At 46.0% G+C, this 72,089-nt stretch overlaps 1 non-coding gene across 1 annotated transcript; it reads left to right on the forward strand.

Moving 5' to 3' along the window:
* Positions 1–40,770: 40,770 nt before the first annotated feature.
* On the forward strand, positions 40,771–40,842 carry TRNAQ-CUG (transfer RNA glutamine (anticodon CUG)). Its single transcript has one exon. It is a non-coding gene; the product is annotated as a tRNA-Gln (tRNA).
* Positions 40,843–72,089: the final 31,247 nt, after the last annotated feature.

Consider the following 72,089-nt stretch of genomic DNA (forward strand, 5'->3'; position numbering starts at 1 on the left):
CACATGGGGTGACCTTGGGCTAGTCACAGTTCTCTCTGAGCTCTCTCAACCCCACCTACCTCACACAGTGTCTGTTGTAGGGAGAGGAAGAGAAAGCGGGAAGAGAAGGCGATTGTAAGCTCGTTTGAGACTTTAAAGGTAGAGACAATCAGGCTATAAAAACCAACTCTTCTTCTTCTTCTTCTATTGTAGGGCATAGCAAGTTTTGAACTAGAAAACTTCGCTTCAAGCTCTTCCTTGGCTATGAGCTCACTGACAATGAGCTCCCCTTGCCAATCCATAAAATGGGGATAATTCTGAGCAAAATCTATATAGCAAACTGAGCAATACAACTCATCCTCTTAACCTCTGCAGAGATTTCCCAACGTTTCCTGATGAAAAGGCATTTATCGTCTTTTATTCTCTCGCAAAGGCATTGAGGGAATCCCACGGACGTGCCGCGCTTGAAAAGTCGGGCGCTGGGCACAAATTTCCATCTCCCGACCTTTTGCATTTCCTCTCCCTTATTCTCTACTGCCAAGCATCCCTTTGGTAAGCAGCGGCAAGATATTTATGGCCGAGCTCGGGATCGTGCCGAGAGAAGCAGGAAGGCTGTTTAACGAACGGGGCTCCCTACCTGAATGCAGAGAATCAATAAAGCATTAAACGTGAGCTCGCGGGCCATTTCTCATCAGCGGGAGATATATTGTCGAGTGGAATCTGCACACGCACCTCCCGAGGTTGTTCTGGCAACTCAGAACACATTTCAAAAGGCAGAAAAGGGAAGTTAGTAATTTTTCTAAAAGACAGAGGGAAGGACTTTCTTCAGTGCCGATAAGCAATCCACAAGTTTTGCCTTTTAGTCCTTTCCCTTTATTGCAATTGGGTACCCCCTAAAACCTCTCTTGACGGGAAAGCCAGTTCTCAAGATCATGGGGCACTTCATTGGGGCCAAAAAACAGCCAAGGGTAGGGTTGACAACCTCCAGATTGTGGCTGGAGATCTCCCATGGGAGCCAGCATGATGTAGTGGTTAAGAGTGGTGGTTTGGAGCGGTGGTCTCTGATCTGGAGAACCGGGTTTGATTCCCCACTCCTCCACATGAGTGGCGGACGCTAATGTGGTGAACCGGGTTGATTTCCCCACTCCTCCATGTGAAGACAGCTGGGTGACCTTGGGCTAGTCACAGTTCTCTTTGAGCTCTCTCAGCTCCACCTACCTCACAGGGTGTCTATTGTGGGGAGGGGAAGGGAAGGTGATTGTAAGCCGGTTTGATTCTTCCTTAAGTGGTAGAGAAAGTCGGCATATAAAAACCAACTCTTCTTCTTCTATTACATCTGATCTCTAGGCAACAGAGATCAGTTCACTGGGAGAAAATGGCCGCTTTGGAGAGTGAACTCTATGGCATTATACCCTGCTGAAGTCCCTCCCCTCCTCAAACCCTGCCCTTCCTAGGCTCCACCCCTCAAATCTCCAGGTATCCCCAACCTGGAACTGGCAACCCTACCCAAGGGGGGCATTATGCAGGTTGACCAGGAGAGGGGAGGGGCCTCTGGGAGACCTCCAGGCCCCACCTGGAGGTTGGCAATCCTAGCTCCACCCCAGCGAGTGCTACACAAAGCATACTTGCCTCTGCACTCTTTTCAGCTATCCTGGCTCATGTAGACCTGTCCTCCCCTTCTGAATTTTTGAACATAAATGGCTCCGATTAATTATACACATGTAAAGCACCAATTCTTTTATCTGTCCTGAATATGCCCACTCATCACAGAGGAGCAGCGTGCCCCGGACCCTTGGTGCCCTTTGAATAGCGGCCCCTCTTCCTTTCCTCCTCATGCACCTTTCAGTAGCGCGAGGATTTCATGACTGACTCACTCGGTGCTATTTCCAGCAATACAGTCAGGCGCTCTTTTTCAGCCATCTAAGTCCTTGCGCTAATTTCATAATGCGAAGAGGAGAGATCTCCTTCTGGTGCCATTAAGCTTCGAAAGGGTTGTCCAGATCTATTTTCTAGCTCTCCGCATTCATGAAAACACTTTGAGAAGCATGCCGCAGGAAGTCTGGCCTTTCATAGTCCACAATTGTAAGCTACTTTCTATTCCTTCTTCCCCGATACGGATCACAACCCCTAGAAGCAAACAAAAAGAGAATTATTGATTTTTTTTAATTAAAGGGGAACATTTAACATGTGAACTTGCAGAAGCACGTTGAGTTGAAAAGGTTTGCAGATGGTGGGTTCTGCATTGGAACGCGACCGGTGCTTTCAGACTCAAGGGCTAAAACGTTGGTGTGATTTACTCCTACCTACAGGTTAGGGGTTGCCAGCTCTGGGTAGGGAAATACCTGGTGATTTTGGGGGTGGAGCCTGAGGAGGGCGGGGTTTGGAGAGGGGAGGGACCTTGATGCCATAGTGTCCAATTGCCAAAGCAGCCATTTTCTCCAGGGGAACTGATCTCTTGTCAGCTGGAGATCAGTTGTAATAGCAGGAGATCTCCAGCTACCACCTGTTTCTTTCTGTCTGCAAGAGAAAACATAAGCCGCTACCAACAAAAGACTTTTATGACTTTTAGTCAATATTTGCTGTGAAGATTGATACATTGTTTCTATCTCTTATTATTATAGGCTGGGAAATTCTTTTCCTCCTTTCTTTTCCCCATATTTGTGCATATGGTTCTATATATGTTGTATTGTTTGTCTTATTGTATTTTTGCCTTGTAAATTGCACACCTATTTATTGGCACTAACATTATAGATTTTCACGTTTATAGTATTGTGTTGTGCTGTTTTTTGCTTGCTATATTTACTATACAGCACAGAGCCCTTTCTTATTTTTGGTTTACCACCTGGAGGTTGGCAACCCTAGGCTCATGGGCCTAGTTCGATAGTTCTTTGGACTGTGGCCCTCAGCTGAGAAACTATCCTCCGATTCAGCTCCAAATATACCATTTGATCGCCCTCCGGTATCCTCTTCCACTTGGCCATTTCTGGCTTCGTACTCATGGTTCATGATGGATTGACTCAATAAAGGAAGCCACAGCCTCCAATTTGCAAGATCTGAACAAGGCTGTCAAAGATAGGACATTTTGGAGGACTTTCATTCATAGGGTCGCCATGAGTCGGAAGCGACTTGACGGCACTTAACACACACACACTCATGGTTCAAGGAACAGTATATGAACTTTCAGAATAACCTCCTCCTGCTTTCCAGTATTGGCACCATCTTATCAAGGTGAGTAAAGCTCCGGCCAAAAAAAGGACAAACGGAACATTTTTTAATCTATCCCTTGGTAGCTTAATATTTACCTTCCTTCTAAATCCATCCAAGAACACTTTGAACGATTCAGTCAGGATTACTCTGAACTTTACAGAGGTTTAATTAGTTTTATTTACTTAGAAAACATGGCCTGTCAAGGAGGAACTCGCAGCCATGTTGAGAACGTCATACCGTTTAGTGCCAGTAAATACCAAACAGTTGAGAAGTGGATTTTCCAGCTACGACACACAAAACCTTTACTGTGGCCGACTCGAAAGGCTGAACCACAATTCTCTCTCTCTGTGTGTATGTGTAACATTTTGGTTGCAAAAAAGACATTGGGAGTAGGATTGTCAGATCCCTCTTCATCACTGGCGGGAGGTTTTGGGGGCAGAGCCTGAGGAGGGAAGGATTTGGGGAGGAAAGGGAAGGGACTTCAATGCAATCGAGTCCAATTGCCAAAGTGGCCCTTTTCTCCAGGTGAACTGATCTCTAGCAGCTGGAGATCAGTTGTAATAGCAAGAAATCTCCAGCTAATACCTGGAGGTTGGCAACCCTAATCTGGAGGGATCTGAATGTTCTCTAAAGGATCCCCCAATCCACCTTTTTGCATGGTTTTTTCCCAGTTTTGCCTTCTGAATGCAAAGTAGATGCTCTGCCTCTGAGCCATGGTCCCTCCATCAACGGCTAGTAGCCATGGTGACTAAAAAAAACCCTCCATAGTCAGAGGCACTAAACCTTGAATATCAGTGCCAGGAGGCAACATCAGAAGAAGGAGGGAGGTTAGAAAGAGAGACTGCTGAATTACAACTAATAATGAAGCTCAAGACTATGCATTCTCCGGGGCTTAATAGAGTTTTGGAAGAAGGTTGCAATTTTCATGCTTTGTTTTATTGATAAACATTTGGACTTTGGTAGCCACTTTGAGTAAATGCATTCTTTTTGTCCCCTAAATAATCTGAATGAATGGATGGATGAATAAGGGTTAGTTTTGCATCACCATCTGAGGCTGATCCAGTGGAAAGCAAACTATTGGGGAGAGAGGGAGAGAGAGGTCCTAGCATTGCCCAAGGATATGGCCTTACCGATCTTAGCAGATTGTTTGTCATGGACTTGATGAATCTGGGATGACCTTCTGTTGGCAGAAAATAAAATATCAGACCTAGTCCAGGAGTTATGTCATGCCAACATGAAATTTGCCATAGAATAATAAGCACATAAAAGACTATTGTTGTTCTCCTGGAAGCCGCACTGAAAAAAAAAATTCTGGTGGCCAAGTGCATTAACAAAATGCACTCTTGTGATGGCAGCTGGTAATTCCACTGTGTGCATTTATCTTGAGCTGTCGCCCCGAGGCAAATAAAAAACTACAGAACCTTATGAAAAAGAGAAGGTAGAACTGGATAACAAAAACAAATGGGAACCCATTCAAAAAGATGGCCATCTAGCTCTCATCTGCAAGAGATGCTCCAAAAGAACCAGAGAAGCATTGCCTTTGTCTTTTCAAGGAGCACCCACTTGGAAGCAGTTGCTTCTGTCCAAGGTGGTTCGAAACTCCCAACATTTTGTGAACCCCCCCCCAAAGTTCATTGTTGGCTCTGCCCTATGGCAACCCACTCTCCTTTCTCAAGATGAGTTCCTACACCTGGCGCCTCAAAGTCTTGGGGGCTCCCTTCGTATCTGGTGTGCCTTGCATGATGTCCATGCAAATTAGCTTCCTAACTGAAGAAAATGGCATAAATGCAAGAAAAATAAGGCACACAAAACATGTCTTTTGGTGGCAAATGACATCCAGTGAACAGTCCTTTATTATGGTCATCAAAAATCTGATTTCAAGAGATGGTCACGGTGTGGGGAAATGAAGCCTCTGCTCGGGGGGACCTTTAGTTTGAGAGCAGTTTTTCGGGGGGGGGGGGCGCCATATTGGAGCTAGCTGAAGTCATGACCAAGGCAGATCTTGTGAAGGCGATTGCTCATCTGTTCAAGTGAGCAGTCTTCTTCAAAAGCCCAATAAGTATCTGTAGAAGGGGGCATTTTTTTAGTTGGAGGGTACATCCCTCTGGATGGGACTGGGTGAGCCCTGTCTTTTACAATGACCCTTCCAGACTAGTTTGGTCTGACCAAGTTGGCTTCGATTACACGACCCTCCCTCAAAAGGCCTCCAACTATGGGGCCCTAACAAAACCAGTCAAAGATAGAAAAATGGGAGAAAGCACAGAGCTATGCATCTGAGCAAAGGCGAATAGCCGAAACCCGGAAAAGCCAAATATATATTCAGCTTTTCCGAGAATCGCCTATTTGGCTTCAGGCAGATTCCCAGGTTTTGGTATCCACTCGACCCCAAAACCTGAATATTGCCGAAGCGGCTAATTTTGGGTTTATTTTCAGTTCGGGTATATTGATATGCACAACCCGAACCGTCAACTTTTCCTAGCGTTATTGTCTTTTCCAGCAAGGATCCCATAGTATACCTTTTATTTTTTGGGGTGCTGATTTTTAAACATTCATCTTTCTTACTCTTTTCATTGTTAACAATTGAAATGTGTAGACATTTCCGGTTTTGTTTTAAAGGAAACAAGCCTCCTTTGGGGCCTCATTGAGCTTAAAGGGAATATGAACTGAGAAAACAATTAGAGAAGCATATTTAAGTTATACAGCGATCTTAGTGCCTTCCTGTTTAAACTCAAGGCTCCCAGAAGAAGGATGGGGGGGACGGGACTGTTAATTCAACTGTTTAAAAGCGTCTGACTGATTCCAGTAGCAGGAATCTGAAATCCTCAGAGAACTGAACTGCCTTGACCGGTATTGCAATTAGAGAATCCATCCGGCTGCTCATAATCTCCCCACAGACTTTCTCGAGGCGGCTGAGAGGAACCCCAGGCAGCTATCATTTAGGGAAGCTAAAATCTTACAAATGTCTATCTCCCATCGAGTCACAGTAGCTTCAAGATTCCTATTAAGGCTGATTGATACATACCAACAATGAAAAGAGGAGCTGGAAATATATACTCAGGAGGTTCCAACTTGCTGCCTAACCCCTGGGACAGACGTCGCTTTTGATATTTTTAAAGGGTTTGTTTTTAAGTGACAGGATTTCAAGGACTGGCAGAGATGAACGCATTTATATTATTTATTTAGGGTATTATCGTAAGCGGGGATGATGGAAGATGCATCTTCTGTCCTGTGGGACTACACAGACAGCGATTCAACCGAGAAATGCTTGAAGGGCCTAGACGCTAGTGAGCACATTAGTAAAAAAAGAAGAGTTGGGTTTTTTTACCCCACTTTTCTCTACCTTTAAGGGGTCTCAAAGCGGCATACGATCACCTTCCCTCCCCCTCCCCACAACAGGCACCTTGTGAGGTAGGTGGGGCTGAGAGAATTCAGAGAGAGATGTGACTAGCCCAAGGTCACCCAGCTGCCTTCATGTGTAGTAGTGGGGAATCGAACCCTGTTCTCCAGATTAGAGTCAGCCACTCATGTGAAGGAGTGGGGAATCAAACCCGGCTCTCCAGATTAGAGTCCGCTGCTCCTAACCGCTATGCCACACTGGCTTTACTTTCTATCATGGCAAAAATCCCAGCTGCTTTTCCACAACTGTCAGTGAAGGTCTCAAAAAGCCAACAGAAATGGAAGTCCCGTTTCAAAATATGTCCGTCTCCCCCGCACACTTTTGCAAAATTCACCGCACTTTATGAAGAACGCCCACAAATTGGTATAAATTAAGAGGAAGGCAGCAAAGCCAGTTGGGGATGTGGAAAACAAGCCTTACAAGGAAAACAGGGTCTGAAACCGGGTGTGTTCAGCCAGGAGAAGACTGTGGGGGGACATGATTACGTTCTTTAAATACTTGGAAGGGCTGTCCTATGATTCCTGTACATATGACCTCTCTGCACACTAATTGAATGTGCAGTGGTTATATATTAGAGCATTTCTGCACACAATTAACAACAGATGCTGGTTATTTGTACTGCCATTAATTATATATAGGAATATTTATTGTATTCATAAATTCACTGAAGTGTTGTTACTCAGAAATGTCATGTTAAAGAATATTTAATACATCTATGAAACTCACACAATATATTGAAGTGATTGTTATCACACTGCAATTAGTTTTGTCATTTCTATTTCTAATAGTTTTGAGCCTCGTGCTGAATTTTTTTTTGTGCTGAATTTTTTTATTTATCTACCACCTGGAGTTTGGCAATCCTAGCTCATGAGCAAACTGGACCCTCCCTGATCCACTCTCTCTCTCTCTCCATAGGTTCAGACAACATATGGGGGGGTTGTTGTGTATATGGGGCTATGGAGGAGAGCAGGGGGTTGGACTAGATGGCCTGTATGGCCCCTTCCAACTCTATGATTCTATGAAAAGGCTCTATGATTCTATGCACACATGGGGTAATGTTTTCTTCAGTTCTTCATGTTTAAATAAATATGTTACCTTGTTGGTTTTTATCAGGCTGTAAGACAGTGGAAGGTTGTTTTCCTAGAAAAAGGAAGCAATACTGATCAAGAATCACTTTCCTCCTTAATTAAAATGGAACCAAGTTTCTGGGGCAGACAATTGACAGTCTCAAGAGACACTTCAGAATGGAGAAACAGAGAGAAAGGCGGAGAAGCCATCACACCACACGGAAGCATCTGTTAGGAACACGGAGACAGCCAAAGGAACGGCATGTCTGCCACCGAAAGAGGATAGAGAACAGCTACCGAGGGACAAATTGGTGCCGAAGAAAGTAATGAGATGGGGGTGTGGGACAAGCTTTATAGGCTCAGAGGCTGCTCTTGAATATATTCAAAATGAAATTGCAAAAAAAAAGTAGTTTTCTGTTAAGAGCATTTGCTGTGTTTTCTGCTGTGCATCCCGCGACAAAAAGAGAGATGTTCTCCTTAAAGGCATGAGCGTAATCATAGAGTTGGAAGGGACCACCAGGGTCATCTAGTCCAACCCCCTGCACAATGCAGGAAATCCACAACTACCTCCACCCCACACCCCCAGTGACCCCTACTCCATCCCCAGAAAATGGCCAAGATGCCCTCCCTCTCATGATCTGCCTAAGGTCAGATGGCCATCTAGCCTCTGCTTAAAAACCTCCAGGGAAGGAGAGCTCACCACCTCCCGAGGAAGCCTGTTCTGCTGAAAAACTGCTGTAATGATTCTTGTGAGGGTGGGATACGGCATGCCAAGGGATAATCTAATAAGGAAATACTTCTTTACACAGTGAGCGATTAAACCGTGAAATTACTACCAGAGGATGTAATGATGGTCACAGGCACAGAGTTTTAAAAATGGATTAGACACATCCATGGAGGAGAGGTCTATGAGCAGCTACAAGCCATGGTCACTAAGGGAAGCTCCATGTTCAGAGGCAGTCAACCTCTGAATCCCAGTGCCAGGAGACAACATCAGGGAGAAGGCCTCAGCCTCCGTGCCCTGTTGTTGGACCTCCAGAGGAAGTGGTTGGCCACAGCATGAGGCAGGATGCTGGACTAGATGGACCACTGGTCTGATCCAGCAGGGCTCTTCTGATGTTCTTACCAGGGGAAGGCCTTAGCCTCTATGTCCTGTTGTTGGCCCTCCAGAGGAAGTGGTTGGCCGCTGTGCGAGACCGGATGCCGAACTAGAGGGACCACCGGTCTGATCCAGCAGGGCTCTTCTTAGGTTCTTCAGCTTGCAAATGGGCTTGATATATGTCTGATTCCTCCAGAGTAATCTCCCGCAACAACACTCTAGATCTCTTCCAAACCTCCTAATTTCCTCTAGCTCTCTGGTAAGCCATGAAGGCCCATTTGAGGATTGGAGAAGATACCTGAGAATTTTATATTATGCAACTTCCTGGACAGTCTCTCATTTCAAAGCCCACAAGACAGCTGCTCTTGAGGCTCTCCAAAGCCCCCAGAACATTCCAGAATTCACTTGTCTCTATTGATCTCTGAGGGCTGACCAGTCTTTTTTTTAATATTTTTTTCCAAATCATTATACATTCCAGTTCACATATCAAAAAGTATAATTCATTAACTTCCCCTCTCCCCTCCTCTAACCCTTTATTTAGCATTGTTTCTCTCTTTGTATTATTTGTCTAATTCAACTGTAACCAAAACATCCATGTCTAATATATCCACACTGAATTAGATCAAAATATTTCTTAATAACACATTTAAGTTCATTTCTGAAATAATTAGTCCATGCCTCCCATTCTTTTGCAAATTCATTGTCATAGGGCTGACCAGTCTTAACAGGTCTGTTGCCTCACAAACAAGTGATTTCCACAAGAAAAGACAAGGTGATGATGACCCCATTTGCAACACTGGCTTCAGCTGGCAGGTTTATGAAACTGGGTTTCTGATCCCATCAGCCTGCCTTTATTTTGTTTTGATATTACGGAGGATGTGTTTGTATCAAAAAAGGGCAAATATAGTAGTAGAAGAAGTAGAGTTGGCTTTTATATGCCGACTTTCTCTACCACTTAAGGGAGAATCAAACCGGCTTACAAACACTCCCCCGCCCCCACAACAGACATCCTGTGAGATAGGTGGGGCTGAGGGAGCTGTGACTAGCCCAAGGTCATGGGTAGGAGTGGGGAAACAAATCCAGTTCACCAGATTAGCCTCCGCCGCTCATGTGGAGGAGTGGGGAATCAAATCCAGTTCTCCAGATCAGAGTCCACCACAACTGTGGGGCTACGCAGTTGTCTAGTTACCCGTTAACTCAGTTTTTCCTCGTTTCTCCAAGGAGCAAAGTTGGTCATACTTGGTTCTCCCTCTTTGTCCCCACAACGACCTTGAGGTAGTTGAAGCTAGGGTTGCCAGGTCCCGCCGGCCACCGGCAGGGGATGGGGGGTTAGGGTTGTCAGATGCAGGATGGGAAACTCCTGGAGATTTGGGGACGGATTCTGGGGAGGACAGGGACCTCCATGGGATACAATGCCACAGAGTCCACCCTCTAAAGCAGCCATTTCTCCAAGGGAAATTATTTCTGTAATCTGGAGATGACCTGTAGTTCCTTGGGATCCCCAGGTCTCATGTGGAGGCTGGCGTCCCTTGTTGAGGCTCCCCATTCTGGCGTCATGGTTTGACATTGGTACCTCGGATCCTCATCCAACGCTCTAACCGCTACATTACATTGGTTCTCAGATCTGCATTGTTGTAATTAAAGATTTCGGTACCCCTTGTCTTTCCTGCTGCAAAGCCTAAGGTGGCTGATAAACACAATATTGACATCTGGGGACAGACCCAACTGCAGACTTGGCTTCAATCCATAGGGTTGCCAGGTCCCTCTTCGCCACTGGCGGGAGGTTTTTGGGGTGGAGCCTGAGGAGGGGGGTTTGGGGAGGGGGGCTTCAATGCCTTAGAGCCCAATTGCCAAAGCGGCCACTTTCTCCAGGGGAACTGATCTCCATCGGCTAGAGATCAGTTGTAACAGCAGGAGATCTCCACCTAGTACCTGGAGGTTGGCAACCCTATCAATCCAGCTCCAGCCATGGAGGCTGGGCTAAGACAAGGAGAGGGGGGAGTCACAGAGGCCTCCAGCCCTTACCTGCTGCTGGGGAATCAGCCTATCCCAAAGACCCCAGCCCCTGACCTGATAGTGGGGGCTTCAGACACGACCCAGTCCGCAGTGGCTGACTTGACTGCAGCCCCAACAGAGGGCAACGGAGGAGGGTGGATCTGGGGAGGGTGGGGGACAGCTGGGGTTCCCAACTGCCTGGTTGTGATGGGCAATTGCCCGCCAAGCAACCAGGCTGCCTGCTGACCAGATCACGGTCAGTGGGCAAAAGCGGGAAGGGGAGAGCAATCCCCCCCCCACGTGCATGCGCGCTCCTGGCATGCTGCTGCCGCTTCCGGGTTTACCCTGGAAGTTCTGGCATTGTGCGGGATGCTCTAGTTTTCAGAGGTTATAGCAATGCTGGGACGCCTTCCCTCGAGAACCGTGCCCGCAAACAAAATGTCCCGGGCGCCTGATATCATATCAAAGGAACTATTTTCCCGTGGAGTCCATTGGCCCAGCCACCTGCCTGTCAACGAGCGGCCAAGACTCAAGGGGTATCCAGTGATGCTGGCGCATGTGTGAACCAGCCTCTTCCAGAGACAAAATTAATTAAGCTGAAACTAGACCTCGGCCTCCCCTGGCTCGACGCCAGCAGGCTTCGCTGGCACTGGTGCTGTTTGCCTCGCAGAGCCATTAACTACGGCTGCTAGTTTAGCAGCCCTGGTTTTCCTTCTCCTATGTGCAAGAGAGAGCGGCAGAGAAAGAGAGACGCGAAAGGCAGGTTATCAGCATGTTTCCCCTCTCCGTGCTAATCTCTTTCTCATTTTCCTCCTGCTTACAATAAACACACGCCTTGCTCTTTAATTTACTGACGCCTTAATAACCAGGTGCTTTGTTGGATTGCAGGGTGCTGTGACCGAGAGCTGAACCGGAGGCCTTGAGGGCTGAAAATAGGAGCTCTCGGAAGGGAACGCCAAAAGGGACCAATCCAGAAAGCTGGGTGTTGTCACTGGCTTTTCTCTTAGCATCTGCTTGCTAAAAGCCAGGTCTTTCCAAGGCAGCTCAGGAAGCCGGCAGCTGGCGGAGAGTGGTGTTGCCCTGAAAAACCATGCACGTAGCGGAGACTGGTGCACTGTTGCTATGAGGTGAAGGGCGCTGCTGTCTTCTGGGAGCTACTACGAATTCAGATCTATTCTGGGCCTAAAAGGGCTTCCACGGGAATCTGGAGGATGGGTGCCAGTCAGACAGGGTTGCCAACCTCCGGGCAGTGCCTGGAGGTCTCCCGGAATTACAACTAATCTCCAGACTTAGAATCCTAGAGTTGGTAGGGGCCATAGAGGCCATCTAGTCCAACCCCTGCTTAATGCAGGATCAGCCTAGAGCATCCCTGACAAGTGCTTGTCCAGCCTCCGCTTAAAGACTGCCAGGGAGGGGCAGCTCACCACCTCCCGAGGTAGCTGATTCCACTGTCGGATAATATCCAGCCGGCACCTTTATGCCAGCAATTTAAGCCCATTATTGCGAGTCTTCTCCTCTGCTGCCAACAGGAACAGCTCCCTGCCTTCCTCAAATACTTTAAGAGAGCAATCCTGTCCCCCCTCAACCTCTTCTCCAGACTGAACATTCCCAAGTCCTTCAGCCTTTCCTTGTAGGGCTTGGTCTCCAGGCCCCTGGTCATCCTCGTCGCTCTCCTTTGCACCCGCTCGATTCTGTCCAGGGCTGCCCTGGTTAGTATCTTTATCCCCAATGGCAACCCAAAACAGCTTATGTCATTATCCCCTCCTCCATCTTTATTTATTTTCCACGTTTGTAGCCCGGTCTCCCCAGCAAGCCAGCTCAGGGCGAGTAACATCATTTAAAATCATACCATGACAGCTGGTAACAATAAAATCAATAAAAGACCCAGAACCCCAAAAACAACAAGATGGTGGTCAAAATTCCCATTTGAGAGTCATACAGGAGGCTGCCCATTCAGGTTCATGGCGTTATACATATGAGAAGGGAGGAAGGGTAGGGAAGCCGGTAAAGACGATACCTGCGGCTGCAGAAGGGTAGGGAGGGCGGTAAAGATGATACTCCTAAAGGCCCCACAGGGCCCTGATGTTACCAGGCAGGGCATCCCATGACAGCTGAATGGGGGCATCTGGATTCAGTGGCAGAAAATCAAGATGGCACCCTTCACTAGCAGTCAACACAATGCTCTACAAAATGGCGCCCGTAATCTGTCTAGGGTTGCCAACTTCCAGGTACTGTCTCCTAAATGCTGATTGGTTGGTTACATTATAAAACCCTCCCCTTCCCCCTTTCCCTTACCGTGGACATGAAAGATTATGCGCTACAGAATTTCTTTAAGAAGCATTTATTCTTGGTGAGCATGTTATATCCCTGGCACAGTTAGCCTTTCTGTAATAGTTGTATTGTTGTGATATGCATATACATTGTTTGTTTTTTTCTCACAGCTGACGGTCAAATGAACAACCGGCTTTCCTCCAATGCGACATAAAAGCTGCGGTTGTCTTCTTTTTATTTGGAGCTGATGAAAGCCCTTGAAACGTGCACCAAAGACTAGCCACACGTTCTCCTTTTCCTGTTCTTTTTTGTTTGTCAAGGACACCCTGGACCGTGTTTTATTATTGCAACGAATTGGACTACCATTACTTTGAGACTGTTGATTTGTATTTCGGGACGGGAGTCTTCCGCCCCTTTTCAGAGCGACTTTGGATTTTATTTTGACTTGTATGATAGTTGGGATTGACTATATGCTGATTTATACTTTGAGAATTGCATGAATGAATGCATTATTATATTATATTAATATATTAATGTATATTATTAATAATATACATTATTATAAGGTTTACTGTTGAATTCCAGTGTGGTTTGATATTTTTGAGCCTTCGTGCCGCCATTTTCTGTAACGAGGTTATTTCTGGCACAGGTGTTCCTTATTATTGTTTCTGGCACAGGTGTTCCTTATTGTAACTTCCAGGTACTAGCTGGAGATCTCCTGCTATTGCAACTGATCTCCAGCCGGTAAGAGTTCCCCTGGAGAAAATGGCCGCTTTGGCCATTGGGCTCTGTGGCATTGAAGCCCCTCCTCAGGCTCCGCCCTCAAAACCTCCCGCCGGTTGTGAAGAGGGACCTGGCAACCCTAAACCCGTCACCTGCGGCAGCCTCTTAACCGACACGGAGGAAGATGGCTCACAGGGGCAGGCTGGAAAACATGCCCTCGGGTCCCCAACGTTCTGCCACCAGTTTAGCTTCCCAGGGTGCCCCTCCATGTATTACGTGTGGCTCGTCATGACACCCTGCACTATAAATACCATGCTCAGGTCAAGCGGCACTTTGCTAAGCCAGCTGCGTCCGCTGCGTCCGCCCCTGGCTTTATAAGCCACGAAGTCCTTGACTGGCGAAAAACAAAACCAGCTTCCATTTTTAGCTTGTTTGTCTTCAGGTAGACCTCGGGTGTAAAGGTGCAACATAATCCAATTTGCTGCTCGTGCATCGAAAGCAATCTGGCTCCTGAAATGAGGAGAGGGAGGGAATGAATTAGCACAATCTGCTAATCCACCCCTTGATTCACTCGGTAATTGTCGAGGGAGGAGGTTCGTTCTTTTCCTTGTTGTGCTTCTCTGCAGAGGTAAGCATGATGGCCGGCATCCAGTCATTCCACTCAGCCAAGTTTGAAGGCTTCTTCTGATCTAGTTTCCGAGGGTAGCTGTGTTGGTCAGTAGAACAGCTAGATTCGAGTCCAGTAGCGCCTTAGAGACCAGCTAGGTTTTTGGGGTATGAGCTTTCAAGAGTAAAAGGTTCCAAGAGCGTTCTTTCTCTCTCTCTCCTTCTCTTCGTTTATGCATGGGAGTTTGACCTGAGCTTCGTTGCTCGCTGGACCCACGCTTTCCTGTTGGGGGTCTATGCACCAGCAGTCCCCAAGCTCAAATCAAGTCCCCACCCCTTGAAATGCTACTTTGTAACTGGCTTACTTTGTAAAGCTTACTGGGAGAGAAAATCTCCCACCCCCAACCCAACTGATGCATCAAAAAGCATTTTAAGAACAAAAAATGGAGCAATTTGAAAGGTTGAGGAACTAAGAAATCCCAGCCTCGGTTTTAAAAAGCCTTTCTTCTGCTCAGAAAGAGCTCTGAGGAAGCATTTGAATTTCTGCCTCTTTACAGGCTGCTTTGTAACTGGCTATGAGAGAAACCAAGCTTAGGTGTCCCGCACTTTGCCTTATGCATGGGGATTTCACCTGGGAGAGGGAAGAATCAGGTTAACAGAGAAACGGAAAGTCCTGGGATTAAGTGCTGGGATTTGTGAGGGCTGGCAGCGAGGTCATCTCTAATGGAGGGAAAACTCATGCATAACTCCAAGGAACAACTGAGACAGATCGGGGGCAAACATGAGTGAAAGTACCCATGCATAAACCATCTTTTTCTTTCTTTCTGACATTTATATGTCATCTCTTCAGAGACCTGCTTGAGGTGAAACCTCAGATCATAAACTTTAAAGATAAAATCATGCAGACATAAAAATAAGCCAAGGGAGCTTGCATTCTTGAAAGCTCATACCCCGAAAAGGTGGAACTGCACTCGAATCTAGATAGAGATTATTATTTTAAGGAAGCCTATTGGCAATTAGAGAATGTCTTCCATTATTAAAAAGGTACACGGAATCTGACCAAGATTGGATGGCAGGAAGTCATTATGGTTTTGGAAGAAGGATCATTGGAGGACTTACACGATGCAATCTCTTTATGATTTCCTGTTGCAGTCTGAGGGAAGAGGGCCCCGATTTTACCTTCTATGAAAGAGCCATAAGGAAATGGTATCTGTATCATCTTGATTTATTATTTCTGAATTATTGGTCTTTTCCTGAAACTCTGGCTGCTTATGTCGATCGTTTTTTTGAAAAATCTTTAACCTTTAATCTAATCTTATTTGAAAGACACAATGGATTTTTTGAATGTTGTAAACAGCATCAAATTGGAGGATATTATGTTTACCACTATGGTTCTTTCTTTCTTTCTTTCAAGTGAAATCTCAAAGGCTACTTTGTTTCCCTCCGCAAGGCCTGTATGGGTAGGGTTGCCAACCTCCAGGTGGTTAGTAATCAAAATAGGGCTTACAAGTACAAAATAGGAATCAAAATTCAGGAATCAAAGAATTGCACTTGTGTAAGTCAAAATAAAGCACATATACAACAATGCTTCACTTTTACACTAAGGCACTTTAGCAATTGTAACAGTAAACTCGTTATTTATTTGATTCATTATCCTTGTGGTCTACTTTACGTAGGTAAAACGGAGAGATTAAACTTCGTATAGGGGAACATAGGTCCCGAGTAAGAAATTCAAATTTAGAAGCGCCATTAACGGCGCACTACAAAGAGTTAAAACATTCGAACACGGACATGCAATTTTTTGTTATTTGGCAGTATCGGGGTAGAGTTTTCCAGAATCAAAATATCGACAGGATTCTAGCACAAGAATCACGCTTCATTTTTCTTTTTGACACTTTAATGCCAAACGGATTAAATTCATTTCTGGATCTTTCCAGTTTTCTTTAATCTCTTGCATTGAATTTCTAGATCAACTAAGAATAAATTCGCCTCTTTACAATGGTTTACGGTAACTAGAGTCAGCCCTATAGTAAAGAGTACATACATCTGTGGAATCATGGTGTTTTTAAGAAAGTTAAGAGTGAGTTTTATTTCAGACACTGACCAAGCCTCTTAGACAGAATGGCAGAGTAGACGTCTCTCTCCAATTTTGGTATGTAAAATGCATTTAATATAATATTTAATATATATATTTTTGTATACTTTTAAGCCAATATCTATTTATTATATATTATGTGAAATTCAAAATCTTTGAAATTTTGCCTAGATATTACGTAGGCTTGCATTTCATTATAGGTGATACAAGCACGTGGTACTACTTGAAGCTTGATGAAAATTCTGAAATGGGGATTATACCGGAAGCCCATTGCGATTGAAAATGTTCCGTGCTTTCTTGTGCGATTGAAAATGTTTCGTGCCTTATTGTAAATTACCTTATTTGGACTGTTAACTTTTGTGCACCATATCAACCTTGTATATATACACTTACCTGTTTGTATTCGATATTACACCATAAGTCCTTGCTCTGGACCTTTATCCCTTGGATATAATTTACATGAGGTTTTCCTCAGAATACAATTGTTTGCATTGTTGTATATGTGCTTTATTTTAGCCTTACACAAGTGCAATTCTTTGATTCCTAACCTCCAGGTGGTGGCTGGAGATCTGCCAGAATTACAAAATCCTAACAAAATCCTATACAGACAAGAAATGAAAATGATTTGTTAATTCAAAACATTAGTTCTGGCTGGACTGAACAATGAATTCGATCTGGCATATTTCCTTTATGTCAGTTTCCTTCAAGCAATCGGGCTTGTTAATACATATCAGCTGAACCACGGTTCTCACCTGTATAATTCTATGGGATACTATGGCTATCCTAACCTCATTTGAGGACAGGGAACCCAACAGGGTCTTTTTTTACTTGAGATTATGGTAAGACACATTTATATTGACTTTTAGGTTCCTTCATTCTGTCCTTCTATAAAATAATCTCTATAATTTTTTTTAATATTAAATGCACTCTTATAATTTTTCAGAGGCCACTGGCCCTATGAAATGCAGGTTGTTATTACAAGAAATCCATTGTGATCTTTACATGTGATTGTGGTAAGCTAATACCTTTAAAATTGATTTTCATTGTATTAATGTCTAAAAATAGCAATATTGAGTGCTTTCATGTGTTGTTACAGAGGCGTTTATGCCCTTAATTGCACTGGAGAATAACACTGGAGAATAACTGAAGAAGCTTTTGCGAAACGACCACCGAACTAGAGGTGTCGTCTGCTGTTGTTGAAGAATTTGTGCTACCTGTTTTTTTTTGTATGAATTATTGTAAGGTGAAGTTAACCTAAGCAGAATAGAGGACTTTGATATTTATGTTCCTCCATACCTTTGTATGTAAAACAAGGAGTGTTTCTATTGCTTTCTGTTCTATTGACATTCTACACTGAAGTAAATTAGATTGAATGAATTTATATTGTGAGCTATCGTGCTGATATTATTACTCAGAATTGCTATTCTCAGCATAGGTATATTGTCTATCCAGAGTCTCTATACCATGGCTCAAAAACTAATTTATGTTTAGTTATTCTAACTCTGATAAGGATCGAATTTTCAAAATGCTTCCAAAAAAACCTACGAATGCTAAAGGACAAAATAAGGATTTATCTAAGGTCTGGAACACACTTAAAAGGAGCATTTGAGCTGAATCTCATGATGTTACCTTGTCTGATTATATAAACAATATTATTCCCAGAGGGTTACGCATACAAAAATCCCCGGCTTTGTACAGGACAGATAAGGAATTTAATGAAAAATGGATTTCTATTTTAAATAAGTGCTCAGTGGATCTTATGATCCTGGTCATAGAACGTTCTCTTAAGGAAGCTGAAACTACGAAAGATGAGGCTGAAAATCTCAAAAGTGAAATTAAAACTGTATTACCTGAGGAAAGTTTTGAGTCACAACTTAATCAACTTGAAAATGATCTAGCGAAATACGCGGCCGACATTGAGAATTATAAAAGCCGCAAGTTCTCCAGGGACAGGGAAGACTATACTCGCAATAGAGTTTACTTTTGGCAAGGGCAAAATAGGCAACAACGCACTTTTAGGGATGGAGGAGGGGCTAGGGCAGGCTCTGATTCAGAAGCCTCCTCTGCGGAACGTGCAGGCGCCAGTATTTCTAGTAGCGGGTCTTATGGATCTTCTTACTATCTCCACCCCTCTCGGCGGGATTTTTCTTATGTCCCAAGACCACAATGGGGCCCCCGCCGCAAACCACAACAACAGCAACAAACTTAATAGTTAATTTATCATCTAGGAATTTTACTTCAGAGGAAGAGCGGGTATTAAATCTTCGTCTTGGCTTTGTGCCCACCCCCCATTATAGAGTGGATCTATATAAATTATTTCGAATCATCAAATAAAAAGAATTTTTTAAGGGGCAGTCTAGCTTGACTTATGATTTTCGCCCAAGAGCTACTTTCATACCTAAGAATTCTAGTCACTATATTAATACGTTTCAATCCCTGGTCTTAAAGGACATAGACAAACTTGAGAAACGCAAGGGCTGGAAGCATATAGGTTCCTCCAATTTTACACCAGAGGAACACCGTATCATTAAAGCCATCTCTGAAGACTCGAGTATTATCTGCAGACCCATGGACAAGGGTGGGGCCATTGTTTTTTAGGACTCTTTGAAGTATGACAGTGAGAATTTGGGTCAATTAAATGATAGAAGATTCTATAGACCCATTCCATCAGACCCTACCACCGAAGTGTTTAATATTATCAAAACTGTAGTATATGAGGGTGTCTCTTTAAATTTCATCAACAAATCTATTGCTGATTTTCTTTTAGTTGAGCACCCTAGAGTACCAATTTTCTACATGTTACCGAAGATTCACAAGACCTTGATAGACCCTCCCGGCTGCCCCATAATTTCAGCTATAGGCAGCCTTTTGGAACCCTTTTCCAAGTACGTGGACTCTTATTTACAACCCTTTAGCAAAATGACGCCATCTTATATAAAGGATACCAGGGACTTTATCAACAAGGTAGAATCTTTATACTTACCTAGTGAAGCTGTTTTGGTTTCCTTAGATGTATCCTCCCCTCTATACCAATAGTCCGCTCGAGGAAGCCAGAAATATCATTGAGGGGAGGCTTGACTCGAGAATCAACGCAGATCCACCAACTCATTTTTTTGCTTTCTCTTTTGGACATCATTTTTGAACATAATTTCTTTAGATATAAGGAACAATTTTTTTTGCAAAACCAGGAAGTAGTCATGGGAGCAGCCTGTGCCCCTTCAGTAGCTAACCTCTTCATGATTTCCTTTGAGGAGAGATTTTTTACTCCAAAGTGATTTCTTTATATTTCATCTATTTGCTTATTTCAGATTTATTGATGATTTGTTTTTAATTGTGGATTCTGCTTCTAATTATTCGGTTCTACTTACAAGGATTAACACCCTAAACAAACATTTGAAGTTCACTGGCAACTATGATTCGTCCAACTTACCGTTCTTGGACGTTATGGTCTTTAGGACCCAGGAGAATTCTACTGCAGTGAAACCTTTCCGAAAACCCGCTGACATTGGGGCAGGTTTACATTTCAATTCTTACCATCCTTTGCATCTACGCCGCAATTTACCTTATAGTCAATTTCTCCGACTCAAACGAAATTCCACCTTTGATGATGACTATAAAAAAGCCTCTATGAATCTTACCACTAAACTCCTCTCCAGAGGTTATAGTGATCAAATGATTAACTGGGCACAAACCCGCACAGCTGAAAAAAGCCGCGGGGAACTTTTACTGGGTAGGTCTAATCGAGAACAACTTCCTAGAATTGCTTCCTCTCTGCAATATAATCATCTTACCAGTGAAATTTAAAAAATAGTGCTTCGCCATTGGCATATAGTACAAGATGTTCCCGGGTGCCAACTACCACCCGTTTGGACTCAGAAAAACACAGTCATTAAGAAATTCCTTGGTCAAAATGGATCTTTTACCAAGCAAACAGAGGGTTAATGTTGTCAGGCACTATAGCTGTGGTGCATGCGCAGTTTATAGATTCAGCTTACCCATCAAAGAAATTAGCTCTACTGCTTTTAAATTCAAATATCGTCTGAATTTTTTCAGCAATTGCCTTTCAAGAAATCTTGTATATGCAATTTTGTGCCCGTGTTCACTTTGGTACATTGGGTCCATATCTAGGCAATTAAAACTTCGCATCGGGGAACACAGGACGCGCATACGCATGCGCACCATGGAGGCGCCCCTCACTGGACATTACATAAAGGACATACAGATGATTTACGTTTTTTTGTCCTGTGGAAATACCAACAAAAACCATACCAGAGAGATGATATTAACAAAATCCTACACAGACAAGAAATAAAAATGATTTTTTTATTCAAAACATTAGTTCCGGATGGACTAAACAATGAATTCGATCTGGCATGTTTCCTTTAAGTCAGTTTCCTTCAAGCAATCGGGCTTGTTAATACGTATCAGCTGAACCACGGTTCTCACCTGTATAATTCTATGGGGATACTATGGCTATCCTAACCTCATTTGAGGACAGGAAACCCAACAGGGTCTGCTTTACTTGAGATTACGGTAAAACACATTTATATTGACTTTTAGGTTCCTTCATTCTGTCCTTCTATAAAATAATCTCTATAAAAATTTTATATTAAATGCACTCTTATAATTTTTTAGAGGCCACTGGCCCTACGAAATGCAGGTTATTATTACAAGAAATCCATTGCGATCTTTACATGTGATTGTGGTAAGCTAATACCTTTAAAATTGATTTTCATTGTATTAATGTCTAAAAATAGCAATATTGAATGCTTTCATGTGTTGTTACAGAGGCGTTTATGCCCTTAATTGCAAACACTGGAGAATAAGTGAAGAAGCTTTTGCAAAACGACCACCGAACTAGAGGTGTCGTCTGCTGTTGTTGAAGAATTTGTGTTACCGGTTTTTTTTGTATGAATTATTGTAAGGTGAAGTTAACCTAAGCAGAATAGAGGACTTTGATATTTATGTTCTTTCATACCTTTATATGTAAAACAAGGAGTGTTTCTGTTGCTTTCTGTTCTGTTGACATTCTACATTGAAGTAAATTAGATTGAATGAATTTATATTGTGAGCTATCGTGCTGATATTATTATTCAGAATTGCTATTCTCAGCATAGGTATATTGTTTAACCTCCAGGTGGTGGCTGGAGATCTGCCAGATTTACAACTGGTCTCCAGATGACAGAGATCAGTTCTCCTGGAGAAAATGGCTGCTTTGGAAGGTGGACTCTGTGCCTTGCTGAGGTCCCTCCCCTCCCCAAACCCCACCTTCCCCAGCCTCCACACTCCAAATGTCCAGGGGATTCCCAGGTCCCACCTGGAGGCTGGCATCCCTACTCCCCAGGCTCCACCCCAAAATCTCCAGGAATTTCTCAGGGTGGAGTTGGCAAACCTATAAGGGAGAGGCCTGTTTGTGAAGCTACCAGAATGTCTGGTGTGCTCGCTATTGAGCCAGGACTGAATGGTGATCTGGTAGGTAAGCTTACCCCCTTGTCCAGCCTCAGAGGATACTCAAAAAATGCTACAACTTGTACAGCCAGGAAAGGGGGCAGTGAGGGCCTAGGATGTGAATCTTGACAAGTGTCCAACAAGGATAACCCCGATCTCAGCCCCGCAAGCTCCAGTTATCAAGAGAACTGATTGCTAGAACAAGAGATGACTGAATCTCTATGTGAAAAGTGGAAGAGTTGTCTGGTTCGATTTTAATATCCCCATTTCCAGGGATGGAAGTAACTGCAGCTCTTTTGGCTCATGGCAACTGTGAACATGGTTGTCCATGAGCCATGGAGTGAGCGAAGAGAGCCAGCGTGGTGCAGGGGTTAAGTGCGACGGACTCTAATCTGGAGATCCAGGTTCGATTCCCCACTCCTCCACGTAAGCAGAGGACTCTAATCTGGTGAACAGGGTTCGATTCCCCACTCCTACACATGAAGCCTGCTGGGTTACCTTGGGCTAGTCACAGTTCTCTCTGAACTCTTTCAGCCCTACCTACCTCAAAGTGGCTGTTGTGGGGAGAGGAAGGGAAGGAGATTGTAAGACATTTGAGACTCCTTAAAAAGGTAGAGAATAGCAGGGTATAGAAACCAACTCTTCTTCTTCTAAACAACCTTTGCAATGATAGTTGCATATTTTTACCGGTTGCAAAATTTAACTTTCCTCAGTACAGGATCAGAACATAATGATTCCTTGTGCCAAGGAGCCAGCTTTAGCTCAGAAGCTGTCTGACTGTTTTTCATTTAACAAAAAGCTGGTATGCAAACTGCCATTGACTGATGCACTTTTATAGCGCACCAAAAAATCGCTACAGGGTGATAACACCGTTAATGTTAAATGGGCCAAGCATGACAGCTATTACTGCCGCTTTGACAGCGCCAGCAAGCTGCTAATGTTGTTCCTCTCAATGACAATTACCAATGAAGTCGTGTTCCCCATCGCTAATGCGCAGGTAGAACCGAATCCTGGTTGCTGGTACTCAGCGAAAAGCCTCAACACACCTCCCTGGGCATGAACGCAGAGCGCACATCTCAGGATCTCGCTTGCACATTCATCTGCCTTCGATGAGCTCCCCGCTTCCTCGAGAGATTGAATGTTTCAAAGCCTGCTTTTTAATAGAGTCAATTTCTATGAGGGAAAGAGAGGGATGGAACGGTCGGGCGGGAAGGGACGAGAAGGCAACCCAACAGCGTGGGTCGGAAAGAAACCTCATTTTTCTCAAAGCGACGGCACTCCCTTTTGTTAGCAGGGAAGGGGAATCAGAGGAGAGGGGCAGTTATCCCATGCAAGCACAGCTTCGCACCATTAAACTGAGAGCTCGGTAGATTGAAACTGGTTCACCACATTATCAGCAATCACTGCATCAAACGGAGAGCCATCGTGGTGTAGTGGTTAAGAGCAGTGGTTTGGAGCGGTGGACTCTGATCTGGAGAACCAGGTTTGACTCCCCACTCCTCCACATGAGCGCGGAGGCTAATCCGGTGAACTGGATTTGTTTCCCCACTCCTACACAAGAAGCCAGCTGGGTGACCTTGGGCTAGTCACAGCTCTCTTAGAGCTCCCTCAGCCCCACCTACCTCCCAGAGTGTCTGTTGTGGGGAGGGGAAGGTGATTGTAAGCCGGTTTGATTCTCCCTTGAGTGGTAGAGAGAGTTGGCATATAAAAACCAACTCCTCTTCTTCTTCCTTGGGTCCTCGTTGCTACATTCACAAAAGCAGGGAGGATAAAGAGAAAGAGGAACCCTCATGGAGTGTTCACCGGATGAACACTCAAGATGGCTGAATCCAAGAGTCTGCTAGCCTATGCTTATGACCTTTATGAGTGGACAGGAGGAGATGGGAAAATTAAGTTTGCCCTGGAAAAAAGGCCTATGTCATTTCCCCTCTGAGACATGTAATGTCATTTCTGGGTTGGCTTTGTAATAGGGTTGCCAACCTCCAGGTAATAACTGGAGGGGAACTCTCACATGTAGCTGCCTTACACTGAATCAGACCCCCCTTTGGTCCATCAAGGTCAGGATTGTCTACTCAGACTCACAGCAGCTCTCCAGGGTCTCAGGCTAAGGTCTTTCACATCACCAACTGCCTAGTCCTTTTTGACTGTAGATGCTGGGGATTGAACCTGGGGCCTTCCGCATGCCAAGCAGATGCTCTGCCTCTGAGCCACAGCTAGGGTTGCCAGCCTCCAGGTGATCTCTCACTATTGCAGCTGATCTCCAGGCAACAGAGATCAGTTCCCCTGGAGAAAATGGCTGCTTTGGAAGGTGGACTCTTATCTATGGCATTATACCCCACTGAAGTCCCTCCCCAAACTGCCCTCCTCAGGCTCCACCCCCAAAATCTCCAGGTGTTTCCCAACCTGGAGCTGGCAACCCTAGCCATGCGCCCCTTTCGCATAATGCATTGCCTGAGACTGGGACAAATGAGAGAACAAGCCAGCTTCACACGCATAATAATCTTTTTCTTTCTTTCTTTCTTTCCCTTTTGACCAGAATCCACTTGGGGCACAATCCACATTTCCCCCGCAAAAGTCCCCTTTAAATAAATAATAGTTCTTTGGGCAGATGGATTACGCAGTAAAGGAGCCAAGCGGCAAAGTGCTGGTTATGCAGAAAACGCGCTACTAAGCACATAAAATTGCTGAGGCGTTATTGTAGCTGCTTCTCTTATTAGGAGCTCAAAGATCACACTGTTTTCTTTAATGAAGGAGAGCGATAACAGGCTCCATCGTGAGGACGAATGTCGCTTGCTCACGTGAGCATTCGTTCCATTGTTTTTCTGCATCATGCACTCCATTCTGTAGCCACAACGTACACTTCGATAGGCATTTAACACCTGGTATACATAAGCAATTCATAGTTGCATCATACTTCCCTAGGGTTGCCAGCTCCGGGTTGGGAAACACCTGGAGATTCTGGGGGCGGGGCCTGAGGAGGGTGGGGTTTGGAAAGGGAAGGGACCAAGACCATAGAATCCCATTGCCAAAGCGGCCATTTCCCCCAGGTGAACTGATCTTGATCGGATGGAGATCAGTTGTAATAGCGGGAGAAATCCAGCCAGTACCCTGTAGATTGGCAATCCTATACTTCCCAAATGATAGCTATCCCCATGCGTATCCAATGTGTGCTTTGCCCTGATCCGGATGGCCCAGGTTAGCCTGATGGGAGACCACCAAGGAAGTCCAGGCTAACCCAAACTCATCTGATCATGAAAGCTAAGCAGGGTCAGCCCTGGTTAGTATTTGGATGGGAGACCACCAAGTGAGACCAGGGTTGCTACGCAGGCAATGGCAAACTACCTCTGTTTGGCTCTTGCCTTGAAAAACCTACAGGGTCGCTAGAACCTGTAGACTTGACTGCGACTTGACAGTAATTTCCATCACTACTTTTCCAATCCCCCCATCCCCAAATCTAGGACACACCAACAGGAAATGCACAACAAGAATATGCTATTTTCTCCTACGACGTGGACAACTCAGATTGGAATTGTATGTTCTGAGGTTAAAGAGAGATTTTACAGTGTGGTTGGCCTAAACACTTGTCCTAGTGCTGAGAAATTAGACTCTGATGAGTTTGTTTCTTATAGGACCTCCCTGTATGGTCTGGCAGCAAAGAAAATAAGGTCCAGTATGGCTGCTAAGAGAGCTAATCCTGTCTCAGTAGCAATGATCTCATCCCCAGTATAAGGAGACACCTGTAGCTATGTCATCCTTTGCTGGCAGTTTTAGGCCTGAAAAGTTTTAAGCTAATGAATCTTGGAAAGTTTCTGAACAGTTACTTTGATGAGAAAGCTTATGATCTTCTGTCTAGCTATTTCAGATATATTTTCATCATGTGATAAAGTGAACAGGTGTGTTTATGCTGACTTGCTTATTACAATAGCCAACTAGGTACTTAGAAATAGTCACATGATTGTGATAAGTGACTTTAGAGATTGATCAGATATGGAAGTTTTCTCTATAACTATGCATGAGTCTGAGGACCAAATCAGATTTCCTTGGACTGAAGCTCAGCTATCAGAGATTGAAGGACTCTTACTTGGTAGGATCCTTCTGGCTTATTTGACATTCCTTAAGAGCAATGAATAAGAGACTGAATTCTGATTTATTCTAATAGACAACTAGTTTTAATATGCATTAAAATATTGACAGAATTGATTATACTTGCCTGCTTAATTACATTCTGTATAAGTTCAATAATTTTAGTACTCTATTTCATACTGTCTCGTTTAATGAAACAAACCTTTCCTTTTTTTAAATAAAACAAAGATTCACACCGGTGTCAATTCATTTGCTGGTTACCTGAATAGAGAAACAAAGGACCTACATCCTGGAAAATAATATTGTATTATCAAAAAAGCTGGAGAATGTGACAGCCTTTTTTAATTTGATAAAATGGGGAGGATTGTGAGACTGTGGATGCCAGCCAAGAGCAAAGCTTTGACTTATTCTCAGCTCACAGGTCTCTGAAGTTACGGGCAAAAGCCTTGTTCATTACAATCCTTTGAGCTATCTTAATGGTTGCAAGGTCTCATTGGCTGATGGGGCCACCGCCACAATTTTTAGCTATTATTGCTCTGTATGCATCAATTTAGCCCAGTTTTATTATGTATCTTTATTATCAATCTAGCAATTTTTTTAACCTAATATTTTCCTTTTATTATGTATTTGTGGTATTGTTGACATCTTTGTAATGGCCTAAGGCTACGTGCAAATAAAACGATTCATTCAGTGTGGTTGGAAACCCTGCTTTCGGTAAACACAAAGGAGTTTTTAAAACATGTATTTTAATTTTTTTTTTGTTGGTGTGAAGTAATAGCTGACTTATGGCAACTCCTTGGGTTTTCAAGGCAAGAGATGTTCACAGGTGGGCTGCCATTTCCTGCCTCTGGTATTACTTGGTGGTCTCCCGTCCAAATACTCACCAGGGTTGACCCTGCTTAGCTTCCAGCATCACAGGTGGGTTGCCATTTCCTGCCTCTGGTATTACTTGGTGGTCTCCCGTCCAAATACTCACCAGGGTTGACCCTGCTTAGCTTCCAACATCTGGCTACCCTGGGCTATTCAAGTCAGGGCTAAAACATCTATACATATGCCTAAATAAATACATGCAGATATAGACTGTGGTGAGCTAATGACCCAAACTGGGGTAACTGGACATGTGCTCTTTTGTGATCATGACTATCCTATCAATCAAAGAAACTTGTCTGGGTGGTTTCATTGAGGACTGCATTTGGTTAAGTTTGGTAGCAGTCCTCAGTAGTGATTTTAAATTTTGGTTTTATGTTTTTTAATGTATTTTATTCGATGCGTTTTTTCTATATTTGTAAGCCTCCTTCCTCCCTAAGAAAAGAGGCTAATAAGTGTTTTAAATGAATACATACATACATCAATTTGTCCCCCCCCTTATTCATGAAGAGCAACTTAAAACATGGACACACACACAATTATTTCTCCACCCTGCGCACAAATTCATGGAGATACTTAAATGTTTCCGCACTGTGCTGCCCTTCCTTTCTCTTCTTTTCAGGAACTATGCATGTGTGTGACAGTGAACTTCAATCACTATGAAGGTTATAACCCCAGGTCACAATTCTGGAAGGATAAAAACATGTAAGCGCTGGAGACAAGGTGACAATGTGTTCCCAAAGGGTGTGAGTCAAAACTGAAACGGCATGTTCTGATCCGGCCACACCGCTACAGTAGGAGCTCTTTCACACATTACAGGAAACTATTTTGCACTAGGCAGTGAGTGATTCCTCACAAGGTGGGAGAACGGTTCTGGACTAGCGGGACTTAAGAGTCCCGCGTCAAAGGAGTTCAGGTGCTTTCCCTGCACTGTACCGTGGCGTGGCAGCAAAGAACAGAAGCTGGGGTGGTTGGCCTCTTTCTGTGAGAAAAAAGAGCTCTCCTGGTCAAATTAGGGTTGCCAGGTCCCTCTTCGCCAATGGGAGGTTTCTGGGGTGGCGCCTGAGGAGGGCAGGGTTTGGGATGGGGAGGGACTTCAATGCCATAGAGTCCAATGGCAAAAGTGGCCATTTTCTCCAGGTGAAGTGATCTCTATCGGCTGGAGATCAGTTGTAATAGTGGGAGATCTCCAGCTAGTACCTGGAGCACAGGAACAGTATTGTGTTTAAACATGCAAAAACAAGCAATTGGGAATACACACAAGTAGCACTTATAACAAATATATACAAAATATACAATCAATGTTCGATGCAGTCTCAATGCAATATAGTTTTCTTAATATATTTGTAGGAATTCTCATTAAAAAAGTCCATCAGAGCTGATGGACTTTTTTAATGAGAATTCCTACAAATATATTAAGAAAACTAAATTGCATTGAGACTGCATCGAACATTGATTGTATATTTTGTATATATTTGTTATAAGTGCTACTTGTGTGTATTCCCACTTGCTTGTTTTTGCATGTTTAAACACAATACAGTTGTTGTCATTTTGTACTATACTGTTCCTGCGCTGTTTTCCAAACCTTGCGGTATTGGCACGGAAGTACCTGGGTTAGTACCTGGAGGTTGGCAACCCTAGGGTACAAAGAGCCCAAATCTGCCCCATTTCCTCTGTCTAGGCTGGGCATGCTATTGAGAGAGCACACCAGGCAACCCTTTCTGGATGCCCCATGCTTAACTGCTAGCAAATTAGCAATCCCATTTCCAACAGCTTGCCTCCTCGGTCTGTGCATCTGACAATGGGACTAACAAAAAATTCCCCTCAACGACGGTGTGAGGTCCCTAATGGGGAAACCTGGAAGTGATGTCACTCCTCTCTAGGAATCAACAGAAAATTTATGGTAAAGCAGTAGAGTTTCCGGTGATACCTAGAGAGGACTGGCTGAGTTTTCTCCTGGAAGTGGAATCAGTCTTCTCTAGAAATTGCTAGAGAGGCATGACATTATTTCTGGGTTTTCCTGCAAGTGACATCACACCGTAGCTGACGGCAATTTTAAAAAATGTTTCTGACTGGTTTGGTAGAGGGCAAGAACAAGAACAAGAAGAGTTAGTTTTTATATGCTGACTTCTCTACCACTTAAGGAAGAATCAAACCAGCTGACCATCACCTTCCCTTCCCCTCTCCAGGATCAGAGGAGCATGCTGAATATATTAGGTGCTGTGGAGCACAGACAGGATGGTGCTGCTGCAGTTGTCTTGCTTGTGGGCTTCGACTGCTGGACTTGATGGGCCTTGGTCTGATCCAGCAGGGCCTTTCTTATGTTCCCTCTCCACAATAGACACCCTGTAAGGTTGGTGAGACCCAGAGAGCTGTGACTAGCCCAAGGTCACCCAGCTGGCTTCATGTGGAAGGAAAAGAAATCCAGTTCACCAGATTAGCGTCCGCCGCTCATGTGGAAGAGCGGGGAATCAAACCCGGTTCTCCAGATCAGACTCCACCGCTCCAAACCACTGCTCTTAACCACTACACCATGTTGGCAAAAGATTTCTACACTCAGTGGGCACGTGGCAAACATTTGACTTCACTACTCTCTGCAGCCAACCCTGCCCGAATGCAGTATCCTGTAACTTGACTCTCCCATCCAAAGGCATTTTCAAGGGCCAACCCAGGGAACAAAGGGGAGGGGGCCCTTTTATTTCAGCAGTTCTTTGGTGTCACATGTTTCTGCAGAAGGCGAGCTACAGGTTTGAGGATCAGTACCCAGATCATTCATGGGGTTGGTTTCATTGTACTTCCCAATTCAATTTCCTGCATCTGCTGATTCTTTCAAAATCTATGTGACTTAACTGTTACGATTATCCCCGAACTGCATATATAATTTTGGTCAAGAGATAACAAGGACCAGCTTATTGGAGAATGGATGTTTTCAGTAAGGTCAACACAGAAAGGGGAGAACTTTATAGCACCTGTTGGAATACGCCATCTCCGACAGACAGGCTCTCGGGAGGTGAAAATTAAAACAGCTGGTTGTGATAATCACCTTTCGCAATCCCCTGCTTATGGCCCAAGGCATTAAGTTTTAATGTTCAGCTCCGTTTATAACAAGTCCTTCAAAAAAAATGCAGCACTTGAAATCTCCTCCAGAGATTAAATTTTATTGTTCCTCTGCAGCAGCACTGAAATCCCTTAAAAATAAATCAGATATGCCAGTGGATGAACTCCCCTAGTAACAACAGAATTGTGGAACTATTTTTAAGAGCGTAGGGGGGAAAACGGCTGGGGGCTCAAGCAGCCGAGCTTTATTTGTGCTTGTAGTGGAGACGAAGGTTTAAGCCCTCCAGCCACGCACGCTAATCTGTAGGTGACGCAGCAGGGATATAAAACATACAGGTAGCAAGCAAAAAAAAAAAATCACAATTTTGCAGGTGGTTCAAGCTTATATAGAAGGAATCTGTTCTAAAGCCGTGGTTTGCAAAACTTCTCACCTCTGGGGAACTATTTCTATAAGGAACTGACTTCTAAAGAACTCACATTCACCTGCCAGGAAACCCCTGGGATACACTGCAGGGAAGGGCACGTTTCATTTTTAAAGGTAACAAAACCCTGGGGATGTATTCCTTCCCTGCAGCTGTGTATTAAAGAGAAGGTTCAGTAGGCTTGCCAACTTTGGCTTGGGAGATTCCTGGAGATTTTGGGGGTGGAGCCTGGAGATGGTGGAGTTTGGGGACTTCAGTATGGTACAGTGCCATATAGTCCACTCTCCAAAGCAGCCATTTTCTCCGGGGGAACTGATTTATGTACCCTGGAGATCTGACAGCAAGGGTTGCATAGTGGTTAGATCTGGGAGACTCAGATTCAAATCCCTAATTCTGCCATGGAAGCTCACTGGCTGACCTGGGGCCAGTCACAGCACCTACATCACAGGGTTGTTGTGAGGATAAAATGGAGGAGAATGTAAGCCTAGGGTTGCCAGGTCCCTCTTCGCCACCGGTGGGAGGTTTTTGGGGTGGGGTTTGGGAAGGGACTTCAATGCCATAGAGTCCAATTGCCAAAGCTGCCATTTTCTCCAGGTGAACCGATCTCTATCGGCTGGAGATCAGTTTGTAACAGCAGGAGATCTCCAGCTACTACCTGGAAGTTGGCAACCTATGTGAGCTGCTTTGTGGAGCCCCAAAGTGGGGTATAAATAAAGTTAGTCAGTAAATAAATAGTTGTGATTCTGAGAGATTTCCAGGCCCTATCTGGAGATTGGATACCCTAAACAATAGAAACCGGTAACAATCCTTCCCAAAGTCTTTCTTTTCTCATTGAGCAAACCCTGCTCAATGGGCTCCTGAGAATACTTCAGGATGCCTAAGAATGCAGACCAAAAATCGCTCCTTTAAAGCATCCTGCAAATCCTGCCAAGCTCCTTCTACATCTCGATTGGAACATAATGTTCATTCCAGGAAACGGACATTTAAAAACCCATTCCTGGGTTGCTCAATTGAACAATAATTTTGTAGGGCAATGGTCACTCTGCTGCTGACGTTACAGAATGAGAAAATTCAGGAGGGGGCATGGCTTTCTATTGTTTGTGCATTATTGTCTATCATGCATTGTTTGCTCTCAGTATAAGGAAATTAATTAAAAATAATGGATAAAAGAAACAGTCCCTACCATGATCCAGCCACTAGAGCAAAGGTGTCGAACTCAATTGTCACGAGGGCCGGATATGACATGTCACTTGGTTGGGCTGGGTCATGTTGGGTTGCCAACCTCCAGGTACTAGCTGGAGATCTCCTGCTATTACAACTGATCTCCAGAAGACAGAGATCAGTTCCCCAGGAGAAAATGGCCGCTTTGGCCATTGGACTCTATGGAATTGAAGTCCCTCCCCTCCCCAAACCCCGCCCTGTGGAGGAGGGGGGAATCAAACCCGGTTCTCCAGATCAGAGTCCACCGCTCCAAACCACTGCTCTTAACCACTACACCTCGCTGGCCAGATGGTCCTCTCTGGCAGCTTTATGATTAATCTCTCTATGTGGTTTCATAGCTATGCTTTCATATTACACCTGCTGAACAAAGAAGTTAAGAGTCCAAACACATCCCTAACACCTCCGTCCTTTTTTGTGTGCAAATTGGCAATCTGTTCAGAAGTTTAATAAGGTTGGTTTGGACTGCTTCCTTTATATCACACCCGATGATCAATTTGTAGACTCTCTTAGGTCCTGTTGCGCATTTGTCTGAACATCTTTATTATCTTTCCTTACTTGGTGCGTCAGGAAAGTGTCCCCCCCCCTACAGTTTTCTGAAGTTCAGATTTTCCTGCCTCCAGGATGCTGATTTTTCTCACTTGCCTTCCTCTCCTTAAGGTTGCCAACCTCCCAGAATTACAACTGATCTCCAGACGACACAGATCAATCCCCCTGGAGAAAATGACAGCTTCGAAGTGTGGATTCTTTGCCAATCTCATCCCTGCTGACCTCCCTCTCCTCCACATAATAAGAAAGGCCCTGCTGGACCACACCAAGGCCCATCAAGTCCAACAGTGGCCAACCAGGTGCCTCTAGGAAGCCCACGAACAAAACGACTGCAGCAGCATTCCCCTGCCTGAGAGCCAGCTTGGTGTAGTGGTTAGGAGCGGTGGTTTGGAGCAGTGGACTCTAGTCTGGAGAACCGGGTTTGATTCCCCACCCTCCCCACATGAGCAGCGGAGGCTAATCTGGTGAACTGGATTTGTTTCCCCGCTCCTATACATGAAGCCAGCTGGGTGACCTTGGGCTAGTCACAGCTCTCTCAGCCCCACCTACCTCCCAGGGTGTCTTTTGTGGAGAGGGGAAGGGAAGGTGATTGTAAGCCGGTTTGAGTCTCCCTTAAGTGGTAGAGAAAGTCGACATATAAAAACCATCTCTTCTTCTTCTGTGTTCCACAGCACCTAAGATAACAGGCCTGCTCCTCTGATCTTGGAGACAATAGGTATGCATCATGACTAGTATCTATTTTGACTAGTAGCCACAAATACCTCTCTCCTCCACGAACATGTCCACTACCCTTTTAAAGCCTTCCAAGTTGGCAGCCATCACCACATCCTGGGGCAGGGAGTTCCACAACTTAACTATGCGTTGTGAAGAAATACTTCCTTTTATGTGTTTTGAATCTCTTACCCTCCAGCTTCAGCAGATGACCCTGCATTCTAGTATTATGAGAGGGAGAAAAGCTTCCTGTCCACTCTCTCCATACCATGCATAATTTTATAGATCTTTGTCATGTCTCCCCTTAACCACCTTCTTTCCAAGCTAAGCACTCCTAAGCATTTTAACCGCTCCTCGTAGGGCAGTTGCTCTAGCCCCCTGATCATCTTGGTTGCTCTTTTCTGCACCTTCTCAAGCTCTGCAATACCCTTTTTGAGGTGTGGTGACCAGAACTGTACACAGTATTCCAAGTGTGGTCTCACCATAGATCTGTACAAGGGCAGTATGATAGATAAAGGTTCTGGCACTAACCTGGAGCCTGGGTTGCAGATTCCGGGCCAGGTGAAGTGCAAAATGTCAACTGGGGGGGGGGGATCAGAAACCAGGGCGGGGAAGCACGCGGCAGTCAGCTGCCTCAGAAGCACGAGGCAAGGCACCTGATGGCCCGGGAGACTCCTCCAATCAGCGGTGCCCTGGCAATTCAAAAGGGCCAATAGCAGGATGCCTCCAGTTCCGGGGGGGGGGGGCGTCCCAAGGGGGGGCGCTGTGCAGGCTGGAGCAGGAGTGAGGTTTTCACTCAGGTCCGCTCCCAGCACATAAAAAAGGAGCAGACTCTCCGAGCCCTTCAGATCGCCGTGATCGTCGCTAGGTGAAGAACAAGGATGGCGCGAGAGAGCGGGCGGCAGCGGCGGGCAGGGCCAAGACGGCGAGCGGCGAGCGGGTCCAGGCGGCGAGCGGAGGAGAGCCCGGCTGGCGGGGCAATGACCCCACCGGGCTGATACAATAATAATAAAAAAAGAGCACGCTAAGATCTCCTGCCCTGTTTGGGCATTGCAGAAATCACTGCCCCTTGCGTGGGGTTTTATTGCCTTCCGAAGCAGAACAGCCATGCCCCCCAAGATGCCGCTACCTCGGACGAGGAGCAGGGTGGGGGCATTTAGAAGGTCCTGGGATCACCTGGCTCCACGACGGAGGAGGGCAGGGGAAGGGTCGGTTACACCCAGAACCTCGGCCAGGTCTCACAGTAGCCTAGGGGCTTCAGGTACGCAGAACCCTGGGGCCGGGCGGCAGAGAGGGCAAGAGGCGCCAACATCGGCACCGCCCACACGGGAACGCAGGGGTACCCCTGAACAGCCCGGGGCATCCTTGGAGGGGCTGTCAGCTGCTGTGGAGCAGCTGGCTGAGCGAGTTGAGCATCTGAGCTCCCCGCCAGGACCTGCAGCAGATGTGGCCGACCCCAGTGGCTGCCTTACGGCAAGGGACACCAGGTGAGAAGCCGGTTGCGGGTCAGGAGGAGAAGGGAAGCCTCTTCTTCTTCAACGTCCAGCAGCCCAGTGCGAAAGAGTTCAAGGTGCAAGGCGCAAGGATAGAGGGACCAAGGCACGGAGACAGTCTGGTCGCACATCTCGTCGGGCCCCAGGAGACAGCTTGGATGGTGATGGGAGGGGATTACTGGATGGCGGCTGCCAACGTACCAGGGCTGCCCTCGTGGGCACTCTGACGTCGCACTACCCAGACCACTCCCCGTAGCAAAACTGGCCCTGGGAGCGTATGGGATGATGGCGGGGATTCACCACGTCCTCCAGTGCCCCCTCCATTTACAGATGACGAAGACCCCCCTGGTATCCACCTCCCTAGGGATTTAAGAGAAGATATTCTAGACCATTTCTATATAGATCTTTACTCATTAATAAAGCCTGAGGTGGAAGAGGGGCGAAGGTCACACTCCACCTCACAGGACAGAAGAAAAGACAAAGAGAAGCTGAGCACAGCCGAAAGGACATTTGACAAGTGGTTGGCAGGGTACACCATATTTATGGGGGTGGTAGCATCAGCCTACCCGGCTCGAGGATGGCATCTGGCCAATCATTTGGCCAACGTTCTCTGGGCCTGTAATTTGGCTGGGGACACGGCTGCTATGGACTATGATGAAGCCTTCAGGAAACGGGCGTCAAGAAAATCAATATGATAAAATGGATGCAAAATTTCGGAGAAATGATCAATATGGATACATGGGAAAAACTTTGCACCTCTGAAATGAAATATACTGTCTGTCAAGAAGTGAAAGAAAATTGGTATAAAACATTTTACAGATGGTACTTGACCCCCAATATGCTCGCCCAAATGACTACTCCTGGAAAAAGAGGCGCTTGTTGGAAATGTCAAGACACAGACGGTTCCTACTTTCATGTTTGGTGGACAAGTCCAAAATTACAAATATATTGGAAAAGAATTCATCGAGATCTCCAGCTGATGTTAGATATGAAGTTAACATTTGATCCTAAATCTTATTTACTCAGTATAGTGCCACCAAACCTGCCTTTGAATTTACATGATGTTTTTAAATATGCTACAACTGCAGCAAGAACGGTATTGGCAAGAACATGGAAACTAACTCATATACCCGAAATAGAAGACTGGAAAGGAAAACTGTTAGAATATGCTAGTATGGCAAAAATGACCTTTGAGTTAAACCTAAAATCCAATGAATCTACAGAACAATTTGATGAGAAGTGGGCGTTATTTTATACTTATATGAACTGTAATTAATTCGAATGAAGTATGTTGGTTTAAATATTTATAACAGGTAGTGCATTATTCTTTATGTTAATTAATGGTTAAGCAAAACTTAGAATATTTGATAAAAGAATACCAACACGATACAAGTAGAATAACTGAACGGTACTTTGTAACTATGTTTTATTAAGAAAATCTTTATAATACTGTATTGTTTTTATATAAATATACAACGATTTACCCTCCCCCTTTCTATTCCTGTACCCTCCCATTTACAAAAATAAAACTTAAAAAATTAAAAAAATTAAAAAAAAAAAAAGGAAACGGGCGTCACAAAATGAGCGTTCAAGATGGGACCTAATTAATGACAAATTGTGGCTGATCACCATTGGCCCCAATATTAAGTCTAAATCAGAAGGCGGGCGCTGGAATATGTGGGGGGGCGGGGCTGCAGGGAGCTCAATAGGAGAGTTTGCTGGGAATATAACCAAGGTAAACGCCAGCGGGCAAAGTGCCGTTTTGAGCACAACTGTGAGCTCTGCTTCGGCCCCATCCGAAATCCAGATGCACCCGCAATGGGGGCAGTGGGTCTTCCTTTCGTGGTCACAGGCCTTTATCAACGGCACCCCGCAAGGAACCAGGCGGATCTAGCACCACCCACAGAGGGGCAAAACAATGAAGACGGTTTATTGGGATTGGCATATTCACCTATCAAATTAGACCCCCTTTCACAATTACTAACAAAATAGCCCAACAGAGAGGCCGCTCAGTACTTATGGGAAGGCTTCTCCAGGGGTTTCCGGATACCTTTTTCCCAACCTCGGGTACCTATGGCAGCGGGCAATTTAAAGTCAGCACAGGAGTTACCTGACGTTGTAGCTGACAAGATCGCCAAGGAGTGCCGGGCGGGCAGGATGGCTGGCCCGTTCAGCTCACCCCTTTTCATTAATCTGAGAGTTTCACCTTTAGGAGTCGTACCCAAGAAAGCCCTCGGGGAGTTTAGGCTCATTCATCACTTATCCTACCCAAAAGGAGGGTCAGTTAATGATGCCATCCCCCCGGAGCTTTGCTCGGTCCGTTACCAATCCTTTGATCATGCCATTAACATCGTAAGATCATGTGGCCAGCGGGCACAGATGGCGAAGTGCAATGTGCAGTCCGTCTTTTGCCTACTACCAGTCCATCCGTCAGATTTCTGCCTATTAGGCTTACATTTTCAAAGTTTTTGATATGTGGATAAGGCCATGCCAATGGGGTGCTCCGTGGCATGTGCTGCATTCGAAACATTCAGCACATTTTTAGAATGGGCATTAATAGACAGAACGGGCTGCCAGCTGGTCGCCCATTATTTGGATGACTTCTTAATGGTTGGGCCGGATGGGTCCAAGATACGCGACAACCTGCTGGCAAACTTTATGGCTTTGACCTCGGACCTGGGGGTACCACTAGCATTGGAAAAAACGGAAGGCCCGGCCCACCGTCTAAAGTTTTTGGGAATAGAAATTGACACAGTGATGGGTACCTCCAGACTGCCGGAGGACAAATTGTTGGCCCCTTGGCAGTTACTTTCCACCCTGCTGGACAGAACAAAATGCATGTTGAGGGAGCTGCAGTCCATCAGTGGTCACTTGAACTTTGCATGCAGGGTTGTATCACCCGGGAGGGCCTTTTGTGCACGGATGTGCAGGGCTACGGTGGGCGTCAAGGCACCCCACCACCGGATACAGGTGACCCGGGAGATGAAGGATGACGCAAGGACTTGGCTGCAGTTCTTGGATCAATTTAACGGAGTTTCTCTGTGGCAGGATGCTTGGGTGCCGGGCCACGACTTGCAAGTACTGTAGGATGCAGCAGTCAGCATCGGCTTTGGGTTATATTGTAAAGGGAAATGGTGCACGCAGCCTTGGCCGGAACACTGGTGTAGCACGGGGTTTAGTACGGGACCTCACTTTTCTGAAACTCTTTCCTTTCGTCGTGGCCGTGGTAATCTGGCAGTGGCAGTTTCAAAATAAGCACATTACGTTTTGGTGTGACAATCTGGCGGTAGTCCACGTAGTAAATCGCCAAACGTCTAAATCAAGCCGGGTAATGCATTTAGTTCATAAGTTTGTGTTGACTTTCCTTCTCTGCTATCATTTTTACCGCTTGCCATGTGCCAGGCATTGATAATGGCATAGCAGATTGTCTCGCCTGCAGCTGGACAGGTTCCGGGCATTGATGCCGGAGGCGGATCCTTTTCCCGAGGCGTTTCCGGAGGAGCTGTGGGCATTTGGATGCGGACTATAATGCAAGGGATTTACATGTCTGTATCTTCGGCAACCTTCCGGGCATACTCTTCAACGGCCAAGAGGTTCTTGGCATTCTCCTCGGATAGGGGCGGCCCTGGGTGCTGGCCGGCACCGGAACACTGGGTATTGCAGTATATAGCCCATTTAAAAGACAACAGGTGCACTGCAAAAACCATAGGCGTCCATTTGGCAGCGTTAGCATTTTTCAACAGGGCACATGGGCACGAAGATCCTGGCGCGTCCTACTGGGCACGCAGGGCGGTGATGGGTTGGAAAAGGGGGATCCCTCTACAGGCGGACCAACGGCGGCCAATTATGATAGGCATCCTGGCCAGGTTGATCAACTGCCTGGAACACATTTGCTGGTCAGAATTTGAAGAGTCCTTGTTCACGGCGGCATTCACCCTAGCTTTCTATGGTGCCCTAGGGGTCAGCGAGTTGGTTCCTCGTTCAGGTCGGGATGCATCCAACCAGGCAGTTCGTGGGGACGACATTGGGACAAGTGGCCAGTGGTTAGTGGTGGCAATACACTGCTCCAAAACCGATCAGAAGGGCCTTGGGACCCGCATACATTTAAAAGCAGCCTGGGGGGCTGCCCGCTGCCTGGTCACAGCCATGCGCCACTATTTAAGAATCCGGCCGTTGCAGGCAGGGCTGCTGTTCATTCATCAAGAAGGGGGGTTCTTAACTCGCTACCAATTTGTCCAGGTATTCCGATGGGGCCTTGGGTTTCTGGGTTTGTCAGTCAAGGAGTTTGGGGTGCATTCTTTCCGAATTGGGGCGGCCACAACGGCCGCACAGACCGGGCTGACAGAGAGCAAGTTAAAAAGCATTGGGAGATGGCGCTCCAATGCATTCAAGAGTTACGTTCGGCCCCAGCCAGTCTCTTATTAACCTACTGTTTTTGAGTTGCAGCCAGGTGCAGCAAACAAGTCTGGCTGGTGGGACACAGCATCATGCGCCGGGCCAGCAAGTACGTATCCTCCTCCGGATGGGGCAAGAACTTGGGCCTCGATGAATCTCCGCAAATTTCCTGGATGGGACAAGGAGGTATGTGGTGGGCTGCCTTAGTCCCCACCTTCCTAGAGGTGGCCCGACGTCACGGCGTGCCCGGCGCCCTTATTGTACAACTGGGCGAGAATGACTTAACAAACCGGAAAGGAAAGGACGTATTGGAAGTTGCGTCATCTGATTTCCGGAGATTGGCAACGGCATTCCCAAAAATGTTGATCTGTTAGTCAGATATGTTGGAACGGTTGATTTGGCATGGGGCCCTTAAACCACACAAGGTAGATCTAGCCCGGAGAAAGGCTACTAAGGCCATTGGCAGAACGGTTCAGGCCCACTGTTTCTTCGTGACGGTGTCCGCTTATCCGATTGGGGCACTGACCTTTGGTTGCTGAGCATTCGGCAAGGGCTGATGGAATGGCTTCAGCTGAGAGGTACTGGCGGCAGCAGGGGGGGACCATGGGTTCCCACCCTGCTAGTTGGAGGGAAGCATTTGGGTTGGATCCAGAAAGGTCCAGGAGGTATGGAACCCCCTTTTCCTACATGGTAGGACCCCTCCCCATAAGTGTTTGTAAAGTGGCATCACGCAAGTAAGATCGGTGACAATGCCACTTTCCAGTGGGCAGGGCATCACCTAGCGGCACTCGCCCCGGTGACCCAGTGCTCTGCCACAACCCTGGGGGGCAGCCCCAGTGGGATCACTGCGTACAGCAGTTATACATCAAGCCACATTGGGGTTGGCTGATGCATTAGGATCCAGCCCATATGCAGCGCCAATGTCATCACAGTTGTCGTGATGGCCATTTGTATTTCAAACCTTATATTCAAACCTTTATCCGCAAGTTATTATAAAATTGCAAGTTGTTATAAAGTTGATGTTCACTCTTCTGTTGTGTTGTAATTTTTGATCGAGCGATCCACTACCATCCCAAGATCCTTTTCTTGGTCTGTTGCTGCCAGCTCAGATTCCATCAGTGTATATGTGAAGTTGGTATTTTTTGCCCCAATATATATCACTCTTAGGACAGCCCCAGAAGGGGATAATCTGAGAGCAGCCAGGGGGGATTTACTTAGTCCAGGGAGGCAGAAAATCTTGAACTTCTCTCTCCTGCATTTTTGGAAGTTAGTTGCAGAACAGGAAGGGGGAAAAAAACCCTCCCTCCGTAATACTCAATGGGATTGTTAAGTAGATGCTGTAAAAACGCCGAGAGGCCTGCTACGCGCTAAAATAAGATTTTTCTCAGAAGGGGGGCGGCAGCCCTTAGCCAAGCAAACGATCACAGCCGGATCTGGTGATAAACTGCTTCTAGGAAAAATCACAGCACCCTCATAAAGAGCCTCTGCTGCCACGTTCCCGGATGAATAGGGAATCTGACACTGATTGGCACTTTGAAAAATACGGCGCATAAAGTGCGCCTCCAGGGAACGCCGTTCGAGCAAAAGCTTGTCAACACTGAATTAAGGGAGGCAAAGTTTTTTCCAAGAGCTGCCACGTGCAGAGGGTTTCACCTCCCCCCCCCCACTTTTTTTGCAGCACACAAAAAAAATCTTGCACTTGTGGGAAAACTGCCTTGCCTTTGCTAGGCTCTATAGCCGAGCCATAGAACAAAGAGCAGCTCCAATTGGCTTGAAGCCATCGTAGAGGAATGTTCCAGTTGGTTCCAGCTTAAGTTCATTGTTCTCTGATTCTCTGCAGGTGTTAGCCACCCCTCCCACCCCCCGCACACTGGTGGTTTCTTCTCATGGCCATCTACTCAGGCCTGTTAATGAGAGAGCTCTAAGAGAGCTGTGACTAGCCCAAGGTCACCCAGCCGGCTTCATGTGGAGAAATGGGCAATCGAACCATATTCGCGTCCGCTGCTCATGCGGAGGAGTGGGCAATTAAACCCAGTTCTCCAGATTAGAGTCCGCCGCTCTTAACCACTACACCACTGTGGCTCTCTTGGTTCCATGGTGTAATGGTTAGCACTCTGGACTCTGAGTCCAGCGATCCGAGTTCAAATCTCGGTGGAACCTAATTTTTCAGAATTTTGGGGAGGGGCTGTGGCTCAGTGGTAGAGCCTCTGCTTGGCATGCAGAAGGTCCCAGGTTCAATCCCCGGCATCTCCAGTTAAAGGGACGAGGCAAGTAGGTGATGGGAAAGACCTCTGCCTGAGACCCTGGAGAGCCGCTGCCGGTCTGAGTAGACAATACTGACTTTGATGGATCAGGGGTCTGATTCAGTATAAGCAACTTCATATGTGTTCATATGAGCCAGAGAAATGGAACAAAAAGACCCCGTGCGGCCCTTTCTGCTAGCAAAAACGGGGTGGGAGTGAAACCAAAACTCCTTCTCCCGGTTTGCAGTGCCAAGTCAATGAGCGTTTTTTAAAAAAAGGTGAGTTCTGATGTACGTCTGACTGAGAGTCTGGTTGCGCACCTGTGACCCCCGACACATGTCAGGTGTTTTGTGTAGTTTGGCCCTCAGGGCTGTAAAGAAAGATCTCTCCCCTCTGGACAGTGGCGGTTCCACCAAAGGGCAGAAGATTTGAAAGGACTGGGTGTCATGTGTAAGGTTAAGCAGCCTCGCATGCATGTCCCACAGCGCACCTTTGCAAGAATGAAGTCTTCCTTCCATTGGGCAACCGAACATTTAAAGGTCTTTTTGCTACCGAAAGACATTTTTTGAGGAAAAGCTTTCTAACAAGCTCCCAGCCATGCATGAGATGCTAAATAAAATGGACGGTATCTTTAGATGTAAAAAAAAGCAATAATACTGCGGCTCAAAGCCCGGCATGCAATTCTCGCGTGGTCGCTTCTTCTGCTATGTAACAAAAGCATAATAACTCCGCGCATGGAGAAAAGTGCTCTCTGCCCTCAGCAAGGAGACGTCTGACTGAGAGCAGACATCCCTGAAAACATACCGTTACAGCTTTTTTGAGAGAGACTCTTCACTTGAAGAAGATTTCTAGCTTATGGAGTCAATGAGAATATTCAGAGGAGGGAAGCGGGATTTTGAACGCCGGAAGGCACATAATAAAACCCGGCTTCTCAGAAGTACTCAGTTTTTCTTTAAACTTTACGGCCCTGCTGCCCTGGAAGTCAGCATTGCTGTGCATTTTGACAACAATAAGAGGCGCGGTGGTCTTTTCTCCAAATATCGAGGGGGATCCTAGAATACAATTTTCCAAGCAGTGAAAGACCCCCAGGAGAACGTCGGCACGACGGCAGAGCCGCGATGCACACAGAATGCTTCTCGCTTTTCAAAGCACGCTATGTTAACATTTTACCGTCTTTTAAGAGGGGCTGAGTTTATCGCCAAAAGCCTTTTATTGCTTCAAGTATTAACAAAAAAAAGGGGGGATCAATGAATGTGTTCTCTAGGTTGTTTGATAGATATTTCAAAACATCTGCGCGTCAATATAAAGGGAAGTTTTTAATAATACGTTTTTGGGTAAACTATCGATTTCGACGGCCTCTTTACTGAGCTCATTTCTTCTTGGGACAGAGTAGTTCTAAGACCCACCTACCTCCCAGGGTGTCTGTTGTGGGGAGGGGAAGGGAAGGTGATTGTAAGCTGGTCTGATCCTTCCTTAAGTGGTAGAGAAAGTCGGCATATAAAAACCAACTCCTCTTCTTCATCATCTAAGGGACCCACTTTCAAAGGCGTTCGCAAGCGTGCAAGAGATATTGCTGATGCACCAAAAAACTGCTGCCGTTCTCCCGCTACGTGCCAGGAGACTGAAGGACAGAAGCATCCTGGTCTCCCAAAAAAGCAGACGAGCAGGAAATTGCAATTCACCAAATGCTGCAATGGCTGTAGGAACAGACCAATAAAATCAATGATTGCATGCGGGGTCACTGCCGGAGCAATTTACTATTTTTTAAAAGCTCTGTTAGTCAAGAGTTAAACAAAACCAAAGTCTTGGTCCAGCGCTCAGAACTCTACGCCACACCGGCTCCGATGAAATACCCATCAGCGCTGAACCATCAACAAGCCCAATACTATCGACTCCAAGCGGGCAGCCTTATCTGTGACAAAATCAGTGCTCCCAATAAAATATGTATCACTAGTGTGCTATTAAAGAAGACGACTTGGTTTTCATATGCCGACTTTCTCTGCCACATAAGGCAGAATCAAAGCAGCTTACAATCACCTTCCCTTCCCCTCCCCACAGCAGACACCCTGTGAGGTAGATGGGGCTGAGAGAGCTCTAAGAGAGCTGTGACTATAGAGAGCTCTAAGAGAGCTGTGACTAGCCCAAGGTCACCCAGCTGGCTTCATGTGTAGGAGCGGGGAAACCAACCCGGTTCACCATATTTGCCTCCGCCGCTCACGTGGAGGAGCTGGGAATCAAACCCGGCTCTCCAGATCAGACTCTACACTACGCTGGCTAGATACAAGCGTTCCTCTGAGATATTGTGGGTTCGGTTCCAATAAATCGAATATGGCCATAAAGCAAGTTACATGATTTTTTTCCAGTGCATATAAAAGTTATGTTTACACGATACTGTAGACTAGGAGAGGCTGTGACTCATAGAACATCTGCTTGGCCTGCAGAAGGTCCCAGGTTCAATCCCCGGCATCTCCAGTTAAAGGGAGGGACTAGGCAAGTAGGTGATGGGAAAGACCTCTGCCGAGACCCTGGAGAGCCACTGCCGGTCTGAGTAGACAATACTGACTTTGATGGACCAAGGGTCTGATTCGGTATAAGGCAGCTTCATGTGTTCGCTATTAGATATGCAACAGCATTATGTCTAAAAAAAAATGTTTGAAATATTGCAAAATGTGATACAGAGTCACGAAGTGAGAACATGCTGTTGGGGAAATGGTGCCGATATACTTGCTCAGAAACGCAATATCAGCAAAGCTGAGAGAGCTATAAGAGAGCTGTAACTTGCCCAAGGTCACCCAGCTGGCTTTGTGTGGAGGAGTGGGGAAACCAACCCGGTTCACCAGATTAGTGTCCGCCACTCATGGGCAGGAGAGGGGAATCAAACCCAGTTCTCTAGATTAGAGTCCGCCGCTCCAAACCACTGCTCTAAACCACTACACCAGGCTGGCTTCCCAAAGGGGTAGGGGCTCGGGGTAGGGTGGACAGTAGCTGTCCCCAACTGCTTTCACCCCAGTTGCTGCTGTTTCTGCAGGGCGAATGCTGTTTTGAGCCCTTGCATGGCAGCAGCCTAGATAGGAAAATGTACATACAAATGACAAACAAATTGAGAATGCATAGCACGCCGTGGGTAGTGGCTATGCCGTTCCCACGAAGAGATTAATGCATGGAAAAACTAATGGGAAGCTGACAGAACATATTGATGGTCGCTGCAGATAATGTGATCAATTAAAAGAGAGCGAATGGAGAGAGAAACGACAACTAATGGCATTACATGGGCTTTGGAACGCATTGATTTATCCTCTTCTCCTTCGGAAAGTCTTTCCGGCACAATCCTGAGCAGAATTACTCCCTTCTAAGCTCGCTGACATCCGTGGATTTATCAGAGTGCAAACTCTGTTTAGGGCCGTTCGGTTAATTACCCACAGGAGAGTCAATAGATATTGCAGCTCCATATTGTATTACCCCAAAACCTTAATGAAAAAATGGATGAGATGTCTTCGTGGTGGAGTCTAGGGAACAAGAGGCAGTCGACGGGCCGGAATCGGCTTCCACTTTCTGTTTCGATCCGTCCAAGAAGATGCGTCTCTCTGGAACAGATGGGGTAAAGTAAGGGCCAAACACACAAGAGGAAGAGGGTTTGTCTCTTTCAGTTTGTAAAAGAGAGAATCTGCCAGCCATGCTTCAGGTTGGAGGCCACGTAGGAAGTGGATTTCCCCCTTCAATCCCGGCTCAATTTCCCTAACCACAACCAGGCTTCTTGTGCAGAAAGTGTATTAGTATTTTAAAAATACTTTGAAAACTCACTTTTAAAAATAAGGAGTCTGGTTGCCTTTAGAAAAACCGTGAGAGTTGAAGGTAGGGATGCCAGCCTCCAGTTGGGACCTGGGGATCCCCTGGGGTTACAGCTCCTTTTCATACTACAGAGATCAGTTTTCCTGGAGGAAATGGCTGCTTTGGAGGGCAGACTCTGTGGCATTGTATCTCACCGAGGTCCCGTTCTCCCCAGGCTCCATCTCCAAATCTCCAGGAGTTTCCCAACCTGGATCTGGCAACCCTACCCCCCATCCCCCTCTGGTGGCCGAGGGAACCTGGAAACCCTAGTTGAAGGGCTAAATCCCCTTTTACCGTGGGGGGAATGTTAATTTGATGACGTTCCCTTATTGTATAGCTAATTTAACAGGATCCCTTAAGGGATCGTGCTTTCGTTTCACTTTTCATTCCTTATGTTGGTTGCTGGCTGTGGCAGGTTATGCCCTAGCATGGCCAAGGCCAGGGCTAAGGTTGCCAACTCCAGTTTGAGTAATTCCTGGGGATTTGGGGTTGGAGCCTGGAAAAGGCAGGGTAGGGACCTCAGAAGGGGATAATGCTACATAGTCTACCCTCCAAAGCAGACATTTTCTCCAGGAGAACTAGAGATCAGTTGTAATTCTGGGAGATTGGCAACCCTACCATGCCTATGTTCCAATAAAGTTGTGAACTATTTTGGTACCAGGTACTGTGGCCTCCTTATGCCCTCTCTCCTGCGTACAAAGCCCTGGTCCAAATTGGAGCTTTGGATGCGGAAGCTTTACGTTTTACAGATAAACGGGCTTCTGAGATTTTGGTCTGTCTGTTTGGATCCTACTACAGGCAAGCTGTTTTTATTTCTTGCAGCATTGATCAAACGTGTTTCCTCCCGCAGAGAGACTCCAAGGCAGCTCACGATAAAAATCAGCAATCAAACAGCAATAATTGATAAATATCAAACCATATAACATATGAGAAGAAGAGGAGTTGGGTTTTTATATGCCGACTTTATCTCCCTTTCAAGGAGGCTCAAAACCAGGTTACAATCTCCTTCCCTTCCTCTCCCCATAACAGACACCTAGTGAGGTAGGTGGGGCTGCGAGTTGGGAGAAAACTGTGACTAGCCCAAGGTCACCCCTCAGGCTTCATGTGGGTAGGGAAACCAACCCGGTTCACCAGATTAGTCAGATTAGAGCTCATACGGAGGAGTTGGGGAATCAAACCCGGTTCACCAGATTAGAACCCACCACTCTTAAAACACGACACCACGCTGAGACACAAAGCCACAAAACGCTCTGTGAAAATGAATGGCCTTCCTCCAGGAATTTTCTTTTTGCAACTCCCCAAAAAATGTATGTTAATAGACATAGGAGGAATAAGTGGCTTTTGTTTTGCTTTGAGCGTTAGCAGATGTTTGCTAGTATGAGCCCGGCGCAGAGATTTTCACCAGATGGTGCCAGTGGATTAACAAAATAATTTATTTCACATTTTGCATGACATAATGATTGTACACACAAACATGGCTCGGCTATCATAATTGTGAAAACAGCCATCTGTTCCAAAGAGCAGAACGGGGTTGGTCGCGTTGTCACGCTGCGACTGTTCGTTGACCGTTCATGCGTTGTGTAATAAAATAAGGGGGAAAGCGGGTGTGACGCCCCCTTTCCTGGGCTGGAAGCGAAGACAGAAGTCCGTGTGGTGCAGGGTCTTTCTGTGTAACAAGCAACTATTCCAAAAGGCAGCAGGGAAATCCATCCTCCGGTTCTGGGAGCTTCTCGCTAAACACAGGAAATCCCACCCTGAAGGTTGAGCTGCCAACTTTGGGTTGGGAAATTCCTGGAGATTTGAGGGCAGAGCCTGGGAAAGACGGCGTAGAGGGAAGGAAGCACTCAGCAGGGACCCATTGAGCTCACCCTCCCACCAGAACGGTTTCCGGTGTTCACATGGGACCCATGAATGGCCCACCGCTGGAACTCTGTGCATGCGTAAAGGTTGCAGCTGACTTAGTCTCTTGCCTTGAAAACTCCATATGGGGTGGCCTATAACAGATGGTGAGGGGTCTGGAGACCAAGTCCTATGAGGAAAGGTAGAAAGAGCTGGGTTTGTTTAGCCTGAAGACTGAGAGGGGATAAGATAACCCTCTGCAAGTACTTGAAGGGCTGTCATGTAGAGGATGGTGCCGAGTTGTTTTCTGATGCCCCAGAAGGTCGGACCAGAACCAAACAGGTTGAAATTAACTCAAAAAGAGTTTCCGCTAAAAATTAGGAAGAATTTTCTAACGGTTAGACAGGTTCCTCAGTGGAAGTCATGAACACATGAAGCTGCCTTATACTGAACCAGACCCTCGGTCCATCAAAGTCGGTATTGTCTACTCAGACCGGCAGCGGCTCTCCAGGGTCTCAGGCGGAGGTCTTTCCCATCACCTACTTTGCCTACTCCCTTTCACTGGAGAAACCGGGGATTGAACCTGGGACCTTCCGCATGCCAAGCAGATGCTCTACCACTGAGCCCCTCCCCAAGTCCTTTGCCACAAGCGCAACTAATCTAAAATAGAGGATGTAAAATCAAGCAATAATAAACACAGCCAATGAGGAAAAGTTAAAAAAAAAAAGCGAGGGGAGCCAGAAACCTCACAGGCACAAACGGAATAGGGGGAGGACCCTTCATACCTTACCATTCCCCCTTTTTCCTAATGGAGAATTCCAGATGCTGCCGTCAAAGACCACGATTTCTTTGTTCTTTGATACCCTCCCCCCTTCTTCCACAGAGCCAAGGAGGCACGCTGCGTTAAATTTGTAAATAGAGCTGAACAGGCATTTCAGTGTTTTCCGCCCTTGCATATCATTTATTTTACAAGGTGCGCATTGGAATTCGCGTGCCTCCTGTCAATGCGGGCTTAGATGCGAAGGGCTCCTCTCCCTGCCAAGTCCTGACCTCTTTTCACATTCGATTTGGTGCTCAATAATTCTGCGGTCAATCACATTTCCTAACGAATTAGAAAATCAAGGGCTGCAACCCTGAACACGCTTCCATCTGAGCACACATGCTTAAGATTGCAGGGCGCACGTTTCCGTGCACTGAGACATGCCTCAAGATCACAAAGCGTTCAGCAAACATGACCTTCTCTGCCCTCTGCTGCCCCCTAGAGGCTTTGCGATGATCTGGTAGTCGAAAGCCTACATTCTTTCCCCTAAAAAACGGTAAAATCCTTTTTATTTGGGCTCCCGGTTACCTGGCTGTTCTACGGGCTTGTTGCCTGCAGTTGCATATTAAGCAGGTTTTTATTCTGCATTAACTTTATACTATACATTGGATCCTCTTAATAATGTCACAAATAATAGTGAGCTGCGTTGTCGAGATCCAGTGTAGTGTAGTGGTTAAGAGCGGCGAACTCTAATCTGGAGAACCAAGTTCATTCCCCACTCCTCCTCATTAAGCCTGCTGGGTGACCTCGGGCAAGTCACGGTTCTCTCTGAACTCTCTCAGCCCCACCTACCTCACAAGAAGGAGGAGTTGGTTTTTATATGCTGATTTTCGCTACCTTTTATTAAGGAGACTCAAACTGGCTTACAAACTCCTTCCTCTCCCCACAACAGGCATTACGAATTGCATATCACCTCTATTCGATGTTGAGGAAAAGAAGAGTTGGTTTTCATATGCCGACTTTCTCTACCACTTAAGGGAGACTCAAACCGGCTTACAATCACCTTTCCTTCCCCTCCCCACAACAGACACCCTGTGAGGTAGGTGGGGCTGAGAGAGCTGTAACTAGCCCAAGGTCACCCAACTGGCTTAGTGTGTAGGATTGGGGAAACAAATCCAGTTCACCAGGTTAGCCTCCGCCGCTCATGTGGAGGAGTGGGGAATCAAACCCGGTTCTCCAGATCAGACTCCACCGCTCCAAACCACTGCTCTTAACCACTACACCAATAGCCCTGAACTTACTAGACCAGTGGTGTCAAACTAATTTGTTACAAGGGCCAGATATGACATAAATGACACTTGGCTGGGCCTCGCCAACCCAGATCGGGACTGGAGGGGTGATGGTGGCTGCTTTGTGGGCTGGATAAGAGCTTTCAAGGGGCCAGATCCGGCCCTTGGGCCTTATGTTTGACACCCCTGTGCTAGATGGTTAGCAAAGTAGAGACAACTGCCCCACTCCCAAGATCGGGGTACTGTAAAGCTTTTCACGGCTCTAGTGTGCAGTTAACAGTTTGGGTGTAGGAGAAAAGCAGCCTGTTCACACAGTGGCCACCCAGGTGCCTCTTGGAAGCCCACAAACAAGACCACTGCAGCAGCATTATCTTGCCTGTGTTCCACAGCACCTATGGTAATAGGCATCCTCCTCTAATACTGGAGGTTCTTCTGTCTGGTTTTTTTTTCTCTTAAGGTCTAGCCTTTAAAGTTGATTTCTTATCTCTCTTCAATCATAAAAGACAGACTTCTGGCCCTTTCTATTCAAAGATGCTTTTTGGAGAACAAATCCTGATGTCTAATACAGTTTTGGTCAATCTAATACAGTTTATTTAACGTTTGCAAAAAAGGCGTCATTAGAAACATACTGCAAAATGGTTATATCGCGTTGATTCGGGGAGTGACTGTCTTACCCTTTCACTGATGGTATTCCTGTTCAATATACTGGTTTTAAGGGGTGAACCCAGAAAATCACTGAAAACACCAGTTCCTTTTGCAAAAGGACTTTGAAGCAAAGCAATACAGGGAAACTCAGTGGAACTCTGACGCACCCTAACATTTTACGAAAAAGAAAGACGATTCTGGCTCTGGGAAAACAGATTACTACAGAAAGCAATTGTAATACTTTAAAAAATCTGCTCAGTTTCTACAAGTCTTGGCTCCTGGAATGGACACGGAAGACTGGCTTTTACAGTTGTTTTCAACTGCCTGGAGGAACTCTTGCTGTAGTTATTCTTCCATTTAACTTCGCAAGTCAGGGCTTTGGAGTATTCAACTAGGAATCCTTCCCAAATAGCTGGAGAATCCTGCGTTTGCAAATAGTCCATAAGGAACTGCTGACCCCTAGAGGTAAAGAAGGCAATTGCAAGAGAATGACTCCAATAATCAATACTTTTGTATTTCAAAGAGCAGACAGCGCCAACCTGTGGTAGTGTTTGGTAATCACACTTAGGTCGCAGCAACCCAATTTTAATCCACGCTCAGTTTGGGCATGGGGGACAAACTGGAGTTTGTTGGTGGGCCTTTGTTCTCTCCCTTCTCCCCTGGCAATTTAAGTCTGGTTAAGACTTCAAGTTACTGGGATAGCATGGTCTGTGGTGCAATTTAAAATGCCTCTTATATTCTTCCCTCCAACATTCAAGCTTTATAAGACTGCTTTAATTCGAGCTCTGTTGAGTTCTTGCAGCCTTATGTCTAGTTTCGGTGACTTGAATTTGAGATATGCGAGTCTCTGTTCTTGAGCTAACACTTTCCTTCCTAAATCTGATTTAAAATATATATATATAACTATCCCTCCAATATAGGCCTTAGACATGTCTCCATTTCTTCCACCGCTTTTGTGGAGAAGCATATCCTGTGCCGACTTTGCTCCAGATTCGCATGTAAGCTCCTTTACGCATTTGATGTTCCTAACCTTTGTGGTCCTTCTCAAATGATCTGAACAGAGGGGGCAATTTCCACACATACTAAAGGTGGGATTTGGAATAGCGATGTGCTGGTTCCACTTTAGTTAATTGGAAAAAATCACAGGGGCAGCAACTGGTCTCTCTGAATGACGTGGGGTGTTCGTTTGGTGACAGCGCTCCTATTTTTCTTTTAGATTTTTAAAAGAAGAAGAAGAGTTGGTTTTTATACCCCGATTTTCTCAACCTTTAAGGAGTCTCAAACCGGGACGAATGGGAAGACCCGGACACTGCGAGGGCTGGCAGCGTGGTCATCTCTAATGGACAGAAAACTCATGCAGAACTCCAAGGAACAACCGAGACAGGGGGCGAGCACGAGTCCAAGTACCCATGCGCACACAACCATTGTCTCGTATGGATCTCTGTGTACGTCATGCACCAAAAAAAACCCTACTCGCTAAGCTGTCTCGAGTCTAGGCTAGTAACTCGGTTTGACGGCTGAATGCTGAATTATTTATTGAACTCCCCCACACTCCACCAGGAACCGAATCTGCATAGGCAGCAGCAACTGGGTGCTACAGAGAAGAGAAGGGAACTGGGGAAGGAAGATAAGTTTGGCCTAGGGGCAGGAACGTTTGAGGGATGCCAGGTCACCTGCGCTGGCAGAGAAGAACAGACGGAGGAGGCGCTTCGAGATTACACACAACCGCTTGTGGCGAGACCAAGATCTAGCAATGCAAGGAATTTGCAAGAAGGCGCATCCTCCCTTGTGAAATTTCAGGGGCCCAAAGATACTTGCAACATCATTCTCCCTTCCTCCACCTTATCCTCACAACAACCCTGTGAGGTAGGCATAGCTGAGAGAGAGTGACTGGCTCAAGGCCACCCAGAAAGCCTCAACGGAGGAGCGGGGGATTCGAACTCGGGGCCCCCGAGATCATAGTCTGACCCCCTTACTATGCCACAGCTCTTTTTTCCAGTACAGATCAAAAGCACACACCAGGTCCAGCAAGCGTGGCATAATGGTTAAGAGGGGCAGCCTCTAATCTGGAGAACCAGGTTCGATTTCCCCACTCCTCCACACAAAGCCTGCTTGGTGACCTTGGGCCAGTCACAGCTCTCTCCAAACTCTCTCAGCCTCACCTACCTTACAAGGTGTCTGTTGTGGGGAGGGGAAAGGAAGAAGATCGTAAGCTGCTTTGAGACTCCTTAAAAGTAAAGAGAGGGGTATAAAAACCAACTCTTCTTCTTCCAGGGGTTATGTCTGACACATTGCATTCTCTTTCTCAATCCATTCTTAAGTTTTATTTGCACCTTTATAAACATTTAAATGCACTTCAGAGAGCCAGCATGATTTAGTAGCTAGCGTGTCAGAGCACATAGAAAAATAAGAGCTGGAAGGGACCTTAAGGGTCATCTATTCCAACCCCACACCCCACACACAAGACCGTGGGGCCAGTCGCACACTCTCAGCCTGTCCTACTTCACAGGGTTGTTGCGATGATAAAACGGAGGGAAGGAGAGCAATGTAAACTGCTTTGGGTCTCCGCTGGGGAGAAAGGCAGGGTATAACAAGCAAGCGCATTTCAGTGGAGCCCAGACAACATTTTTGGCTCTTGTGAGATACACTAAACCAGGGTTGACCAACTCAATTGTTACAAGGGCCGGATATGACATAAATGTCACTTGGTCGGGCTGGGCCATGCCTCGCCAGCCCAGATCGAGAGTGGGAAAGGGGGCCCCCTCGGCAGGCTCACGGGCCGGATCCGGCCCTTGGCCCTTAGGTTTGACGCCCCTGCACGAAACCTTTGGAGGACTCCCAAATTTTTCCAGTGGGCATCCTTGGCTTTCGTTTTAGTGCACCCCTTTGCCCAGGAAGGTGCCACCCCATCCTGCTTTTGACAGGTTATCAGAATAGTGGTGTAGTGGGTTAAGAGAGGTGGTTTGGAGCAGCGGACTCTGATCTGGTGAACCGGGTTGGTTTCCCCACTCCTCCACTGGAAGCCAGCTGGGTGACCTTGGGCAAGTCACAGCTCTCTTGGAGCTCTCTCAGCCCCACCTACCTCACAGGGTGTGTTGGGGGGGGGATTGTAAGATGGTTTGATTCTCCCTTAAGCGGTAGAGAAAGTTGGCATATAAAAACCAACTCTTCTTCTTCTCTATAGGTCTGAATTTAGGAGGAGCTACTTGTTAAAGATTGAAAGAAGAACAAAATCCGAAGGAGCCAGACCGATCTGAGCACGAAATGTAGCTTGGGAGGGGGGGAGAACATACCCCCCCTGCCAGTTTCTTGGCTTTCGGCTTTACCTGCAGCTTCCGCTCCCTCCCCGGCCTCTTCCCCACCAGGAGGGCTCGGATCCACACCCAAGCAGGAAGTGCAGACATCCGGGGAGGGGAAGGGAAAGCTGCCCGATCGCAGGGCCAGGAGCGGGGCCAAGCCAGGCGGGCCAAGCGCTCCCAGCCGCCTCCAGGTTGCCCTGGGCCAGCGACCGCTGCCCTCACCATGGCTTCTCCCGAGGACCCCGAAGGTAAGGGGAAAGGTGCGCGGGGAAAGGTGGGCAGCCAGGGAGAGAGCGAGCCGGCGGCTGTGCGCCTTGGCGGCCGGCAGGGCGCGGACTGCGGAGAGCCCGGCTGGGCTGGGCTGCGGGGAGGCGGGCGCGCGCATTGGCCAGAGGGGCGGGCCGGCGGGGTGGACACCGCTCTTCCCACCCACCTGGGGCCGCTCCTGCTGCCGGGCACCTTTGAGCGACTGCAAAGCGCCTACTCAGCGCTTCGGAGCTGGGTGCTTTTGCCGGGAGGAAGCCCCCAAGGAAGAATGCGGGCCTTACTTCGGAGTAAACCTGCTGCCCTGCCCCGGCTTTCCTGGGAGTAAGCCCCAAGAAAGATTGTGGGGCTTACTTCTGAGTAGATCTGCTGGCTCCCAAGGCCTTGCGGACGTTCAAGTTGTCCCTGCCCTGGCTTTCCTGGGAGTAAGCCTCAAGAAAGATAGTGGGGCTTACTTCTGAGTAGATCTGCTGGCTCCCAAGGCCTTGCGGACGTTCAAGTTGCCCCTGCCCTGGCTTTCCTGGGAGTAAGCCCCAAGGAAGGACCCTGGACTTACTTCTGAGTAGACCTACTTGCTCCCATGCAGCCAACCAGAGCTCCCTGCCCGAGTGGAAGACTTGGGGGGCTTACTTCTGAGTAGACCTACTTGCTCCCATGCAGCCAACCAGCGCTCCCTGCCCGAGCGGAAGACTTGGGGGGCTTACTTCTGAGTAGACCTACTTGCTCCTATGCAGCAACCCTGCCTGAGTTTTTCCTAGGAGTAAGGTTTGAGGAAGAGGGGGGCTTACTTCCAAGTTGACCTGCTGGCTCCCGCAGCCTTGTAGCCACTCCAGTCGTCCCTGCTCCAACTTTCTGGGGAGTAAGCCCCAAGATTGCGGGGGCTTACTTATGAGTAGCCCTACTTGCTCCCCTGGCCTGGCACCCATCCAGCGCTCCCCTGCCCCAACTTTCCTGGGAATAAGCCCTCCAGTAATGATGGGGGGTTACTTCTGAGTAGACCCGCTTGCACCCATAGCTTTGCAGCCACTCTCTTCGACCAAGTTCAAAAATATCTGGCTGCAGCCAGGCTATTTTGGAAGAGGGGGGCCCCCCCTCCCCCCAATTTGTGCATTTTTTTAGGTTTTTTTTTTTTAAGTCTGCTGCAACCTCACCTTTAAAGAGCTCCCAGCGCTGGATGAATCATCCACTCAAACCCCGAATAAATTAAGCCCTGCGGCCTCTCCTCTGAAGTAGAGCAAAATTGCTCTACAAAGCTGCTTTATCCCCACCCCCCAAAAAAACAAACCAGTTGCACATTCCTCCTTGTCCTTCAGCAAGAACAAATTTCTGCCTGTCTCCAGCGTAATTTGCCTACAAAGGCTTTTGAAATTGCTTGAAAAGAAGATAATTGCAGACGCCGCGTGATCTGGGCACCCCCCAGCAGCCTCTTTCTTAAACCGAGGGGGGAGCCCAACTGTAATCCCACGATAGCCACATGGTTGCCAGCTCCGGGTTGGGAATACCTGGAGGTTTTGGGGGCGGAGCCCAAGGAGGGCAGGGTTTGGAGAGAGGAGGGGTTTCAATGCCATAGAGTCCGACTGCCAAAACGGCCGTTTTCTCCAGGGGAACTGGGTAATAGCAGATCTCCAGCCACCGCCTGGAGGTTGGCAACCCTAGATAGCCTATGAAGAAAAAGGATCGTGGCTATCAAAAGCAAACCAAGAGCTTGGAATCAAATGCAAATCCCCAAAGTAAAAAGACCAGTACCCTTCGCTTCCTCCAAAGTAACTCTCACTGCAGGTGATTCACCAGTCTACCTTTTATCTACTTTCCATCTTCAGCTATATCCATTTTTTATTTACTTCATTTATACTCCACGCCTTTCTCAACAGTGGAGACCAAAGCAGCTCTCCTCTCCTTTTTTTTTAAATCTGCACAACAACCCTGTGAGGTAGGTTAGGCTAAAAGTATGTGACTGGTCTAGGGTTGCCAAACTCAAGGTGGTGAAGAAAAAGGCACCTCTATACTAATACCAATTAGGTTAGGAAAACAGTACAGGGGCAACAGTCATGTACAAAAAAGTGCAATTTCTATAAGCTACTAAAGTAAAAACATACAATAGTGTACTCAACAAGGTAACCACACAACAAACTAACAATCAATATGTACAATATATATAGCAAGAAGCCACAATGATTTTCCAAGTCTCAGCAGAGTAACAGTAGCAATCCAGTTTCTGTGTACAAATTTCATAAGGAGCCACAATCTTCCATAGGATACGTCCGTTTCAAATTCACAATGATATGGAATCCTTCTTCAGTCCTTCAAATATTGCTTCCAAAAAGTGTGCTGTCATACACAACTTGATACCATCCCACGTAGGGTAAGCATAAATCAGGTTACAAAAAGATGTCAGCAAAGTACACTAGTCTAGGGTTGCCAGCCTCCAGGTGGTGGCTGGAGATCTCCCGCTATTACAACTGATCTCCAGGCGAGAGATCAGTTCCCCTGGAGAAAATATCTGCTTTGGCAATTGGACTCTATGGCAATAAAGTCCCTTCCCAAACCCCGCCCTTCTTAAGCCCCACCCCCAAAACCTCCCGCCTGTGGCAAAGAGGGACCTGGCAACCCCTAGACTGGTCCCAAAGCAAGATGGGGATTCAAACCTGAGTCACCCAGACCCCTACACTCAATCTCTAACCGCTACACCACACTGGCTTTCTTAAGGCAGCTGCTGTTGAAGAGTAGCAAGCAGCCAGGCCTAGTTAAGTCATGCAAGTCAGGTGGTATCAAGTCACCCGGAAGCTGCTGCCAGGGTGAAGGGTTGCCAACCTTCATGTGGGACCTGGAGATCCCTCAAAAATACAGCTGAACTCCGGACAGCACAGATCTGTCCCCGAAAGAAAAAAAAGGCTGCTTTGCAGCGTGGGCTCTATGGCATTATATCCAGCTGAGGCATCTCCTCTCCTCCAACCGCCCTCCTTAGACTTCAACACAAAATCTGCAAGAATTTCCCAACCTGGAGCTGGCAACCCTAGCCAGTCCTGGCCCCCAATGAGTCCTCCCTTAAAAGCCAGAATAGGCCTGAAAAGGCCCTGCCCCCTCCCTTTTGACTCATAGACTGAAACCTAGAATGCTGTGGTTGCCTAGCAAGTCACTGAGGGAATCCGTTGCTTAAAGCGACAGGTGCTTTTTTAAAAATCATTTTCAGGTTTTTAAAAACTCCAAAGTTTTTTGTGTTTTTTTTTAAGATTTCACATTTTCCTGCCCTTAACAGGTTTGAAAAAAGCATTCTCTTGCCAGTTCACAGTTCCACTCACTGGATTTAAGGATCCGAAGATTTGGCAGATTTTGCTATTAGAATGTAAGATGATGTACTGATGAACTTAAAACTTTTATTTGTCTCTGGCAGAACATGCATCTAAAGAGCCTGTGGAAGATACAGACCCTAGCACTTTATCCTTGGAAGAGGTAGGTGATTTCTGACTTTGTTCTACCAAACCTTATACGCAGTTTGTTGAAATATTTTAGATAGCGATTACCATTGTATACCTGAAGCATGGCTTCATAAATCACTGGAACCCTTGTAAACCTATCAGACCACTGTGATCATCTTTGGAGGCCCTTCTTCGAGTGCCCTGCCTTCTGAGATTAGAAGGATCTTCTGACAGAGGGAGACATGAATCTCCCTGGGGAGGGAGTTCTGAAGTTTTGGCACCACGACTGAGAAGGGCCCTTTCCGGGTTGCCACCCTCCTAACCTCAGAAGGTATGGCTCTTGAAAAAGCTGACTATGGTGGCCCCTTGGGATTTTCCAGGCCAGAGATGAACATAGGTGGGTTGCCATTGCCTGCTTTTGTGTAGCAACCTTGGATTTCCTTGGTGGTCTCCCATCCAAGTACTAACCAGAGCTCGCTTACTTACCCTCTGAGATCTGATGAGATCTTGGCCCATCCAGGTCAGGGGAAAGTGCCATCAACTACCCCATAAGGAGCAGTTAATACACTTAGGGTTGTTTAGCTTAGAAAGAAGGCGGTTAAGAGGAGATATAATAGATGTCTATAAAAGTATGCATGGTATGGAGAGAATGCTGAGGGAGAAAAGCTTTTCTCCCTCTCAATACTACAAGCTGAAGCTGGAGGGTGAGAGATTCAAAACAGACTAAAGGAAGTATTTCTTCATACAACGCATAGTTAAAGTGCAATAAAAAAACCAAATGCAATAAAATAAAGTGTGGAACTCCCTGCCCCAGGATGTGGTGATGGCTGCCAACGTGGAAAGCTGTAAGAGGGGAGTGGACGTGTTCATGGAGGAAAGGGCTATCCACGGCTACTAGTCATGATGCATACCTATTCTCTCCAGGATCAGATGAGCATGCCTATTATATTAGGTGCTTTGGAACACAGGCAGGATAATGCTGCTGCAGTCGTCTTGTCTGTGGGCTCCCTAGAGGCACCTGGTTGGCCACTGTGTGAACAGATTGCTGGACTTGATGGGCCTTGGTCTGATGCAGCTTGGCTTTTCTTATGCTCTTAAGTTGCAGCTGACTTATGCAACCCCAGGGTATTTTCCAGGCAAGAGACAAACAGAGGTAGTTTGTCATTGCCTGCTTCTGAGTAGCAGCCCTGGACTTCCTTGTGGTGTTCTGCTATCCAAATACTAAGCAAGGCTGACATGGTTTAGCATCCGAAATGTGATGGATTGGGCCAGCCTGGGTATCCAGGTCAGAGCAAAATGACTTTACAAGGCTGAAAACCAACATCTTCTGAAATGTATTCGGTGTGATGATACTGTATAAATAGTTCTGTCTCCCTTTTTTGGGCAGGCCGAAAAGTATCCTGTTCAAGATTCAGGGTCACCTAAAGGTAAGTGCAGAAAATGACAATGGGTATTGCATTCGTCTTTTTTTTATGCTTGAAACATTTAATACTAGTATAATTTCCACTTTAGTAATGACATATGCTCAGTGTTTAAGTCTTCAAATATAGACGTTTGGCTTGGAAAAATTAATTGGCCATGGTGGAAATGGCTGTATGCATAACACCACTCCGGGTTGGAAAATTCCTGGAGACGGAGCCCAGGAAAGGCAAGGACCTCAGGAGGTAAAATTCCATGGAATCCACCCTCCAAAGCAACCATTTCCTCCAAGGGAACTGATCTCTGTAGCCAGAAGAATAGTTGTAATTCTGGGAGATCTCCAGGCCCCAACTGGAGGTTGGCAACCCTAAACCTGTTCAAGTACAAGGAACTGTTTTCTATCTTTGCACTACCCAAGAACCTGAGCCTCAAAGTTGGGGGAACTGTCCGCAGAAGACAGACTATTCTAATTGGAAGTGAAACTCAATGATCCCTCCATGTATGTGCAGAAATAATTTCCACTGATGAATGCAAAAGGGAGAGGAGAGAGTTGGGAATGTGGGCAGAGTCAAGGCCAACACTCCACCCCTGCGGAGGAGAGCAGGCGAATGGACTTCCTAGGCAGGAAGGCGTACACCTCTTCTGCCCTCAGTTTTAGGATCGCAAATTATCAGACCATCATGGGGGGTTACCAGCTTTTTCTTTGGGAGAAGGCCACCCCCCACCTGGATCTACTGCCGGAGGAATCCAAGACTGCACTTGGACTTATTCAGGCTGAGGCTGTCCGCCTTTCTAAACAAGAAATCAGTGCGGGCAAACATGCTGCAGAGATTGCTGCCAGATCCATGGCTACTGCAATCACCCTCAGACGAAACTCTTGGTTGCGCAATACAGCACTACCATTTGACACTAGATCACAAATTGAGGATCTACCTTTTGAGGGTGAGACACTTTTCTCCTCAAATACTACAGAGTTTCTCACTAACATTAAGAGGGATCGACAGACAGCTAGATCACTTGGCATCACATCTGCCCCCTACCAACAGAGGGAGAGATTTCAGCCTCGGCAACAGGGATTTGCCACTCCCTTTTATAGGGGACAACGACATCAAAGATATCAGCCGTATCTTCAGAGACAATTTCAGCATCAACCATACCAACAAGGCCAACAGGGCAAGCATAGGCCTTTCAGCAGGCAGAAGCCCCCCAGTGGTCCTCCTCCTAAGGACCAACACCACCACCCTTCCCAGAGGTTCTGACTATCACTGCAGCCTGTCCCAGAGGAGTTTCAGTTCGAGAGACTAGCAAAGTTTTCGTCTGCTTGGCGTGCCATTTGCAACTATTCCTGGGTGTTTAAGATTGTTTCTGAAGGCGATCGCCTAGAATTTAAGGTTACTCCCGGTTGTGTCCCATCTAGTTCAGCAAGGGACAATCCTTTCCCAGAGTTCCCACCGCAGTTACAAAAACTGTTGCACAGAGGGGCGCAGTTCAACTGGTTCAACCCCACTGTTTGGGAGGTTTTTTTCCAGAATATTCATGGTAGATAAGAAAGATGGGGGTTCTAGACCTATCCTGGACCTCAGGTTTCAAAATTCCGTATGGTCTCATTACCATCTGTCATGGAGCTGATTGGCCCTAACACCTGGTTTGTCGTCTTAGATTTAAAGGACGCATACTTCCATATCGCTATCCACCCTTCTCACAGAAAATACTTAATGTTTCGTTACGGTACAGAAGTGTTCTGTTACACAGTACTCCCTTTTGGCCTGTCTACTGCCCCAAGAGTGTTCACAAAATGTATGGCAGTAGTCATATTACACCTTAGGAGTAAGGGATGTTGTATTTTCCCCTATCTTGATGACTGGCTAGTTACAGTCGACAACCCAGAGACCTTAGGATCTTACATAGAGCTAGTTTTGACTACTTGCACCTCTTTAGGCTTACTAATTAACTGGAAGAAGTCCAAGTTAATTCCTTCTCAAAGAGCCTAGTTCATAGGAGCCATTCTAGAGTCCAATAGGGGTAAGGCCTTCCTCACCATAGAACTTGTTAGGGCCATAAGGTGTCTCGTGGAAGGCTTTTTGCGTTGTAGACTGCAACCCATTATAGCAGTTCAGAGACTATTGGGCCTCATGGATTCCATGACAGCCGTCACTCCCTTTGCCAGGCTACAAATGCGGGTTCTCCAAAATTGGTTCATCAGAGCTTTTAACCAGTTTCGCCATTCTCAATGGCACAGGCTTTCTATCCCCAGAGCAGTTTTACGGTCTCTGACCTGGTGGTTGTCACGAGACGAATTTACTTGCTGGGATGCCTTTTGGGCATTGGGAACCGGATTTTACGCTTACTACTGATGCTTCCTTGGAAGGCTGGGGAGGTCATTGTCAAGGTTCATCCACTCAGGGCAGGTGGGACAATTCTGAGTCGTCACTTCACATCAATGTTCTAGAGATACGGGCTATCCGTTACTCCTTTACCTCCTTCGCAGATACCCTTCGAGGATCCAGGACACTGCTGCAATCCGACAACACAGCAGCAGTGTATTACATAAACAAGCAGGGGGGTACAGGCTCACTACCGTTATGCAGGGAGGCCCTGAGAGTCTGGCAAGTGGCCCTAGACAACAACATCATTATGAAAGCTATTCACATAGCAGGTTTATCGAACACGTGGGCGGACTCGCTCAGCAGGAGGTTCCGCACCAACCACGAATGGGAGCTTCAGGATGTTTTCCTACACCCTATCTTCCAACTGTGGGGGTTCCCTCAGATCGATCTGTTTATGTCCAGAGAGAACAGGGAAACAACCAGGTTCTGTTCTCTAGTGGGTCACGACCCAGAATCGCTGGGCGATGCTTTTCAAATAAAATGGTCGGGGACCCTCTTCTACGCGTTTCCCCTTCTAGCCAGGGTTCTAGGGAAGATCAGAGCAGATCGTACCTCCTGTATTCTGATTGCTCCACGTTGGCCTTGACAGATTTGACAGATAGCGGAGCTTGACAGATAGCGGAGCTATTACTCCTGGCAGAGAACACTTACAGGACTCTACCCAGTTCCCCAGATTTGCTGAAGTGGGGTACTCTCTGCCACCACGACATAGACAGGCTACACCTGGCAGCGTGGCAGATAATGCCCAAGAAATAAGTCTTTCCACCTTGGTTAAAGGGGTTATGCTGGAAGCCAGGAAGCCTTCCACTCGCTATTCATACGGCTTGAAATATGATAGGTTTCATCAGTGGGCAGAATCTAAAGGTTTTTCTCCCTTCACTTGCCTAATCCCCTGGGTTTTGGATTACCTTTGGGAACTGACTCAGGGGGGTCTGGCCGTGACTTTGATTAAAGTTCATTTAGCAGCCATTGCAGCTGTTCATGAAAAGGTGGAGGGTTATACTGTTTTTTCTCACCCTCTAGCTAAGCGATTCATGAAGGGGCTCAATAATTTGTTTTCCCCGAGACCTAGGATCACACCCCAATGGTCCTTATCTTTAATATTGGCCAAGCTCACGCAGCCTCTGTTTGAACCGTTGAGCTCTTCTCAACTTGCCCTTGTCACAGCTAAGGTTACGTTCCTCATAGCTGTCACCTCTACCAGGAGGGTGGGCGAGCTAGCAGCCCTTAGGATAGACCACCCTTTCCTCAAGGTGTTCAATGAGAAGGTGGTCCTACACCCGACCTTGCAGTTTCGTCCCAAGGTAGTTTCCGCCTTTCATACGGCTCAAGACCTCCCGGTTTTTTACCCAAACCCGGTTTTTTACCCAAACCCGTCTTCGTCAGCTGAGAAATCCCTCCATACCTTAGACGTTAGGAGAGCAATACTTTATTATATAGATAGAACAAAACCATTCAGGAGATCTAAACGTCTCTTCATTTGCTATCAGGGCCCTAATAAGGAGAAACCAGCTTCTGCACAATCCATTGCTAGATGGGTGGTATCAGCGGTCAGGTTGGCCTATAGGGAAGCAGGCAAGGACTGCCCGTTAGAGGTGAAGGCACACTCTACTAGGGCTCAGGGATCTTCAGCAGCTCTTCACAGGAAAGTACCTCTCGTGGACATCTGTAAGGCGGCAACATGGTCAAGTGAGGACACTTTCATCAAGCACTACGCCTTGGATCTGCAGACAACAGATGCAGATGTGGGAAAGGCATCATGACTACAGGAGAATTACTCAACTTTAAGGCTGACAATGAGGAAACTGAAATTGTTGAAGACTTTCTATTCCTTGGCTCCATCATCAACCAAAAGGGAGGCAGCCAAGAAATCAGAAGGAGATGGAGACTGGGAAGGGCAGCCATGAAGGAGCAAGAAAAGATTCTGAAGTGTAAGGATGTGTCACTGGCCACCAAGATCAAGTTAATTCATACCATCGTATTCCTTATTACTTTGTATGGGTGAGAAAGATGGACAATGAAGCAAGCTGACAGGAAGATAGTAGATTCCTTTGAAATGTGGTGTTGGAGGAGAGCTTCATGGATACCCTGGACCACCAAAAGACAAATAAATGGGCTATAAAGCTCAAGCCTAGAACTGACCCTAGAAGCTAAAATGACTAAACTGAGGCTATTGTACTTCTCAAGTTATGAGAAGACAAGAGTCACTGGAAAAGACAGTCATGCTAGGAAAAGTTGAGGGAAGCAGGAAAAGAGGAAATAAATAAACAAGAGATGGATTGACTCTGTAAAGGAAGCCACAGCCCTCATTTTGCAAGATCTGAGAGAGAGAGAGAGAGAGAGAGGGAGAGAGAGAAGGGTTGCCAGCTCTGGGTTGGAAAATTCATGGATATTTTGGGGGTGGAGCCCAGGGTGGGTAGTGTTTGGGGAGGGAAATCAACAGAGTATAATGCCACAGAGACCAATTTCCAAAGCAGCACTTTTACTCCTGCGCCCACCATGCCATGTCACAATGCCAAATGTGCCCACAGGATTAAAAAGGTTGGGGGGCCCTGCTTTAACCCCTGCACCGTAGTGGCTCTTTGCTGCATAGGCCATGACTTCAGTGCGGTGAGAACCAGTGTCTAGTACTGAGCAAATTCTCACAGGTTATGTTTTCTTCCATCTCGAGTGTTGCATGTGAAACTCCAGGCTGTCACCCATTTCTCTTCTCGCTTGACGCACCCAGCTTGAGCCGATGCCACTAAAGGAAGCAATACTGTTTCCGCGCAAGAATGCTGAATGTGACTAACATTTCGGCCACCTTTGTCTTTCAGATGAGGAATACCAAACTGAACAAGTGACGCTGGAAATTGCATCCGTTAACATTAGGAGCCTGTCGTCCGATTCAGGCCTAATACAACAGGTAAGGAAAACACTGTTATGCTACAACGTTGGAAGGCTCGATGCGCAAGACTGCATGCGCATGAACAGTTAAGATTGCTGGACTAATTTGGGAGCCGGCAGGAAAGGCAGCATGTTATGGTTCCCAAAGTGGGCAGTACCACCCCCTGGGGGGGCGGTGGGATTACCTAGGGGGGCAGTAAGAGGCAAAGGGGCAGCAAGGGGGGCGCTAGAGGTGGGCCCTTTCAACTGTGTTGTTGGATAGGGGAGGGGGCACTGGGGTTGAGTTTGTGGAACCAAGGGGGAGGCCCGAAAAGTTTGGGAAACACTGGTCTAGCCAGATCTCGGAAGCTAAAGGGGAGTACTGGGATGGGACACCACCGAGGAAGGCTATGCAGAGGAAAGCAATGGAAAACCACCTCTGCTTCTCTCTTGCCTTGAAAGCCCCTTGCTGGGGTCACCATAAGTCGGTTGCAACTTGGTGGCGCATATGTTGGGAGCCACTGCAAGAAGCGCCATTTTACTCTGGGAAATGAAATTGGTCTACAGCAGGGCTCTCCGGTATCATTGAGGCTGTGAGCATTTCTGAAATTTGGCCACTGTGGGGGTCCAACCACAAAATGGCAAGCCTCTCCTTATAATGGAGGCAGTGCTGTCCTGGAAGAACCCCCCCCCCCCAATACCAGAAGTACATTCAGCGCTTCCTGGGCTTTGACAGCTACTACAGGCAATTCATGGCGGATTTTGCATCGCTGACCATGCTGCTGACCAAGATGCTACGGCCCCGGAAGCTGTTCACATAGGCCCCCACGGCCCTGCATGCCTTTCAGGCACTTGTGAACCGGTTTGCCACTGTGCTACCCGGACCCCAGGCTGCCCTTTGTGTTACGGACAGACACCTCCAGTACCACGATTGGAGCTGTCTTATTCCAGTAGGAGACCGCCACCGCACCGTCACACCCTTGTGCCTACTGCGCCTGACAGCGCGCCCCGGCAGAGCAGAATTATACCATCTGGGAATGGGAGTTCCTGACAATTTAAGCAGCCTTTCAGATCTGGCGCCACCACCTGGAAGGTGCAGATGGAGACCATCGCAGCCTTGAGAGCCAGCGTGGGTGGTGTAGTGGTTAAGAGCAGTGGTTTGGAGTGGTAGAGTCTGATCTGGAGAACCGGGTTTGATTCCCCACTCCTTCACATGAGCAGCGGAGGCTAATCTGCTGAACTGGATTTGTTTCCTCACTCCTCTACATGAAGTCAGCTTGGGACCTTGGGCTAATCACACTGTCTAAGCCCCACCTAACTCACAGGGTGACTGTTGTGCAGAGGGGAAGGTGATTATAAGCTGGTTTGAGTCTCCCTTAAGTAGTAGAGAAAGTCAGCATGTAAAAACCAACTCTTCTTGAACATATTCTGCTGAACCAATGGCAGATATGGTGGCCCCTTTTCTTCTCCAGGTTCCATTTCACTGTCATGTACATCCCAATTAGTCAGAACAGGCAAGCAGACGCCCTCTGCAGGAAGCCTGAGTACTCTGCCGCCCCAACCTCCGAACAACCCTTGGCCATGATCTTGCCACCAGCAGTCTTCACCATCATGCCCCTAATTCCCTCGCTCAGAGAAAGGAATCGAGGCTGGCAGCAGCAGGACCCCTGGGCATAAAGGACATGCCAGAGCATCTGGGACACCAACCCCCAAAGCCCCATGCAGCGAAATTTTGTGGCCGTTATGTCTTCATTATCATCTTTGTCTCCCTTGTGATCACCTTCTTCGTCTTCTTTAAAGTCCCCGAGACAAAAGGCCAGGCTTTTGAAGACCTCTCCAATGGTTTTGAGAGGCGGGTAGAGGATGGCGTTGCCACAGCAACTGTGGAAAAAAGACTGGGGGGAGAAATGCAAGCATACATCCCATGAAAGTAGTTGCAGCAGACATTTCACATGAGCCGTTCTTGACGCTTGCTTGTCCCTGATAAAAGCGGAGCTACACGTCAGGGGAGAAGATAGGTCCCCATTCCTCGTTTCTGCTAAAACTCTTGCAAAAAAACAATCAAACAAAAAAACGCTGAGGTGACTGTTGCAGAAACCCTGTTTCTAGCCCTGGAAATCATGATGGCAAAGCTAACCCATTCCCCTTTTCCTGCTATGAATCAAAGAATTGATTTGTTTTTGTTTTGTTTAAAGCACCATTTACCTTCAATCATTACTTGGAATGAGGAGATGTCACCGCATAGCTGAGACGGAAGATGTGGCGATGGCTAGCATTGCCAAGGAGGTTGGAATTCAGGACAAGATTCAAGAGCATTGGATGGAAGCTGGTGGTGATAGGGACCAACCTCTGGTTCTACAGGGGATAGAGATTAACGGGGAGAATGATGCCGATCATCAAGAGAAGGGCGTCATTTCCTAAAGGAAGGTTCAACTACAGGAAGGAAGAATGTGCGAGATTGGCCATTTTAGCCTGTAAGGGGTCTGGAATTGGTTTGTTCAGAAATGACAAAAGTAGTAATAGTTGGATTGTTGGTGGATTAGGTATGTCAGAAAGCCAGAATTGCGCGGCGTAATCTTTAGGACCCAATGTGGTATCAACAAGAGAGTGTGTGGGCAGGGGTCGTTGAGAGGTATCGAGAACATGCAGAAAGTGTGAGGCTAGCCTGGAAACTGTTTCTCATAGATTGGGACAGTGTCTGTCCACCTTGGGGGCGAGGATTTCTAGACATAACAAGGTGTGTGCCCATCTGGTGGAAGAGGCAAGATTGAGAGGTTGGTTTGTTTTCCATGAACTCTGCTTTGGAACGGATAAAGGGGAATTAAGGATGCCTGGCCTGAATCCAGATCAGGGGGAGATAGCTCTTGTCGTTGACATTACTGTTCTGATTGAGTACCGGATGGATGAACTTGATGTGGTGGCCAGAGGTAAGGCAAGAGCATTATTTGCCCCTTAAGGATCAAATTAGTGAATTCACAAGAACCAGTGAAGTTTTTTAGTTTCCCAACAGGAGCTAGAGGGAAGTGGGGGAGTAAAAAATCAAAAGCTTCTATGACGCCTTTGGTGTGGAAGAAAAAAAGACAGGACTGGTTTGCTAGGTTCCTGAGTAGGAGACTAACTTTACTCTTTGGATATTATCTCTGGATTTATGTATGGCTGAGGTAGGATCTCATGGTTGGGTGTTGCAGGAGTTTTGTTTTAGATGTTTTAACACTCGGGCTTGCTGCTGTTTTATTATTTCCGGGTGGTTTTAGTCTTTTTAATTACTTTACTGGCCTCCCTACCTATCCCCCCCTCCCATATGTTATACTGCTTTGGATCTGAAGGTGGGCTGCCTGTTATCTCACCCAGCACGCTGAGAATTTATACGCCACCTTTGTTTCTGATTGCCCATTTTTAATGATTTTATGCCACTGTTGTATTGATTGTTGATGTAATATATATATATTAAAAAAAGATTTTTGGGGTACAGAAATAAAAAGAGAGGAAATTGGGGAAGGGGGAAGGGGAAATGGTTAAGTTTCTGTGTCCCAGACTAGTCAATAAAACTTTTACGTATATATATTTTAAAAACACATTGTCGTAATGTACACCCGATCAGATGTTCTCTCTATTGATCATTTCAACATCCTACACAAATACTGATGTTATTAAGAAACTAATTGACCAGTTAAATACCATTAAATGCCATTAGCTAAATTCAGTCATCAGATGTAATTATAAATTATTGTATGGTTTTAGATGTTGTTACCCGCCCTGAGCCGGCTGTGGCCAGGGAGGGCAGGCTAGAAATATCAAAAATACATAAGTAAATAAATGTATGGTTTTAGTGAGTTAGGGTTTTATTATACATGTGTAAGGTCATCTTGCATTTATATTTCGTTGGGGACAAATTTTATTTTCTGTCTTGGTCATTTATGGCTTTGGAGCAAACAGCTTTTCCTTAAGAGAGCTAAAGCAACCCATCTCTTGCTAGTATTAATGAGGCATACGCAGCTTGTGTGATAAGTGTATATACAGATTGTTTAGACTGTTATGGCTACTGTGCTGTTTTTCCTTCTTTTTTGCATTGTATAATTAACAGCACAAGATTTTGTTCTTTTTCTTAAATGCCTGCTATCTCAGCCAGCACACTGAGAATTTGTACGCCATCTTTGTTTCTGATTGCCAATTTCTAGTGATTTTATGCCATGGTTTTATATTGATTGTTGATGTAATTATAAATTATCATATAGTTTTAGATGTTGTTACCTGTCCTGAGCCAGCTGTTGCCAGGGAGGGCAGGTTAGAAATATCCTAAGTAAGTAAATAAATAATTTTATAGTTTTAGTGGGTTAGGGTTTTAATATGTATGTGTAAGGTCATCTTGTATTTATATTTCGTTGGGGAAGAAATATATTGTCTGTCTTGGTCATTCATAGCTTTGGAGCAAGAGGCTTTTCCTTAAGAGAGCTAAAGCAACTAAACAACTCCTCTGACCCATCTTGCTAGTGTTTTCTATTATGTGAGCGGGAGGACAGCGTGCCCATCCCAGGAAATCAGGTGTTCTATTAGCTAACTTCTTGAGATTCCTCTTTCTCATAGCTGTGTGAGTTACATAGCCCAAACAAATTAAGAAAAAATAGTTCAAAAGCCGTCATGTGTCGGTCCCGAATTCTAAATTATACTGAGAACCATTACAGACACTTGCTTACATATGAAACCGAAATGGAACAAGTCAAAGTATTCATGATTAAAGGGATGCAGAACCTAAAGAAAGAGATCACAATGCAACAGTGGGAAAATCTGTGAAGAGGGAAAATTTATAAACAAGAGCAATAAAATTCACGGCCAGCAATAACCTAAGAGAAAACTGGTCCAAACAGTTCTATAGGTGGTATATTACACCAATGGATATAAAAAAGATGAATAAAACGACTAATAGTGGTTGCTGGAAGTGCAAGGACATTTACAGGACGTACTTTCATATCCAGTGGGTCTTGCAAAAAGAATTAAGAAATTTTGGATAGCAATCCATCAGGAAATACAGAAGGTGTTGAAAACTTCCTTTCCTCTAAGCCCAGAGACCATGTTATTGGGTATAGCATTGGAAGAACTGGAGACAGAGAGCTGTTCAGTTATATGACAACAGCTGCCAGAACGGTTCTGGCTTCAATGTGGAAACAGGAAGAGATTCCTAAGATTGAAAGGTGGAGAGAGAAAACGCAGAATATGCAGTGATGGCAAAGTTTAACGCCTTTGGTACAGAAGACATGAGTTTTAAAAAAATGGAAACCGTATTATGACTATGAATAACCACATAATGGTGAATGGGTGTTAGATAACCAGAATGTTAATATCAAGTAGCCTATAGAGAATGCAAGAATAAGAGGGGTAGCATAAAGTAGAAGTTTGTAAGCAGCAATTTGTTTAATCTTAAACTGAGTTCATACACTGTTTAAATAATAACCAATGTTATATAGACAGTAATGATAACATTAAGTAAGAATATCACTCTTCTATTTGAAGCATTTTTAATGGCTCTAAATATATGCTCCCTTTGGAAGGTCTGATGTTTTGTACATATGGGTTTGTATGCACTTTGTTCATTTACTTCAACAAAAACATTTTTTGGGGGGAAAAGGAAACGGGGACCAATGTGCAAGAGATCTTTTTATCCTTTTTTGGGAATGGCTGTGTCAGAATTCCAAAGGTGCCCACAGGCTCAAAAAGGATTGGGGACCCCTGGTTTAAATTGTTGCATTAAACGTTCCTCGTTCAATATTGTACTATTAAACATTTTGTCCATATTCGGGCTTCCTGGATTGATATTAACTTAAATCTTCTTCCAACGTGATTTTTAATGCAAGATTCCTTTCGTTTTCAGCCAGAAGAAGATGACGATAGCCAAAGCAGTGCTGGCGATTCACCCACAGGTAATTAGTCATGTTGGTATCTGTAATATGCTCAAAGATACAACTTTTGGTATGCATGAGGTCAGTTTTCTAGTGAGTAAAAGAATCCCATCCACTTCCATTGGTGATGTGTTTGCAATTTCAAACTAGCTTAATTTCACAACTGTTTGGCATCTGTTAACAAAAACCCTTTCTATAAGTCACCTCTAACACAATTTGATCTTTAACAACAGAGCACATTTTGCATGCATAATGCCCCACATTTAACACTTAGCATCTCTGATTAGGAATGAGCTGTCAGCTAAGAGGACTTGGAAAGATCTTGAGATCTTGGAGAGCTGCCATCAGTTTAAGTAGATAATATTGGGCTAGAAGAACTAACATATATAACACAAAATTTAAAATTACAATTATGACACCAGGAAAGGTTGGGCTTGAGGCTGAAGATCTTGCAAAACCGGCCATGTTCATATGATTCCTTACGTTACCTAGGGTTCCTTACACATTCCAAGCTATTATATGGCTCTTCCTCCCGTTTATTCATGAACCATTAGCCTGTCACTCTGAGGAACGCTCTTTCCACACTCCAAGGGTTGATATAGTTTCTCCAGTATGAATTTGTCAATGGATAGTAAGGTGTGTACTCTGAGCAAAGCTCTTTCCATACTCCAAGAATTTATATGGTTCCCCCCCCCCTGTGGTTACGTTGATGTCTAGTAAGGTTTACTATCACAGCAAAGCTCTTTCCACACACACTCCAAGCATTTATATGGTCCCCCGTCTAGTAAGATTTACAATCACAGCAAAACTCTTTCCACACTCCAAGCATTTATATGGTTCCCCCCCCCAGTGTGGATACGTTGATGTCTAGTAAGGTTTACAATCACAGCAAAGCTCTTTCCACACTCCAAGCATTTATATGGTTCCCCCCCAGTGGGATATCCTGATGGGGCAGTAAGCTCTTAACTATGAGCAAAACTCTTTTCACACTCCAAGTAGACTAGTGATCCGACTAAGCAGTTTCTTATGTTCATGTTTCTTATGGTCTTTTATGTAGCCTTTGAGAAAACTGTCTATTTCATTAATATTTTATGCAGCATGTTAATCTTCATTATCGCCACAATCGGCTTTATGTGACAGGAAGCACAGCCATTAACCCCCGTATTGTACCTGTAATTCTAGCCCTGAAGAAATCGCACACAGAAAACATAAGTACGTCTCATCAACCCACCATCAGTGACTTGCTGAACGACGAGGACTTGTTGTACATGATGAGGCTAAAGCTGGATCCATCTCACCCAACGGTGAAAAACTGGAGGAACTTTGCAAGCAAATGGGGAATGACCTTCGACGAGTTGTGTTTCCTGGAACAAAAACAACAGAGCCCCACCTTGGAGTTTTTGCTACGGAACAGCGACAGGACAGTGGAGCAGCTGATTGATCTATGCAAGCTATACCAAAGAGCTGATGTGGAGAAAATGCTGCAGAAATGGGTGGAGAAAGAATGGCCAAAGAGAGGCCACGGAACCTATCAGAATAACGTCTGAACGCTGAGGATCGTGGGCACTCCCTGCCGTCTGGAGACAGAAGAACAACCCACTTCCTCCCTCCAGGGATGATGGGTACAAAAGCACTCAAACATTCCAGAATGTTGTCCTGTCCTCTAGCAAAAATACCCCATATTAATTTCTATGGTGGAGACTTCAATTGCTAATGAGACACACGCTAATCTCTACGGCACAAAATATTTAATATATACCTGAGTAGGTAGTCTCTGTCATGACAATAGCTTTTAAATGTGAATCAAAGTCAAACATCTTTTTCAGATGCCTTAAGTCTGCCAGTTGGTGCTTACAGATATGTTTTTTCCAAAGCAGAGAGAAAAGAAAAAAGGAAACCCTCAGAAGGCTATTCAGGCTGGTTGTACAAACTACCATTTTTGGTGAAATTAACCTTAATGTCATTCAAATTCCCATTCCTTTCAATCATATTAAAAGCAAGGCTAACTAACATTGGATTACAAAGAAAAGTCCAGAACTGCCATATCTTCGTCGTTTGACCTCATTGTATTCTGTTCTTTCTGGTAGGCAGGTATTTCATACCTACAGATATTGGTCTATTCATGCACTTTTGAATTATCACCATAACAGCTCCTAAATTTGGTTTTTTCTTTGTATCAATACAATTTCAGTTATAACACAAGGATGCTTTGAAGTCCCTGGTTGAGAGTTGTCATTTTGACTCTGCTTTTGATCAGCAAATGCATTCCTCGGAAGCCTGGCTTCGTTCCTCCTATTCTGTAGCCATTAGATATAATGCAGATCTCTCGCGTTCTGACATGCTTAAAACAAAAACTCCAATCCTTTTATGTTTGAGTCCGTATCGGGAATGTTTGGATTAATTTCATATTTTGAGATATGGGTTTATTTGGAATAAATATCATTAATTTGTGTTGCCTAATGCAGTATCTTGTAAAAAGGAAATCACATATTTAGTTGTGGACCCAGGGGCCAAGGTTTGGGGAAGAGCCAAGGACCACGACAAATTATGCTTAAATGTCAACTTTACTTGAAAAACAGGTTTACAGCACACTTTATAAACATATTTGAACAAACAATTTCACTTCTCTCTTGCTTTTTTTTGGAAACATTGATAATAAATGTTGGAATTAGGATTGGCCATAACTCCTAAACTTGAAGAGATTGGCTTAGCAGATTTTGGCCGGATTTATATCGGCCAACCCCATCAACCAGGGCACGGCTGCCCATCCAAAGGAAACATATTTTTAAGGTGTTTTGCTTCAGGTTGTTTTACTGACACCAGCACAGTGTGAAATTGACAGGTGAAGCACCTCACATATCATGACGTTTTTCGCTCATATGTTTTTGCCATAAAAGACATGATTTTTTTTAAAAAAACCAACTCACACAGGCAAGTTTTCTTACTTTATGTCCACATGATCTGTTCTCAATGGTCTGTTTTTGCTACGTAATCTCGGTAGGAAAAAAAATCCTCAATCTCACTATTGCTGGTTCTTTCCTTATTCTTGCTACAATGCTTTAGGGCACTGGTTCCCAACCAGGGGTCCACGAGAACTAAACCAGGGGTCCGCGAAACAAAGTTATAAACCCATAATAAATTAATATTTACGCGGGCGGCATGGCGGCAGCTTGCAGGCGCAGTGGCATGCGGTGGTGACTCGCGGGAGCGGCGCGCGACAAGTAAGGAACATGCGGGGGCGGGTGCAAGCGAGCCTCAC

The sequence above is a fragment of the Euleptes europaea genome, chromosome 11, assembly GCF_029931775.1.
Source record: "Euleptes europaea isolate rEulEur1 chromosome 11, rEulEur1.hap1, whole genome shotgun sequence".
Taxonomy (NCBI): Eukaryota; Metazoa; Chordata; class Lepidosauria; order Squamata; family Sphaerodactylidae; genus Euleptes; species Euleptes europaea.